Raw genomic sequence first — 72,089 nt, 5'->3', positions numbered from 1 at the left:
GGGCTATTCCTTCTGCGTGGAACCCTCCTGTTTGCTCTTAACCCACCCCTGTCTCATCCTCTGTGTGTCACTTAAATATCATCTCCTTGGGAGAGCCTTCCTCAATCCCCCAAAATAAGTCTGGGGCCCTTCTTGTAGATTGTTCTAGCATTTTACATTAATTACTTGGCCAATGTCTGTCTGCCTCACCCACTCCGAGGCCATGAAGAGCTGAACCATAGTCATCTTGTTCACTGTGGTTTCCCTGGCACTTGGTCTGACACACAGTAGGCACTCAAGGAGTGAATGGAAACATTCCCATTTGTGCGTGTCCCAGCCCAAGGGTGGGACAAAGCTCAGACTGGGTCTGCCAGATCCCAGGCCTGTGGTCAGCACATGACACCAGGCAGATAACAGACAGACTGAAGGACAGATGGAGACACCTCTGTACCTCCTATTTAGGAATGTGTGGAAGGCCATGCTCCAAGGAAGGATGCATCCCACCCACCTGCATCACTGGAGGCCACCAGCCAATCAAAGCACGTGCTTCAAAAGAATGGGTGTGATTGGACCAGGGTGGACCAGTTATGCCATCTCATGGACTCCCTTCTCCCCAAGCTTCCTCCACTTTCTCTTGTCCCCCGGCTTCATTCCAGGCATCACCCGAATTCACGGGGCAGAGACTCCTCCAATAATCTCCCTGTCAGGATACTACCTGAAGACCTTCCTTGCTCCTTGGCCTGTTTCCTTGTAGGACCTGCCATGCTTTCAAGTCCAGAGGTGAGTCATTGCCATGTCACGTGTCCCGGTGAATGTCAAGTGTCTCCCTCTTTAGAGCCTCGTGCCCTGACTTTGTTTTACGGGGTTGGGCTGTCTGGGGCCACCACCAATTTCATCCGTCAACTCGGGACCTTTCCAACAGTAATGCTGAATTTATAGAAGTGGTTAAGCAAAGTGTTGACAATATGGACGGCGTGTTTCTGATTAACACGGCGATTCCGAGGGAAACTGCCAACTGTGGGGAAGTCAGTAAAACACAGCAGCGATTTCCCAGGCTCGGTGAGCTCGGGCCTTGACATCACGGGATTAACAGATGTTGCGCAAGGAACTTGCAAAGCGTCTGGAGGCGTCGCTTGACGGGGAATGTAGGCTCATACACGAACCAGAGCTCCTCTCTCTGCCTCTCTCTCTTTCTTTCTCTCCTTCTTCTTGAGAGATTAAATCTGAATTCTCTTTTGGCCTGAAGAGTTTCCATTAGGAAATACTGTCAGCTTCCGCGAAGCTCCCAGAATCCATCTCCTACCAACCCCCTTTCCAAAAAGCTAACATATCTAGAATATTTAGAATATTTGCTGGGTGCCAGATACCCTACACAAATCATCTTGCGCCATCCACGTCGCAAGGTAGAGACTGTGACTATCTGCATTTTAAAAATAACTTTTTAACTCGAAATAGTTTGACTCATAAGAAGCTGCCAGAATAGGCCAAAGAGTTCCCACGTACCCTTCCCTCCACGACGAGAGTATCTTACACGGTCATAGTGCACGGTCGAAACCAGGAAACTGACTTTGCTACAGTGCTACACACCTTATTTGGAGTTTATCAGTTTGTACATGCACTCTTTACATCTCTATCTATCTATCTATCTGTCTCATGTTCTGTGTATGTGTGTTTGTGTGTATATGTATAGATATATAGATAATATCATCTATTTATCTATCTATCCATCTATCTCATGTTGTGTATGTGTGCTTGTGTGTATATGTATAGATATATAGATAATATCATCTATCATCTATCCACCCAGTTCTATGACATTTTATCACAGCTATAGAGTAGAAGCAACCGTCACGCTCAGATTATACACAGCTCCATCCCCACAAAGAAACTCTCTCAGGCCACCCTGTAATAGTCACACACTCCCTTCAACCCCAGTCCCTGGGAACTACCGATCTGTTCTCCATCACTGTAATTTTGTCACTTCAAGAATATTATATAAATGGAATCACACAGCATAGAGCTTTGGGTAGCTTTCTGCACTCAGCATAACGCCCTTGACATCCACTCAAGTTGACGCGGGTATCCCTAGTTCTTCCTTTCTGTTGCTGAGCAGTATTGCCTTGTGTGGATGGGTCAGTTTATCCATTCACCTGCTGAAGGACATCCTGGTTGTTTCCAGTCTGGGGCTTTTATGCATAAAGTGTTACAAACACCCAAGTACAGGTTTTTATGTGCTTATTTACACTTACAAAATGAGACAGCTGACACAAGGAAGGTGAAATGATTTGCCCAAGGTCATGCAGCCAGCAATTTGAAGGAAGGTTTAAACTCAGATGGGAACTCCAGAGATTGCGTGCTCAGCCACCTGCAAGGCTGCAAATCACATAGTTATAAATAATAACCCTAAAAAGGTAATTAACGCTCCAGGAGGATGCACTGTGTTTATCCTGTGGTTTTGTGTTCCTGTAAAAATATGCCATGAGTCCCTCCAGGGTCTGCAAGACAAGTTGAAGAATCAAATCCCATGGGGTCATAATCAATCCCTTGGCCTTGGCATGCACACAGGTTTCCCAATACGGCCTCTGCCACCCTCTGGTTCTCATCCACTCTTCTCTGGCCGATCAGAAAGCCATTTGCTATTGCCGGTGGAACAGCCTCTGAATTTCCAGTCGCCTTGGTTCCGCTCACATCGTCTCTCTGCCTGGTATGCTCCTCCGTCCATGGCTACCATGCCGGCTGCAGCTCACACCTCTCTCTTCCTTTAGTGAGCACCTCCTTGGAGAGGCCATTGCATCCTCATCCCCTGCCCCCACTCCCAGTGACATTCTTGGCTCCATGAGTATTTATGTTTCTATAAACATGCATCTCTTCATTAAGCAAAGCTCTCTGAGGACCAAGGCTGTGCCAGGCATTGAGTTGAGCCTGGTAAACAGAAAGAAATAATCTATAACCTCTGAGCCAAGCCTTGAAGTAAGTCAGTCTGCAGACAGAAACACACGCCAGACAGAGGGACGAATGGATAAAAATGGTGGGGGGAAAGCACTGGGCTTGGGAATTTGGAGGCCTGAGTTCAGGTCCTGGATGGGCCATATTTTAGTCTACTCAGCTTGCTCTAACAAAATACCATAGTCGGGGTGGCCTAAAGAATAGAAATTTCCTCTCTCATAGTTCTGGAGGCTGGAAATCTAAGATCAAGTTTCCAGCTGATTTGGTTTCTGGTGTGGACTGTAGTCCCGGCTTGCAGGTGGTCACTTTCTTGCTATGTGCTCACACGGTCTTTCTTTGCTGCAAGTGCATGGAGAAGGTGGGGGGGAGGGGAGAGAGAGACAGAGCACGCTCTGGTGTCTCTTCTTATAAGGACACAAACCATCAGATCAGGGCCCCATCCTTATGACCTCATTTAACTTTAATCACCTCATTATAGGCCTATTTCCAAATACAGTCACATTGAGGGTTAAAACTTTAATATATGAATTTGGTGGATGGGACATAATTCAGTCCACAGCAGGCTGCTATCTGGTGGTGGGACTTTCCTGGACTTGTTTACCACTGTCTGCTCCGCCTTCTTACAGAGGGCCTATGAAGAGGCATGGAGATGATTGATGATGCAGACGTGCTTTCTCCCCAGACCTGGCTCCTGAAGTGAGGGGTTGGCCTCCCTCGCTCACATAAGGCAGCCAGACCTAAGATGCCTGAGTCACCAGAAGCCAGTGTCCTATTCTGTCTCGCTGCATGGAAGGGAGTACAGGTGCTTCACAGCGTCTGCAACATGGACCCTGGGAGAGGACAGCATCCAGTTGGAGTGGAGTTGGGGGGGCGACAACAGAGGGCCCCCTGGGAGGGACTGACCTTAAGTTCTGTGGCTCCATAAACAGCCGAGGCAGCCCACACTCCCACCTGCAGCTGAGCTTCCTCTGAGAACCTTTCATGCTTGCTCTGCATTTGATTTTCCCCCCTCCCCTGGCCTCCCACTCCCCATAAAACTCAATCTCCTTTTGTTTTCAATTCAATTAAGGGCCAATAATTCCACCCACAAGGCCACACATTGAAAGTGCTGTCAATAAACCAGCTGTGGACAAAGACAGGGCGGCCTGGAGGGAGGGATGCAGAGAGATCTCTGGGGTCCCAGCCCAGGTGAGTATAGACCTAGGGGTGAGAGGGAGAAAAGAGCCCCTGATGGGAGTCAGTCCCGACTTCTAGACTTGGCTGTGGCACTTGTTTGTTGCATGACCTTGGCCAGGAGCAGCCCTCCCTGGGCCTCAGTTCCTCCATCTATAAAATGGGACCAAGAAGTACTATTGTAAGTGTTTAGCTCTTTTCTTCTACTCACCTAGACTGTAAGATTGTTATTTCAATGCTAATTTAATAACTGATTAAAAATAGACCACACCCAGTGACCCAGCCAGAGGCCTGATTGTAAATGTTTGCATAGATATGCAAAGACATTTATCTAAGGATGTCCATCACTAGGGGGTTGATTAAGTAAATCATGCTACAGAAGTACTTTGGAATACCCTGCAGCTGTTAATAAGAATGGGGTAGATCTACATGTGCCGTTATGAAAAAATGATCAAACTATATTGTTAAGGGAAAGTTGCAGAAATTATATATACGTGTACATATATGTGTATATATGTAAATATGTATTTCTTTAATTAGGAAACAAACCATATTATAAACAGAATACAAATCAAAACAGAAACAAAGTGATACTATAAGAGTGCAGTACACATGTGTGTGTGTGTGTGCGCGTGCGTGTGGGAGGGTGTGACCTGAAGGATGAACATCACACTTTAAAATAATGGGGTTTTGGGCTTCCCTGGTGGCTCAGTGGTTGAGAGTCCGCCTGCCGATGCAGGGGACGCAGGTTCGTGCCCTGGTCTGGGAAGATCTCACATGCCGCGGAGCGGCTGGGCCCGTGAGCCATGGCCGCTGAGCCTGCGCGTCTGGAGCCTGTGCTCCGCAACGGGAGAGGCCACAACAGTGAGAGGCCCGTGTACTGCAAAAAAATAAATAAATAAAATAAAATAAAAATGGGGTTTTGAGTGGGGAGAGGGGAGTTAGGGACTTTGGAGTTTCTCAATGAGTATAAATTGCTTTATAATTAAAATGTATATAAACCTATAAAACGAAATGAATACCTACTTGTGGTTGAGCACCGGAGCCTTGTGTTAAGGTAAAAGGAAGAATATTAAATTCCCGCAACTCTGCAATAACCACTGTTGACGTTTTTATGCATCTCCTTATGAGTCTTTTTCCCTAGTCACGTACACATATATTTTTATAATAAAGCTGGAATTATGCTCCATAAGAAATTCTGTAACCTGCTTTTTCACTTAGTGTTTTAGCATAAGAATTTCCCCAGGTCATTAAATTTACCCTGTAATCGTGCTAGGAGGCCCCATGATGGGATGGCCACCTGTATGTTCCCTAGCCCTGTGCGTGTTGGAATTACCCATGAATTGCTGGTCTGCTCTGATGAACTGATGCTCCCCCAGGCCAGGGATGCCACCATCCCATCCCCAGCTGCATCACCAGGATCTTTCCCAGCATTCTGTACATAGTAGGGGGTCAATAAATACTTGATGAGTAAATGAATCAACAGAACATAGAATAAATAAACGCACCTATTTTAAAATAGATGCAAAAGAGTGGCTGATGTGGAAACACTTCCCTACCGTCAGGCTCCGAGGCTGGCTCCCACTTCTCACGTTTAGAACGCATGGCAGTACATTTCTTGCACCACATATCTGAACGTAGGCAGGGCTCCATCTTCTCTCTTTTGAAACCTTTCATTTCATCTCTGATGCTCTGAGTCACTCCAGGGTGTGGGAAATCAGGCCCTCATCACTGAGCCTGGCTTTGAACACGGCCAAAACAAATTGCTGTGCTGGTCCCTGGAGGGGAGTGTCATTTCATCCACGTAAGTGTGATTGAAGCCGGGGAGTCACACAGTTGGGAAGTCGGTGTTTCCCAAGGCAGCCCTCCCTGTAGGGAGAGCCCACAGGAGTGATGGTGGGCGAGTTCGGGGTGGGATTCGAGACGCCCTGTGGTGTCACTCTGCAAACCCCAGAGTCCTTGACTCCCACAGCCAAGCGGACAGCAGCCAACCTCTAATAAAAGCCTTTGAGTCGGGCATGACTTAAGTCTTGGTTTAAAAGCTTCAACTTAACAGAACTGTGTTCAGATCCCATTTGGCCACTTCCTGTGTGACTCTGCACTCCGCGAGCCTAAGTTTCTTACCCGTAAAATGGGGACAATCATAGAAGTCATCTCTCAGGTCCTTGTGAAGATTAAATGACATAAGGCACGTGAAATCCTTAGCCCAATACCCAGAACCCAGATGGATGTGGTCAAGGTTGGCCTTGATTGGAGCCTCTCTGGGGACTTCTGGATCAAATCTGTGCTCCTTCTTTGCCTGGTCAGTGAGGCCAACTCCATTTCATCAAATTTGTTTAGCACCCCTGCTTTTGCCTTTGTGGAAATACAGCCGCTCCATCAGAAGGACCCATGTGGCTCTGCCTTGACCACGGACTCCTGTTTTCTCGGTGGTTTGGGAGGAGACACCAAGTGCTCATGATCCAATGTGGGAGAGTGGGCTCCTGATGGGCAAAAGACTCAGGTCCCCAAAGGATCTCCAGTGATTGGAGATTGTACCAGATCTTGCAAAGTGAAAGTTAACAGAGAACTACGAAAATCCTAGCTCTAGGTCCAAAAGTTCAACTCCACAAATAACAATAAAAATAGCTCACAATTTCACACTCTAGGCCAAGAACTGTGCCCGGGGCTTTGCATACATATCTTATTTAACTTTCACAACTTCTCTCTTCCCTTAAGTTCTATTATTATTTGCAGAGGAGGAAGTTGAGGCTTGGTTCCCCCGCCCAAGGTCTTCCAGCTGGTAGACTGGTTGAGCAGAGATTCAAAGCCAGTAGAACTATGACTCTAGACCCACACTCTTAGCCCATGTCCCATCTTGGATGACACGGCTGTTACGTGTTGAACCACATCAGAATCGAGGTTGGTCTGGGAATACCAGATAGGTTAACATGCCACTAAGGGCCTGAATGTCTGCCGAGAGGCCGGCTTCCATTCATTCCTGCATTCGTGCCTGTAACAGAATGCACTCAGACGCTACATGCGCCAGATGCCCTGCTAAGCCATGGATTCAGGGTAGACCAGCCAGAGACAGTCCCTGCCCTCATGGGGCTCACAGCCTAGTAAGAGAGATGGATGATAAATAAATGACCCCAGATGGGTCTGTTACGGGGGACTCAGTCTTCATCCAGTATTCCCCAGGCACCCTGGTGCTTTACCCGGCTGGACTCAGCCCCTTGCTGGGGGAATCCACTGCCTCTTTGGAGTAAAGTAACACATACAGATGCTCGGCGATATGGCTGGCACATAGCAAATACCCAACGTTAGCTGTAATAACAGTAAAAAATGCTGCCACTACAACTTACATCATTGAATTCTTGGACCCAGAAGGACAACTTCAGGCTTAGTCCTGTTCAACTTTACCTTGTTAAAGTCAGCACATAGCTCTGCCCACTCATAACTCCTCAAAACAAACACCCTCTGCCCTAAACTTGACGATTAGTGGGAAAGATTTGTTCTGGGTCCTCTTTCTCATGATTCTTCTGACCCAAGTCTCCTTCACCTCTGAACTTGTTTCAGGGTGCAGCCTCGGCCCCTACATTTATCTACACCCAGTCCAAGGCTTCACCTGGATTCATCTGAATGTGACCGGGGACCTGGAAATGTCATTTGCAACCAAAAGGTAAAATAAGTATCCCTTTGGAAGGAAAAGAAATACCTTAAACAAGCTAAGTTAACTCTAACACGAGCCCTCACCCTTCGTAGGTATCTCCTGTGTGAACACGGGTTATCGCTTTTTTTCCGTCTAAGGATGCGCCTTTGAGCTCTGTTGGTCTCATGGTCCTATTTCACAGATGAAGAGATGGGGGCCACCAAGGGACATGATTTGGCCAGCAGTAAGTCCTGGCCTGATGTGTGATGAATTTGTTCTCAGTCACAGCAGCTCCACCTGCTTGGAGCTGGAAATCTCATCAGGCGGGGTTTCCCTTGGAGCCCCTACCTTTCCCGGGCCAGCTCTTGCAGGGGACGCTATAAAAACAGCCTCTCACAAGGTGCTTCAGAGTTTCTGCCTTCCGGCCTCACTCCAGGCCAGGAAACCCTGAGAAGACAAATGCTGCTGGGCCTTGGCTTGGGTGGGAAAGTTCTTCAAAACTCAAGAAAGCATTTCTTTTATTTCCCACCCTCACTTCAAGCAAAACCAGCTTGAGTTCTTCTCACCTGCTAATGAGAATTCCTGATTCTTCTGCTTCACTTTCTCCAGTGAGTCAGGGTGTACAAAAGGAGTTGCGGCCACAGCTGCAGGGAAGTCCCAGGCCCAGCACTTCTTGAGCTCAAATAATGTATGGGCCTCTTTTAAGAAGTGAAAATGAAGAGGTCCCTAATATTTATTTAAGTCATTTTGTTTTAAAATTGACTTAACACAGGGAGATCAGCTTGGTGCTTTGTGACCGCCTGGAGGGGTGGGATAGGGAGGCTGGGAGGGAGGGAGACGCAAGAGGGAAGAGATATGGGAACATATGCATATGTATAACTGATTCACTTTGTTATAAAGCAGAAACTAACACACCATTGTAAAGCAATTATACTCCAATAAAGATGTAAAAAAAAACTGATACAAATGTTAAGCCAGCATATAAACTTCTTATATCTTATTTTTGTAGGAAGCCCCTTCACCTTATAATTATAAACATAACTATGAAACCACAAAACTTAAATTATCAACATTATTTTAATATGGCAGAAGATACTTCCTTCTTGAATCTAAACCACTTATGCCAGGTCTAATATAGAAAGATGGCATTCTAGATCTGCTTCTATATATAAACTCTATCAGCTGGGAATGGCAATGAAGACTAATAAAATGCACCCAGAATGACAATGCTTTAAATGAGTTGAGGTTTTATTTTTCACTTGTGTCAAAGAAATGAGGGAATGCCTAGTCTTTTCTATACTAACATCCTTAGCACATGGTCACCTAGTTCAAGGTGCCTCATAGTCACAATGTGGCTGCTGTGGTTCCAGCTATGGCATCTGTGCTCCCTACAAGAAGAAAACAGAAGGAAGCATGCCTCCCAGGTACATCTACCCTTTTTAAAGAACCTGGTCAGAAATACCACCTAATGACCTCAGCTTATGATGCATTGGCAACTTTATATCTAAGGGAAGCAAGGAATAAAACCTATTAGCTGGGCTTCCCTGGTGGCGCAGTGGTTGAGAGTCCGCCTGCCGATGCAGGGGACATGGGTTCATGCCCCGGTCCGGGAAAATCCCACATGCTGCAGAACGGCTAGGCCCGTGAGCCATGGCCGCTGAGCCTGCGCATCCGGAGCTTGTGCTCCGCAACGGGAGAGGCCACAACAGTGAGAGGCCCGTGTGCCGCAAAAAAAAAAAAAAAAAAAAAAAAAAAAAAATCCTTTTAGCTGGGCATATCAGCACCTCATATAAAAGAAGGGGCCTGTCACTAGGGAAGAAAGGGAGAATGGACTTTGGGTAACAGAGTAACAGTGGTTGCCACATTCAAGGTCTGTTGGCTAACTTGTATACTTCCAAAGCAGAGAATGACTTTTAGGATTGAGGTGCTGTCTAAAATGGCAAACTTTACTTGTTAGCTCAGGATAATCAGACCTCACATTTAACTCAATCTACTGATCTTAATGTTGCATCACTTGAGCAGACAAGATGGTGGTCAGCTTTGCATGAAACAGATTTTTGAAATCATTTAACGAGCACCTAGTACAATTCCTGCTGGCATCAGGAACAGAGAGAGGTCTTCCCTGTGTATTTCCTACAGCCCTCAGTGCCAGTGAATGACTGCACATCAGTCGTGCGGAACTAGGGTCTAGTGACACATCCACTCACATGTGAGTCTCATGCTACATTGTGGGGCTGAGACTCCTTGTTGCTGAAGACCACCGTGCTTGTATCTGGCACTTGAAGAGACAACTCTGCATCCTACCCTTAAAACACCTGCAAAATCTTCATTGGAACCACACTGTGAGGCTGCTTGGTCTTTACGCAGCAAGTTCACAATTGTAAAAGCACACAGCAATCCAGGCTCCAAAGTCCCATAGAAGTCCTTGGTTATAAGATGATCGTTCAGGTTATAAAGCATTTTTTCCAGGTTATGATATAAATGAGAAAACAAAGACAAGTAGGGAAGTGGACGCTTTGGGGTATATTTGTGGGGTCAAGTTTGGGAAACAATGGCTTCTGCCACCAGGCAGACAGTTTTAAAGGGGCCTTACAGCCCATGAGCCTGTACAGATGGCTCACAGCAGTCATTTGAGAGGTGAGGGGGTCTGTGCCTCAGAAAGGGCAAACCACTTGATAAAGGTCACACAGCTTCTGAAGATCAAAGATGAGACTCAGCCTTGCTCTGGTTCAGAGCTGTGCAAGGCTGGGCTCTGAAGCCTTCTCTGACATTGCAACTGATAGCCAGGGTCCTGTAATTGCCACTGTTATTCTTGTGGTCCCCAAAGCAGAGGAGACATTCCTTGCTCCAAAGACCCTCAAGCATCAGACAGAGACTTAGAGATGATCCACATCAAACTGCCCATTATACAGATGGGAAAAGTGAGTCACTGGTGGGTGAGAAACTTTGAGTAAGGAAGACAGTGACAAAGAGGAGGCTGTTTCTGAAGGCCAAAGTAACGGTCAGAAAACAAGTAGAGTTCCAGGGCTTGAAGGACCACATCAAAATCAGGCAGAGGGCAACCAGGAGACATCAGGGAACTCACTGTACATCACTATGGGGGAGTCTGACCACAACTAGGTAAAAAAGCAATTAATATTGTTATTAATATCATTATTACGCGTGGCAGCAGCACAGTGTCCATGAAAGCCAGCTCTCAACAAGTATTATCTGTTCCTATGCATTGTAATGTTATTCATCAGACTTCCTAGCCCCATGCCTGGCATTATTATTATTGATATTATTCACCATACACCCTGGCTCCTGGATGTGCTCCATGAATAAGTGAATGAGTGAATGAATGAATGATTCTGTCCCAGTTGCTGCAGTCCCTACTCTGTTCCCCAGGCTGGATCCCTGTCTGCCTCTCCTGATGCGAAGGCGCTTTTTACATCACCAGCACGAATCGGACTCCTAATCCACCCTTCTTTGGTTTAAGAGTCATTACAAAGTGCTTAATTAAGTAAGCCTCACTTAATCACCAAATGTTTGCATGCAAAACAAGTTCCCGGGAAGCGGGGGCACTTGACACGTTCTGTACAGAAATAATTACGCTGAGCAGGGGGAGTACGGCGGGCCTGGACACAGAGCCTCGACATTTCATTTGAGAGCCTCGCCCATTCATCACCGAAGGGGAATTAAAAGGCTTTAGCTCAAGCAATGTGAGAACTCCCACATTCCAGCCGGATGAATCACAGGAGGGGGCCGCTATCTGGGCATCTAAAGGTGCAGAGCAGGAGCCGGTGGGGAATTTGAGGGGCAGGTGGGGGGCATGTGGGGCTTGGAGGAGGGGTGCACGGAGGCACAGGGATCTGCCAGCCACAGTCCAGAGAATGACAACCCCTCCCCGGGGCAGCCTTTGGTCTCTGCTTCTAAGTCCTGCCTTCGATAGGGTTTCATTTGCCCTCCCTCTTTTTTCAGGATGGGGTTTGCCAATTGTAAATTGATTTGTAGAGCTTGGTGGAGGTGGTGGTGATGTGTGTCTATGACAGTCTGTGTGCCAGCTTCTGTTTCCTTTCTTGCCCGATACCTTCCTAATCCAGGGTTTCCCCTCGAGCCCTGGATTAGTAGGTACAAGGATGAACTTACTTTTCTTATCTCAATGGCTGTATGTCTACTTTCATACGTATTAAGGTAAAATAAATAGAACCAGCACCTCATCCTCTGATTTTGTGGGTATTATCCAATCAGAATTGTTGTAAAGGAAACAGTAACTCTTTTAAGGTAGAACAAGGATGTGGCCAAAATCAAGAAGGACGGACACACGCGTGACTCAGATTGAGAACCCTTTCCTGACACGACTCCCCTCTCTCACTGTATGTGTCATGGCCGGGCTCTTGTCCCTGGGCTGTCAAGGGCTCTTACCAAGCCCATTTTGCAGATTAAGAAACGGAGCCTTGGGAGACACAAAACAGCTTCTCTCCTCTTTTCTGGGATGGTGGTGGCAGTATCATAAGGTCAGGAAAAATTGCGAATGACGTTGATATAGGCAAAAAACGAAATAAACGACGGCTGGATGTTCTGCCTTGCACAGCCCTAGGGGTTATTGTGCCTTTCACTGTCTTTGAGCTATTTTATAACTCTAAGTTAAAAAAAACTGATAGCAATACAAATGACTCATGCCATAGAAATGCAAATGCATTTTGTCCAGCAGAATGCAATTGATTATTGCCCTAAAGTTATCGACCAATTTTGCATCTCCTTGTAAATTAATCCCAGCCTTTCTGATTGACTGTATATGTGTGTGTTGTTTGAAATCTCCTTTGAACCAGTTGTGCTATCTTTCTGGCTCCCTCATTATTGAGTTAACTACACTCTTTGACGCATGTTCATTTTGTAACTGCATGAGAGTCGTGATTCTAGCTTTATTTTAAAATTATCCTTTAACCATATCCACCCAATAAAACCCTCCTCGCTGGTGTTTCAGGGAAGGTCTAATCAAATAGGCAATGTGAGGTGGGGTGGAGGCAATGTGTCTGGACAATATTTTGAATCTAAATTGACGGGTGTATGTGTGCGTTTCTGTTTCGGTGGGCAGTGCATCGTTTCTGTCTTCCCATCTCATTCCAGTTGGTCACCAGCTCCGGTGTCATCATTTGGGGGTGGGTGAAGCCAATGCAGAAAACTGAACAGGATCCACGGTTTCCTGGTGTTTCATATCCAAGAGCCTGGCTGTGGCAACACCCAGGGGTATGGTGGGAACTGGGCTTTCAGAATATGTGTCCAAGGTTATGTTTTCCTCCAGCCCAATGGGATGGGGGCTGGAAACAGAAATTAAGTTGATTTATAGAAAATAAACAGCTGTGACATCTCACACACTCCTGAGCTAGTAGGCAGGACTCAGACCTGACATAAAGATGGCCAGGGTAGCCTGAATTTGCTGACGGCTCTATACGAGTGTTTCCTTTAAGCCTCACCCTGCCACAAGGTGGGGCATATGGTTAGCTCCGTGTTTGTGATAGAAATAGGGATCAGAGAGAGTAGCTGATTCCCCCAAACCACATGGCAAGTCAGAGATGCCAGCCTGAGCTTGGAACCTTTGCACAGAATCACAACCGTTAGCAGCCTTAGCGTCCCCAGGGGCATTTGCTGAAACGCAGATGTCAGGGCCCTCCTGCACTGAGATTCGCACTCAGTGGGTCTTAAGGAAGTTTCCAGGACTCTGCATTTTAGCGACAACCAGGTTACTGCAGATGCATAACCAGACATGGAGACATTGGGTTAATTCCAGTGCACGAAGGAAAACAAAAGTGTGAGATTAGAAGGTGTGTCAGAAACACATTGTGAACATTGAGAGGGAAAAGAAACTTCCAGCTGGGTCCTGGAGGGACCAGGAGACAAGCCAATGTCATCAGAATCACCCAATAGCCAGGCCTGGGACAGTCTGGGATAAGGCAAGGAAGTCATCGATTCTCCAAGCTGGAAGGGCTCCTAGAACCTTCCTATTTTACAGATGGGGAAACTGAGGCCCAGAGAGCAAAAGGGACTTGCTTAAGGCTCCACAGCTGGTAACAGGCAGGGCAAAGGCTGGAACTCAGGAAACTTTGGCTCAGTCAGTCTTAGTCTCAGCACTTAAGTCTATAAATACCCTGGCTCCCTGTTGCCTCACAGGTGTGCGATCCACACTGCTCCCAGAGTCCACAGTGGGCATAAGCTCCATTCGCCCAGAATGGGAACCTGTACACACTGCCCCCTTTAAAGGCCACCTCCCTGCCTCACCTCACTTCCTCTCTTCCCTAAGGGTGCTTCCTGAGATCACCTCCCAACTAAACTCCTTGCACAGATTCCTTGTCTCAGGGTCGGCTCCTGGAGAACCCCACTTGTGATAGAGCCCACTATCAACCGATCAAACCACATCCTTATGACCTGCAAGGTCCAGGCTCAATCTTCAAAATATCTCCTTACCCTGTCTAGAGTGTAGAATTCATCTTCTTAAAATATAGAGTGGATTACAACACTCTTGTGCCTCCAATTCTCTCTCTCTCGCAAGGACAAGCAAACTTTCTGTAAAGGGCCAGCTATTAAATATTTTTGGCTTCGTGGGCCAGATGGGCTCCCTTACAGCTACTCAGCTCTGCAGGTGGAGTGTGAAGTCAGCTGTAAGCAATATGTGCGTGGCTGTTTTACAATAAAACTTTATTTACAAACACAGATGGCCATCCTGAGGTCCAGACTGTGCTGAGCGACAGGACCGGGCCTCTTGTTGTATCATTCATGGCCTTTCACACTCTGCCCCCACCCACCTCTCAGCCTCAGGTTTAAATATTTGTTGGCTGTCCACTGGGTGCATTCATAACCCAATATAGGCTCTGAGTACGAGGACTTTCAGAATCTCTCCTTCTGGGGACAACTACCAGTTACTTCACAAAATAATCAGATAGTTTGGTTAAACAAAAGTTTTTTTCCCCAAGATTGAACTACGGTGCTTGGTGGAGATCCACTGTCTCTCTTGGTCTCATACCCTCATCTGCACTAGCCACAGAACCCCTCTCTCCTGTGGGAAACCTATGCCCTGTGGTCCTGATGTGGCTGGCCCCACTCCCAGCCACAGAAGCCACACCTGACCCAGACCTGGCCAATCAGAACTAGCTTTTCCCCAGGTCATGTGGTGCTTCAGGGAGAAACCCAATCTGGACCAATGAGAATCTTCCCTAGTTTTTGTTCTCCTGATGGGCTTCTAGGCAAGGGGCATATGAGTCCAGAGAGGCTGATGGCCAAACCCAGCCACCATTTGAGGCCTGTTTGAAGAATGAAGTCAAGAGATGGAGAGAGAGGGGAAACACTCATGGACTCAGGCAGTGACAAAGCACCTACTATATGCCAGGCTCTGAGCTAACCTCTGGTGACTTCAGGATGAGTCAAACCTGGTGGTCCCTGCTTTCAAGTGGCTCAGAGATTGGAGAGAGAAGGAGACAGGTCAACCCATAATTACATTTCACTGTGAAAAGCTCTCTGACATGGAGAAAGGTCTAAGGGAGGGACACTAAAACCCTGGAGCTGGCCAGGATGCTTCTTGGGTAGGCAGGGGCCAGACCTTCTGGGAGTTGTGTTGGTAGGCATTGCAAGCCCTATGTTACCTGAGCTGCCTTTGGGAGTGCTCTCCCAACTACAGCTTCGAAGTTGGGGCCAGTTTCCTGCACCCACCACTGTCCACCTGCAGCTCTGCCCGTCCTCGCTCTGGCTCCCCGTCTCTCTCTGAACCTGGCTTTTTCCAGGAATCCAATAGTTGCCACTGAGCTGTGACCCTCAGAGACTCCTCCCTAGGCTGGGAAAGCTCCCTGGTGTTGCCAGGAAAAAAGACCAGGGTGGGGTGCCTGAGTGCAGGACAGAGCTTATGTGGGGAACAGATGCTTCAGCCTATGAGACAGGAGAACAATTAAGATGACTTTGGCTCTGATTCCTGGAAGGAGAGGCTGACCACTTACCAGGAGACATGCAGAGGGAAGAGAGGGCTCAGAGTCTCTTCCAAACTTGGTCATCTTGCTTTGAAAGCACCTGGGTTTGCTCAGCCTTGGATTGATGGAGGAGAAACTGAGGGAAGGGATGTGGGCTTCTTGGATGCAGAGAGGGTGGGGCATTTGGGGCTAGCTTTTCTTTTGGCCTCGGCACGTGGGATCTTAGTTCCCCGACCAGGGATCAAACCCGTGCCCCCTGCAGTGGAAGCGCGGAGTCTTACCCACTGGACCGGATGGCCAGGAAGTCCTTAGGCTAGCTCTTAAGCAGAGTTGGGGAGAAACCAGGGAACAACTGAGAACCCAGCCTCTCCAACATAACCCCCTTGAACAGAGATTTGTCAGGTAGCTGCTGGTGCAGAGCTGAAGACCTGAATTCCAGTCCTGCTCTGTGACTCACCCTGGCTGCCTGTGGGTCCCCCACTCCAACCCCCAAATCACACACCGCACTTGTCAGTCATCACTGGTCTTAGACATCTGTCATCATCATGGCTCGGCTGGCTCATCGTGTGTCTCCCTCCTTGGCTCTGAGCTTTGTGAGGGACCCCAGAGCCCAGCATTCAATATTTTCTAAATGGATGAATAAATGATCACAGGGGACACTGTCGAGTTGTAGGTACATCACTCTATCTCTCTCGATCTCAGTCTTCACATCTGTCACTTGGGGACGATGATCCCTTTGGTTGTTTGGGCATGCCCAGTGCCTAGCTGGGCTTCAGTGTGTGATGACAATCAAATAGTACAGATGTCTCTGTGGACACCAGCGCTGCAGAACAGGGCACACACTCTTCGTCTTTGAAATCAAGAGGAATTTGGACACCTTGAAGTAGGTTCTCACTGTAGTTCTCATCTTCCCTTTGTTTCTCTACATGTACTGAACCCCTACTCAACATGGGCACTTTCCAAACAAACAGCCCCAGGTCGGGTGCCCAGGATGCCATGTAGGACAGAATTTAGCACGCATGTCATTTATTAGCAAGACTCTTTGGATAGCACTTGTGTTGGGGAGGGAAGAGGGAACGTGGATGGAGCGAGAAGTTGAACCTTGATGCAGGTAGGACAACAGTCTGGGTCAGCTCCACAGGCAGCCCTGGAGCTCGGCTGGCCCTCTGGAGTCATGCAGGCCTATACACCCTGCAGTGATCGGTCCTTGGATGTGACCTTGGGGAGGTGGGTCTCTGGAGCCGGGTTGTCCCTGGCTGACAGCTGCAGCTGTTTGTTGACAACGGTACCCCAGCCACTGGGGATCTGGGCGGTACTCCATGGTGTCCATTGCACAACTGTCCCCAAAGGTAGGTACCGTTATCTCCACTTATGGATGGTGACGCTGAGTTCATGTGGGTGAACCATCCCGCCCAGGGATGCACAGACGGGAAGTGCCTGCCTCCAGGACCGCCCGTGTCTCTCACCGCTGCCCCGGTGGTGCTCAGACCTGCGCCAGGCAGCCAAAGGCACAAACCCCACACCCGAGTCACTTCCCGTCAGCTGGCAGGCCTGTCATCCAGCACCTCTCGGTTTTGCCTGAAGCCCGCGAGGCGAGGTGGCTTCCCAGCCCGAACCCATCCATCCGTTTGTATTTATTCTGTGCGCAGCCAACAGCTGCCGGGAGCCAGGGCTGCCAACACACTGCGCCTTCAACATGCATCTCTCCACCCATTTCAGAGAGTCCTCCTCTGCTAGCTTTTCTGGGAAGCCTAGCTTCCCACCCCTCTTTCTCCTTGCCAGCAATGTGGCTGGATTTCAGAGGAGACCCAGGATGGGGGGGAGCTGGAAAAAACAACACTCAGGATGTGGTAGGGGGCGGGGTGAGGAATGGCTGCAAAGATCTTCTGGATTCTAGCCCAGTTTCATTTCAATTTTTTTCTCCTTTCTTTTTACCAACGCATAGCTGTATAACATTGCAGGATATGGGCAGTGAAATGTCTGGGTTTACTGGTGTGGGTTTGGAACATGGATTTTTGAGTAATGCAGCCTGGGGTTCTGCTCTGTGTTTTGCAGTGTGACCTTGACCAGGCGTCTGCGCTTCTCTGAGCTCCTGATTCTTCGTTTGTGAAGTGGGTTAATGATCTCAACACTCGGGTCCATTTGGAGGACTGTTACGGGAACTACAGCAGTGGGCCTAATAATTACATCATAAATGAGACCTAGTATCAGTATTACTCCACTGTACTTTCTCCTATAGGCCGTCAACGTCCTCCACTATTCCCAGTACTCAAGTTGCGACGGTGCTTTGCAGCTCACCTCATGGCACCTCCATCAGCCTCGAAGACGCCAGGCTTTTTCTCCAAGCCACAAAGCAGACCTCTCCTTGCCCCTTCCAACCACCCCAAACCGACCAATTCTACCCATCCTTCAGCTCTTGGCTCACACCTCGACTTCCCCTAGGACAACGGCTGGCAAACTCATTCTGCAAAGAGCCAAACAGTAAATATTTTAGGCCTTGTGGGACCCATGGTCTCTGTTGCCACGGCTCAACTCTGCCATCATAGCTCAAAAGTGGCCGCAGGCAATCCACAGACAAGTGGGTACCGCAGGCTTTTAATACAGCTTTATCTATGGACACTGGCATTTGAATTTCCTATAGTTTTCACGTGGCATGAAATATTATTTTGACTTTTAAAACAATCATTTAAAAATGTGAAAACCATTCTTAGCTTGGGAACTGTACAAAAGGAGGCAATGGGCCGGATTTGACCTGTGGGCATAGTTTGCTGATCCCTGCAGGCTACATTAAGGGCCCTTCATCGAGGCTTCCACAGTGTCCCTGAGTTACCCCATCACAGCACCGAGCAGGGGTTGTTGAATGTACCTGTTAACTCCTCAGCAGACTACGAAACACAAGGGAGGCACCAGATCTCAATCACTGCTTAAACCCTCAGCACCCAGCACACAGTAGGTGCTCAATAACTGTATGTCACACAAGCCCATGAGGATAAACAAACCCTTTCAACAGCTCCATATGGCACGTTTTATAAGCCCCACTTCACAGATGGGGAAACTGAGCCTCAGAGAGGGAAAGGGATGATCTCAATGTCACACAGCTGCAAAAAATGATTCACCTGGGACTCCAACCTCCGAAGAGAGAATGAGAGAGACAGCCTTAGCTGAGCAATTATTATGTGCCCGACACAGTGCCAGGGGCTGTGCGTGCATTACATCGCCCCCAGGTTACTGTGCACCCACTGTGTCCCTGGACTTACTGACACTGCTGGATTCCGCACAGCCAGAGCTCTAGACGGTTACCTCACGCGGCGGGAACCATACCTGTCTTGCTCCCTGCTGGGTCCCCAGAGCCTAGAGCAGCACTTGGCACAGAGTAGAGGGTTCGAAGGTCATTCGTGGCACAATGAGTGTCCACCCCAAGCCAGCCCGGGCGCCGCATCGTGCAATTTCCATATGTAAGTCCACCATCTTCTGTCACCATCTCCCAGGAGTGCAACCTGCAAATCAGCTGAAAAGAGAAATTGATTAAATTAAAAAAAAAAAAGAAAGAAAGAAAGAAAGAAAAAGAAAAACAAAAAAGCAGTGACAGCCGCGCCAGCCGCAGCAGCATCTGCTGAGTCAGATAGGTTATCCATCCGCAATAATCCACGGCTCCTAATGGAGCGATCTCCCTCCTCCAAATACATAAATTAATAAAGGCGTGCAGACGAAAGGACAGCCAAGGCAAAGAGGCCTCCGGCTGGGAAAAGTCGCCTCCCCAAGACCGATGCCCACATCTGCTGCCGAGGTGGGAGAGACGGGCGCCAGACCCCAGCCTCCACCAAGTGCGCTGCAGCCCGCGAGGCCCCTACTCCGGAGTGGGTCCAGCGTGCACACCAGCTGTCCAAGGCAGGCCCTGGCTCCCAGGGGCCCCCGACGGTGTGTTTGATTCTTAACCCAAATCGTGCCCCAGCGGCCGCTCTGTTAAGCAGGCCCAAGTGGCCGGAGGCTTCTGTGGGAGAACTGGGGGCCTTTATCGCTCGCGCTGGCTTGTTGGCGGAGCCCCTTGGCCGCACTTCACAGGCGCCCCGCGGAGCCCCCTAGGCGGAACCTTCTCGAATCCCACTTGTTGACGGCGGCCTTGTGGCAGGATTTAATGGTGGAATAATATTTACACAGCAAACTCCTCTGGAGGTGTCCTAAACATCGTAAAAGGGATTTTCGGAGCTTAATGAGCGTTAGTGAAGTCAAGACAGGATAATGCGGCAACTGGTGACTCTAATCTGATCTGGCACCTTCTACGCAGTAAGACTTAGTGGGTGGGGCCATTTGGAGGCTGGCAAAAGTCGCTTTTCCCCTCTGCTTCCCCTCCTCTCCCCCTGAAATCTGTAACACAGTTAGCAGCACATGGCCTGCAGGGGCCACATCTCAGCTGCTGTAGGTGCCAGCAAAGCCCAGGCTTAGGCCCATGGGTCCATTGAGGGACTTTTTAACAGGTGAGTGTTAGGGAAGGAGCGGGCAGTGGGGGAGATAGACCTCATCACGTTTTCTTTCTTTTATCTGAAGGCAGCACAAAACTTCTAAGCATTAAAACAAAACAAAACAAAACAAACCTTGGATTTTAAAATGTCGATAACAGATTCAGTTTCGTGCCTGTGGGTCAGAAAGGCCACAGCCACAATCCATTCCTACATCTGAACCAGCAAAACTGCTCCTGGGAAGGTGAGCAAGGCCTCAGATACACAGGCTCTAGAGTTGTCGCTTCAAATCCCGGCTCCGCCATCTCCTGGCCGAGTCACTTCTCTCTCGAAACCTCAGTTCTGTCATCTGTAAAATGGGAATGAGGGGCCGTACCTATCATGGGGCAAGAATGTGAGTCAAATACATAGAAAGCCTAGCACTGGAGCTTACATGGAGTAAAGAGCTCATAAAGACGAGTTTAAAAGTCTTTTCTGACCTCAGTCTTCTCATCTGTAAAATGGAACTGCTGTTACCTCTAAGAATCAAATGAGATAAACTGGCACAGTCTAGCTTGGATTCAGATCTAAGAGTCCAGCTCCCAAAGCCAATTCCTGTTACGCCCTTTGCCTTCAGTTCACTGTGACTGGCATCCGAGAGGCTGCCATAGGGAACAAAGTCCCCCAGAACTGAGAATTCATTCCTTCATTTCCCCATAACCACAGTCAGATCCTGAGCTCTGTATCTTGTTGATACAGGAAGGGAATCTGTGCAGAAGCAATGGCAGACTGTGTTGTCTAGGACTTGAGAACGAGGGAGATCCTTCAGAGGTCTCTAGCTAGGTTGCTCTGGTTACTGGGAGTTAAGCAGTTGCTTGGTGTTGTGAATTTGGGGGTCCGAGCTGAAGGCAGTAGACAGCTCTGACCAGTGCAGTTCTGCATTGGAGGGGGCCTTGTGAGCTCCAGGCTGACCCCTTGGACCCACTGGGGAGTCCTCTGGGCCTATCCTGTGGTGACTAAGCCTGGTTTTGAATCTTCCCCTCGTTAGCTGTGTTCCTTTGGGAAATCGACTTACCCTCTCTGACCTTCAGTCTCCTCATCCACAAGAAGGGAAAAGGAAAGTTATCTCATAGGGTTCCTGTGAGGTTTGAATGGGATGGTGTGTATAGAGATCCTGGCATAAAGTATTCTTCACATCAAGGACTCATGACCCCCACTATCCTCAAACCTATGAGCTTAGAGCCTGAGATTTATAAGGAAGAGCCAGATGTCCATTTACTACTCTCAATTTAGAAAATCCCAGAGAAGGCCTCTGACTGGCCTGTCCCTGTCATGCAACTGTCCTTTAGCTTACAGGCAGAGCTCAAGAGAGATTGCAGGTTCGGTTCCAGACCACCATAATAAAAGTGAATATCACAATAAAGTAAGTCACATATATTTTTTTGGTTTCCCAGTGCATATAAAAGTTACGTTTACACTATACTGTAGTCTGTTAAGGGTGCAATAGCATTGTGTCTAAAAAACAATGTATATACCTTAATTTAAAAATACTTTATTGCTAAGAAATTCTAATTATCATCTGACAACACAGGAACAGCCACAAACCTTCAATTTGAAAAAAATGGAGCATCTGTGAAGTTCAATAAAGTGAAGCACAATAAACAGAGATATGCCTGTAACTGCTGCATCCAAAGGGCGGGCTGTGGTTACATTATAAGGGTTTTTATCTTAAGATAGGAAGAGTGGGTGCATTTTCTGGAAGGAGAGAAATAATAGTCACTGAAGACCATTTCAGTGGCTCTGTGACCATGGTTAAATTTCTAAACATTTCTGCGTTTGGTTTGAGGTCTGTAAAATGGTTGAAAAGATGTCTACTTTCTGTTGAGTTGTTTTGAAGATGAAGCAGAAGAAACCACGTGGCAAAACGCCTGGCACATGGTCCAGCTCAGTAAGTGTTTGCTGAATCCTTATGAAGCCTGTCTTGATTGTTGGTACTATTAATCCCAAGGCATCTTTAATGATTAGTAATCATATAAGAATAAGGAATAATTTACTCAGTCATCAGTTATCCTTTTCCAGGTGTTCAGAGACAGAAAAATGCAAGTAGGAGATGAGTTTATATGTACGCTTTAAATTTCTAAGATTAATTTATTTTTCATATCATTGGTCTAAAAAAATCAAATGGGAGTGGTGAAGCTGATGGATTTTGTATTAAACTTAGATGGGTCCACATTTTTCACTAACATTTTACTATAAAAAGTGTCAAAGACAGAAAAATTGAAGGAAGTTTATAGCAAACTTCTCATGAAAGTTTATTAAAAGTCTGGAACTTTTTATAAAGTTTTTATCCTCCACCTAGATCCCACCATTAGCATTTATATACTCTATCGTGTCTATCCATCTATCTAACCCTCTATCCATCCATTAACTCATCTTATCTTTTATGCATTTCAAGCAAACATTTCAGCAATGCAATATCAATACGTGTTTACAGTTTTTATGTAAAAAAGTATATGAATGTATTGAAATGCATAAATCATAAGTGGGGCTGACACTGAATTTTGTCAAATGCAAAAAACCGTGTGACCCAAACCTCTCACCCCTCCCCAGAAAGTTCCCACAGCCCCTTCCCAGTCAATCCTTGCCCTGACCCCCAGAGGCAAGCACTGTTATTATTTCCCACCATCTATTAGTTTTGTTTTTTCTAGAATTTTATATAAGTGCATACAATTTGTACTCTTTTCTGTCTGGTTTCTTTCATTGAACATGAAGTTTTGGAGACTGACTCATACCATTATATATATCAGCAGTTTGTTCTTTTTACTCTTGCGTAGGACTCTACCATGTGAACATACCATAATTCATTTGTTTGTTCTCCTGTTGATGGTCATTGGGCCATATCTAGTTTTGCTTTAAATAAAACTCCTATGAACATTCTTATACAAATCTTTTTGTGAACTTGTTTCATTTCTCTTTGTAAATACTGAGTTAAATTTCTGGGTTATAAGGTAGGGAGGGGTATGCTGAGTTTTATAAGAAACTTTATAAGCTTTTTCCTAAAGTGGTTATACCATTTTACAGTCCCACCAGCTATGTATAAGAGTTCCAGTTGCTCTTCAACCTCATCAACAGTTGTTGTTGTCAGTATTTTTAATCTTAGCCAACTTGTGAGTGTGCATTAGTATCTCATTGTGTGTACAGGCCATTTTTTTTCTTAACCAGAGCCAAGTTCTCATCCATTTCATAAAATGCCTGAAGTGGAAGGACCCTTATTTTACAGATAGGAAAACTGAGGTCTAGAGGGGAAAGAGATTGGGCCAGTATTTCCCAGTTGTGTTAAAGGTAAAGCTAGACTAATAATTCAGGCTTCTGACAACTGATCCGGCGCTCACAATAAGAATATGTCATTAAGTTGAGCACCTACTATGTGCCAGGCACTGTAGCAGACTCTCTCCTATTTACTATTTAAATTATTTCATTCAGTCATTCATCTAGTCATTCAACAGACACTCACTAAGCTGTTCCCTGGGCTCTGCAGGTGCAGAAACAAACAATGGAACCATTCTGGCCTCCTCCAAGGAGCTTACATTTGAGTACACGAGAATCTTTAATCCTTAATCAAAGCAGTATTGTTTGCCACTTTAGACAGAGTAAGACCTACATGCATTAATGCATCAAATGTGCCTTCTTCAGTGTAAAGGGAGCTGCTGTAAGTACTTTGGGAATCTTGATTACTAGCGCAAAGAGGGTCCTAACTCCAGAAAATATGTATTTTTACTCCTGTCCATTTTGTTTCCAAACTTGGGCCACTGCACAGCACCTTTTCTCCTGGAAGGGTTCTGCTAAGTGTCCCCTGAGGAAAGTTAGATGTCTAAGAGCCCAGTTCTCTACCTCATGGGAAGAAAATCCTCACAGAGAGAGTGGGATCTTTTCTCAAACTTACTCACAGAAAGCCTCTGGGGTCCAGTGAAACCTGTTTGGTTTTTTTCCTAAAGTCAACTGGGAGTGGATTTTTAGTCTAAGGAAGAGCACCATACAATTTTAAAAGGAGAAGAGACCTTAGATATTATGGCATCTAGGCCTGGCCCTGCCACTCGCCCCCTCATCATTTACTCAGCCCGTCTCTGCGTAACAACTCTGAGTCCTTATATAAACTCATTCTTAGTCCAGAGCTTTGTTCAAGATTTTTCTCTGCTAAGAGCATTCTGTCCCCTCCCCACCCCACCATCCCCTTTTGCCTGAAAAATTCCTATATGTTCCTCAGATTGCAGCTTAAATGTCACCTCCTTCAGGTAGCCTTCCTTGATTACCCCCACCCCAGCTGGGTCAGACGGCTTTCTTGGGTTCCCACTGCTCCTTCTGCTTCCCCTAACAGCACTAATCACTGCACTGTACAAAAGTCTGTTCAGTTCTCTCTCCCCAAGGAGAGCAAGCACTGTGCCTGATTTCTTTACCATGAATTCTCGGTACAAACACAGGGCCTGGCACATAGTAGGTGGTCAAAAAATGTTGATTGAATTATGACTGAACCCAGTGGCTTCCACACCCTCTCAGTCTCCTCTCAGATCCAGCTTCTTTGCACACAAAAGTCAACCTAACAGCGGCTGACGCATCCTGGCAGGTATCCGGTTCCCTTCTCATGACTGTCCCCCTCCTGACTCATTTCCCTGTTAAGCAAGCAAGAGCCCAGAGGGCCCTGATCAACACTGTCAACTTCCTGAGGCTGCACCATTTTAATAAAAGTGATGGGGGAGCTTGTGATGGAGCCTCCTGCCGTGACCCCCATAAGATAGTAAGACAGGGGTAATACAGTACAGGCCAGCAGCTTCTACCGCAATGTCATAGCAAGGATCCCAGGTGAAATGCACAGGAGATGTAATTACAGGTGAGGAGGATTATGAGCGGATAGGAGCCACAAGCTACTTCCCCTCCCCCTCGCTCCCTACCCCAGCTGCCCTCCAGGTCCTCGGCAAGCTGGTCAGGTACCTGGTTCTGTAATGAGTTTAAGGGTAAAAGACGGATGGGGCTCAGTTACTAGAGAAACTATGGCCCGCATTCTCTGTTAGGGAGAGCACATTTCAACCGGGCCACGTTCTCCAAAGAATATTTTCTGGCGGGAAAGCCCTTCTGCTTCTACTTGCTCATTACAGTCCCTCTGTGACTTCGTAAATTGTACAAATGAGGAAAATGAGGTTTGAGACCCAGAGCAGGTGTCCCTGAAGTCAAAAACGGCATACCAGTCTAGGTTCTATGCAGGAAACAAGGTCCAGTCTAGGTATTTTAAGCAGGATGGGATTTAATACAGGGATTTAAGTGCATACAGAACTACTGGAAGGAGCAAATTCTAGGTTAAGCCTCTTGGAATAACTCCCAGAAAATACAGAACAGAGGCACCTGGACAGCCGCTGCTGGAATTATGCTGGAAGCAAGAAGCTGCGGCACGTCCAACACCACTGCCTCTAGAGACCCAGGATGAGGGACCAAGACACATGGTCTCTGCTGCAGGAGAGTCTTGCATTTGCGTGACTACACTGTCCAACAGCTGTGGCCTCGAGCCACCAGAGTGTGGCTTCACATCAGCTTCCCAAATGTCACATCAGTGCCTCTCATTGGTAGGGATGAATTCTAGCTGCAAGGGAGTCAAGAAAGATCAGTGCTGCCTTTCCCTCCTCTTCAAGCTGCAGGAGGTAGAATGGAAATTCAGGGAAGCCGCCCAGAGGACCTGACACATAGACAGGAAACCTGCTAAATCCCAGCTCTGCCACCTTCTAACCGTGTGTCCCTTATTGTCACTATGACATGGTAATATGGACAGCCACCTTATAGGGGTTCTGAGAGGGCTAAATAAGATGACGTGTGTACAACTCTCAGTGCAGAGCCTGGAATATCTTAAGTTCTCAACAAAGGGTAGGCAGTGAGACTTTTATCATTACTGTTTTAGAAAAGAATAGTCCTTCCCCCACCAAAAAAAAAAAAAAATCAGGTTACACAACCACGCATAATAACTTCATACTACTTCTGGGAGCAAGAAATCCATGGAGAAATATAATTTGGATGCAGTATTCTTGACTTTCCAGGTCTTTTTTTTTTTTTTTTTACCTTTTTGAGAAAATTGGAAAAGCATACTTTTTGGGGAAAGCCTATGACATGGTTAATCGCCCTCTGTAGGTCAGCTCAGGGAGGGGGACAAAACATCTGGGGAAGAAAGGTTATCAGTACTAGTGGGCAGAACATCTTCATCTCCAGCCTGTGTTTTGGGAGAATGAAGAAGTGTAAGTTTGTCCCTAGGGAGGGGGCTGGGTCTGCAGAAAGAGGAGAGAAATAAGAGTCAGGCAACCCTGTGGGCCCTGCCCAACACTGATTCCTCTGAGCCGCGTGACCCTAGGCAAGTCACATTCCCTCTTGGATCCTCCACTTTCTCATCTGCAAAATGGGGGCCATCACTTTCACCTGCTGGATTGTTATGAAGACAAGAAGCCAGGTCAGACATTCGATGTTCTGTTCCCCGGTCACTACCCACGGGCCACATCTTCCTGCCAAAAATCAGCAGGATTTGTGAGCTCAGGCCAAGGGAGAAGGTGTGGGGGTAGCCAGCCTGGTGGAAAGAAGTCTGCTCTGGGCGTCTCTGCCTCACTGAAGCTGGACCCTACACCTGCAGCAGCCAGAGCATCTTTTGTAAAGAAGCCAACATGACTTTCTCCCATCAGTGGTGGTGGAGGGAGAAGAAGAGAAACTCTCACCAGGCAGGAAGGGCAGCAAGACACACTTTCCTACCGTGGTTTCGCAGGGTCAGGTATCAAAGTACCTGTTTGCAGGTAACCAGCACCATCAGAGAGTGAAGCCAATATAGGGAAGAGAAAAGCCACGCACGGAAGTGGCTGGGTCTCAATCAGAAGATGCCTTCCCCAGCCCTGCCACTCCGGACGCAAGCTGCCAGCTCCCAAGATGAAGGTCCCCACCCTGCTTCAGTGGCGAAAGTCATTAGGGAGCATCCAGGGCCCATCTTTGGCAGGAATGATAGCTGGACACCAATTTGGGCGCCTGAGGATGGTGGTCCGAGAGGACCAACAGGACACAGTGGGGAGGCCCGCTCAGCCCACCTGGCAGCCGGACCCAGACCTGGCTGTCTGGACCCAGACCTGGGTGTCTGTACCATATTGCTCACCGTCTGGCAAACGGACAGATTTTCACAAACCAGATTCCTCTTCACATGCCTGGGCCCTTCCTGTCCAACTGTTCCAGCATCTGTTTCTCTTAAAATGTATTTATTACACCGAGAAGCATAATAATGGGGCTGGGTCTGAGGCCTCGGAGGCAGTGGCAGTGGCTTCCTCCCAGGGCCTCCTTTGGAAGAGATTACATTGGGAGAAATGGTGCAGTGCTCAACCTGGCGACAGCCTGCCTTGGTCACTGGGGTCTGGAGTCACTAGACATTGGCCCAGAGTATGAGGCTGAAGGGGAAAGGCCATGATGGTAGCTGGGGGCTCGGACCGGAGTCTATTTGTGAGTAGTGTGGCCTCAGGCAACTTCCTGAACTTCTCAGAGCCTCAGTATCTTCCTCTGTGAAATGGGGGTAGAGTTACAAGATCTCCAAGGTGATTTATTTCTTGTTTTGCCTCTGAGTGCTTCAAAAAGCTCCTGCTTATGGAACTCAGTCTTACTTGGACACCTGAGAATATGCATTTCTCCGTGTATTCATTCATTCATCCATTCATTTGTTCATCAGATTGTTCAACGAACAAGCTATCTTCAAGACACTGGTGATATGATGGTGCTTAAAAAAAATTACCAAAGCCCGTTTCTTACCACTCAGATAATTCAAGTACATTTGCAAATAGTCACGGCAACTAGGATTCCTGGGGCTGTTTACCGTGTGCCAGCCATGGCGCTCAGCACTTCACAAACATCGCAGCAGCCCGGTAAGGTTTATCTCTGTCTCTCTAGGGGAGATGGGGGAAACTGAGGCTCAGGAAGGTGGAGCAACTTGTCCAAAGTCACAAAGCGAATACACTGACAGCAAGCACATTCGGACTAGGATTTCACTACAGGCTGACACCTTGGGTTCTCATTTAAATGCCTCGGCAGCTACAGAGGTTTGTCACTGCCCCGATTCTATCTGATTTCTACAGCAGCCCTATGGCGTGGCTGGAGAGGAAGGTGGGTCTCACATTATGACGAGGCCCAGGGGTGGAAAGTGGTTTCTCCAAGGTGACAAAGCAAGTCGATGGCAGCACCACCTGTAAACATAATAAAACAGAAACCAAACAACGAAGCAAAGCCTTCTACCACTCACCCGTTGGTTCTCTTACTTAGTAGAGACCAGATATAGTTGGCTCCACGATGCACTTACTTAGATTTTACTACCTCTGAGTCAGGACTCATCTTACAATGAGTGGTGTGCCATATTTTAATTAGTAGCTTGTTTTTCTTTTCTTCTTAGCAAGACATCAAATAATGGTGCATATTACAATCAATGGCATGTTTAGCGGAATGAAATCTGGTGTTTCCTGAGCACCTAGTAAGTATAAGAAGTGTGCTGGGCATTCTTCCCCCTTGTCCTCCTCACTGAGGGAAGAGGCCCCAGGCAAGCTGAGATCCTTAGGGGTTCTTGGGAACATAGATTTTAAGTGTCAGTGTTTGGTTCCATTCACCATGTCCTGACCCTCCAACTCTGTCCACAGAATGGGGTTTGCAGACAGATCCCACTTTGAGAGGTGATGGTGGAGGTGGCAATAACCATCTCCAGACTCTCAAGAGCCCTCACTGAGGGGTCTCTGAACCTCAGTCCAGGCACTGGGCCCTCAGTGTCCACTCAGACACCTTCCCAAGCCTCCCAGGTCCACGTAGACCCAGCGGGATTGCCAGCAATCTCCACCAGGAGCGCAGAGATGGCGAGCCTAAGCACTGCCCCTAGGAGCTTTGGGAATAACTGAGGTGGAACGATTTCGCCAGCTAGGCCACCGCTGCTGACTCCTGAGAGACAGAGGAGGGAGGAAGGCAGGAGGAGCAAGTGACTGCGGCCAAAACACAGTGACGGGCTAGTTTGCTCTGGGCAGGCACCAAGCTGGGAGCGGAGCAGTGGCACTCGAAACTGATTGCCCCTGGTAGGAAAATCGACACTCCCCACCCACTCCCCACTGCCAGGACTCGGGGTGGGGGCCGACATGGAAAATTAAGTCACAGCACCAAGGTATCTAAATATTTGGAGTACATGTGGGTAATTTACCCCTTCTTGGCAGTCTGTCCCTTAGACAAATGGAGTGGGTAGACATCTTGGGAGAGAGGGAAACCCAGGGAGGCACATAGTAGGTGATCTATACATGGACACATCCTTTGGGGAGCAGGCAGAATTGCAGGGTAGAGCCAGGAGCTGGAAGGGAACTTAGGGGCCGAGTCCATCATATTCTTCCTTTTACAGATGACGGTGAATCATCATAGTCACACAGCAAGTTCCATCACTGGCAAGGTGGGCATGCAATGTCTCCCTTCTCCTAGTATAGTGTTTTCAAGCCCACAGCATCAGAAAACACACACACACACACACACACACACACAGTGGCTTTCCCATCACAGAAGCATTTCAAGTAAGGGATGGCCAAGTAAAAAATTTCCAAAGATCTTTAATACTTACATTCACCACAGTGTACCATAGAGGAGTAGAACCTCAGAGAAAATAAAAGCTGTCATTGACTATAATCAATAACCTCTGGTTTAAATGAAGTAACATGTTTCTTTATTGCAGGATTTATCAGAGCATTTTAAATGATGTTGTGCATTCCAAAGCAATAAGTGGGGATACGGATGAAAGGAGGCTCCAAATGAATGGACTTGAGCACCCAGGATATTATTTTCACTCCATTATGAATTTTCCTAAAATCATTTTTAAATTTTGATTTGTAATGCTAGGATGACAAAGAATAAAACTAAATAAAAAAACATAGCATCTATTTATCCATCCATTCATCAAGCCAATCACCTATCCATCCATCCGTCAGTGCACATCCACTAATTAATCAATTAATCCACCCACTCATCCATACATCTGTCCACCCACTCATCTAACTATCTGCCTTTCCAGCCATACTTCTATCCATCCATCCATCCATCCATCCATCCATCCTCCAAGTAGTCACTGATCACCTACTATGTGCCCCGTACTGTACTAATACTAGCAGCTTGCCGTGGGAAAGGGGTACAGATAGGAAATAGATACACTTCTTGCTAATGAAGGTACTTAGAGTTTGTCAAGAAGAGGCAAGGAGCAAACAGACCCAGCATGTGCTAACCTAACCCACTGTGTGAACTGGCTCAGTTGGTCCTGACACAACCCTGGGAGCTAGGAGTTCTTACTCTCCCCATTTTACAGACCAAGGAACTGAGACTCAGAAGAGAAACAACTCACCAAAGGGCTCTGGCTACTGAAAGGCAGAATCAGGACACAGACTGTTCTTCCCACCCATGCGCTCCCACTCGGCTCATGTTTAAAGAGGGGGCAAGATAGTTCAGTGCACACTCCGTCTAGTTTCACGGTTTTGTCTACATGTTCAATAAGCATTTACTGTGTGCCTACTGTGTGTGAGGTGCTCTGAGTGCTGGGGCTACGGCAGTGAGCCTGACCGAGTTTCTGCTCTCAGGAGCTTGGAAACACACTTCATAGCGGGTGACACGGGTTATGCTGGGGTGGGGAGACGAGGAGGTGAATCCCCAGCCAGCCCTGAGTCCGCCTTGCCAGCTGCAGCGGCGGCTTCTCTCTCTGCCTGGGGGTCTCAGGGCTGATGCTGAGCTCCGGGAACAGCTGCCTGGGAATCAGCCCCACCGGCGAGACCATGCCAAGGCCTCTTCTGAGGGCATGAAGGAACTTTCCAGCATGAGCTAAGGCAGCAGTGGCCACATAGAAATGATGAGGCTGCCATCCTAACACTAAGTCAATTACCCTCTCTTTAATTTGCAGCGGCCTGGACCACATTGGAGCCATGATGTCACCGGCACAAACAGCCCCATGGCATTCTCCATTTTTGAGCTGGTCCAGGACACCCACGGTGTTGTCAGTTGACCCAGCTCAGGTCCCATCCCTGCGTTTCAGGGAGGGGCCCGAGGTCTTCCTTGGGCTGACTTTCCTGCTGTTTAGCTCGGAGACGTGCCGAAGATCAGAGTGTGCCCAGCGAGGCTGCTCTGGGGAGGCTCATCTGGACCCATCTGAACTGCCGCCAGGTGGCTAAGTGGGAGAAACCCGAAGCCGGCCTGCCTGGGTTCCCAGCACAGTTTTGCTGCTCCCTAGCTGTGTGACTTGGGCTAGACACCTCCCTCTCTGAGCCCCTGTTTCCTTGTCTGTAAAATGAGAATAATAATAGTAATAATAACAGTACCTAATTCACAGAATGAGTGCACGTGTTAATAAACGTCTACTTGTAGAAAGTGCTGAGTGCTCTGTCTGGCACACACAGGCATTAAATGCAGATCAGTTAATGTATTCTTCCTGTAGCCTGTTTTAGGAGGGTGGGAGACGGATGTTTCTTCAACAGGAAGGCAGCAGAGTGCAATGGTTGGGAGTCCTGGGAGGTCGCCACCCCCTCTCTGAGGCTCAGCTGCTGCTCTGGGGAGTGGGCACAGTAACAGTTCTCACCCTGGAGGGTAAGATTTTGCAAGGATTAGAGAACACTCATAAAGCTCAGCACAGGGCTCGGTACATAGTAGGTACTCAATAGGTGTGCTTCTTACAACCCAATCAAACAACGGGCAAAAGACCTAAGCAGACATTTCTCCGAAGAGGACATACAGATGGCCAACAGGCACATGAAAAGATGCTCCACATCGCTAATTATCAGAGAGATGCAAATCAAAACTACAATGAGGTACCACCTCACGCCGGTCAGAATGGCCATCATTAAAAAGTCTACAAATAAAAAATGCTGGAGAGGGTGTGGAGAAAAGGGAACCCTCCTACACTGTTGGTGGGAGGGTAAATTGGTGCAGCCACTATGGAGAACAGTATGGAGGTTCCTTAGAAAACTAAAAATAGAGTTACCATATGATCCAGCAATTCTACTCCTGGGCATATATCCAGAAAAGACGGAAGCTCTAATTCAAAATGATACATGCACCCCAATGTTCATAGCAGCACTATTTACAATAGGCAAGACATGGAAGTGACCTAATTGTCCATCAACAGATGAATGGGTAAAGAAGACGGGGCACATATATACACAAAGGAATATTACTCAGCCGTAAAAAAGAATGAAATAATGCCATTTGCGGCAAAATGGATGGACCTGGAGATTATCATACTAAGTGAAGTATTAAGTCAGAAAGAAATAATATGTAATATTATTACATATTAATAATATCAAATATGTAATATTTGATAAATATAAATATGTTTATATTTATAATATAAATATATAATATGTAATATTATACAAATATGTAATATTACTTATATGTGGAATCTAAAAAGTAGTACAAATGAACTTATTTACAAAACAGAAATAGATTCACAGACAAAGAAAACAAACTTATGGTTACCAAAGGGGATGGGGTGGGGGGGAGGATAAAAATAATAAATGAATAAATAGATAAGGCTCTTATGAGCAGCACATCCTCTGTGCTTTCCTAAATTCCTTCCCAGTAAGGGCGGGTCAGGCTCATACGTGTCGCATGTCTTGGCTCAGCTGCTTTCCTCTGACTGCCCTGCTCTCCGCACTTCTCTCTCCAGATCTTTACTGTCTCAGCACACACACCCCTCTTCTAGAAAGGCCCCCATCACCTCCAGGAAGAATGGGGAGCCCCCTGAGCCTCCTTGCAGCTGCCTATGCCCCCTCCATCATCACACTTACCCCCAGCATCCTGCTTGCCTGTCTGTCTGCCCACCTCTGCCATCAGACCGTGTCTTCAAGAACAGCCTCTCGGTCCCAATCGCCTCCCATCCCACCACCATCCAGTAAAACTCTGTTGCCTTCATAAGCAACAGAACCTCGCTCTGTTACTAAGTGGCTGTGTGATTTTGAGAACCTCACTTGACCTCTCTGATCCTGAGCTTCTTGCCTGCAGCATGGAAACAGCATCAGCAAGCGCACAGGCTCCCTATAGGGCCTGACACAGACACAGAGTTCAATTGCTTACCCGTCACAGGACCTTAATAAATACTAGCTCCTCTGCCTCGGATAACCTGTGTGAGCTTCCAGCAAGTTCTTTCAGCTCTCAATTAACTCATGTGAAAAAGGCAGATAGCAACAGTACTAACATCAGACTGTGCTTTCAGGATTAAATGAATTAAATATGTAAAGCCCTTGGAAGCACGAACAGAATATAGTGAGTGCTTACTTCACGTTACCTGCGATGATAATAGTATGATAATATTTTCCCTGCCCCTTCTTGGCTATTTCTGGCCTGGGTCTAGCACTGGGCCTCTTGTATGGCTGATGTTTAATCAGTATTTGTGGGCTGACTCCACGAGAAACACTTAAAATCTTGACCAGCAAAGACCCTCTCCGCATCTATACCTCTGATGGCGGCAGCCACTGGAAATGCACCATCCCTACAGTCATGAGTCCCTACAGCATCTAAGATTAAGTCACGTCAACACAGGCTGCTAAACACCCGTAGGCAGATTCCATTTCTAAGTGTGGCAAGATGGACAGAGTGTAGTATAAGAGGAAGACAGAGAAAGGGGATTGGCAGGATCAGAGGGGAGAGAGGGATGGCTTACGAGCACAGGGCAGGATCAGGGGAGACTTCCTTCCTTGGTCCATTCGTTCATTCACTCAATATTACTGAGTGCCGCTCCAGCCCAGAGCTAGGTAACAGCAGGACAAAAGCATCCTCAGCCTTGGATGTCCAGCCAAGACAAGGAGGAGCCATGGCAGGCCTGAGAGCAGAGGTGTTGAGCTGAGATCAGGTACCTGTCACCTTCACAGGCCTGCTCGGAGGTCCTGCTTGCTCCCGGGGGGCTTCTCACCCGCACACCTGCAGGGTGGACAGAATCTAAATCTTCCATTTGCCAGAAGACTGGCCACGATCACGTCCCCACTCTGGGAATCAGCAGGAAGGATGGCCTAATAGAGCCCCTTGGGAAGTGAGGTGCAGTGGAAAAGCGGACCCCGGTTGGGTAAGTGTCAGTTCAACCACGTGACAAGTACACCCTCCTTCATGGGGTGAAGAGAGGCAGAGCTAACATGCGGGGATGCCCACAGCACCCTATGGGGAGAAAAAAAGCAAGTTCCAAAGAGTAAAACAGGAAGATTCTGTTTATCGAAAGTTCAGAAGGAGGCTGAAGTAAGCAATATAATGTCCAGGCTTAGGAGTTCCAAAGAAAAGCAAGGGCTGATCAGTACAAAATTCAGAATGGCCGCTACTCTGGAGGGGGGAGGGGAGCGAGCCCCGGGGGAGCATGTGATGGTGCAAAGGCCGCCGAGCTGCTCGCTTCCTTAAACTGGGTGTTGGATTCCAGGGGGATTTACACTCTACACACTCTTTATACACATTCACCTGTATCTGCCCAATATTTAATCTTATTTCTTAAAAGAAAAAAAAAGTGTGTATGATATCCTACATGAAAGAACGAGCTTCAAAACAGGAGTCCAGTGTGATTCCATTTTTCTTTCATCTTTTTTCTCATCCGTCAAACTCGCAAAATAATAGTACTCATTTCTAAGACAAACTAGGACAAATCACTTCCCCTCTCTGGACCTCAGTTTCCTTGTCTAAAATGAGGCTAAAGAATTGAGGAAAAGCTTATGAAGCACTTATGCTGGTGCTTGAAAATAATAAGTACTTAATAAATAAGTTGTCCCGAGAAGGGATGGGGACTGTGGAACTTTCAGGAAATTCTTCCCTCCTCCCTCGCCCTTTTGCCACTGACCTAGCAGCTCTCTGACCTAATCTCCACTTGCCAAACTGGCTGGCTGGACCAATGTCCTCCATCCCTTCCAACAAACATACTGCCAACGCCCATGACCCCAGAAAAGCACTCTCGGCCAGTGGCTGCCCCTCACCTCACCTGGGTATATCTCCTCCCACTAGTTAAGGCACCAACTTACTGGAAACCAGTCGTGTTTGCTCCAAAACTTGCTTATTCCACTTGTGCTTGTTAGCCTAGTTAAGCATAACTAGATCATTTAATTAAACTTTAGGGAAACTAGGGACTTAATGAGTGTGCAAGAAAATGCTGCTGTTTCCAAGGAAGTTAAGTGGAATTCTTGGAAAGACACAATAAAAGTAAATTGCTTTAATTATATCTATATTTAGAAAAAATATAAATACATATTATATATAATAACTTTTATATGAGATATATATGATAGCATATGTAATATAATAGAAGTGTATAAAATAAGCTATATATTTATATATGTAAATTATAAGATAATATAGAATCTAGAATATAATAATTGATGTATATATAAAACAAGATGCAAACAAGAAAACTGTAAGAAATAGGAGAGGAGAATCATAAAAGACAGAAAAATCCTGTGCTCAGGTGGCTTTTTAAATGTTTTAAATTCTTGCTCCACTGAGAGACCTTGGTAACCAGAGAGGAGGCATTGCAGCTGTGGGTTCAGTGAAGAAACACAGGCTGGAAGTAACCTCCAGGCAGAGAAGCTAAATTCAAAGGTAAAGCCTTGGCCCGGCATCAAAAGTTTGGTGAATAAATGTATATTGATATGATTTAAGAAAACATATACTATTCTTTCGTTTTACCCGTAACCATAAACTCCCAAGACAAACAGAAAACTGGGGAAAAGTACCAGGGTTTCGTATCACTGAGAAAGGACTATTTTCTTAGCCCTTAAAGAGCTCTATTTACCAATCAATAAGAAAGAAAAACTAATAATGTAGTGGAAAAGTCGAAAAAGGAATGAACAGAGAGTAAACAGAAAGAACATACAAATAGCTCTGAACCACAAGATAAAGAAAATGCTCAGCTTCACTTTTGAGGAAAGAAATGCAAATTGAACCTCTAAGGAGACGCTGTTTTCCACCTATCAGATGGCAACAGCTCTGCTGGCGAAGCTGTGCGCAGGTAGGCTCTCTGGGTAGCCAGTGGGAGCAGAGGCTGCTGGGAGCCAGTGATGATGGTCGTTGTCACCTACCCCTGTACCTACCAGCTAACGCAGCCACTCCACCTCCAGGAGTGTCCCCTGAGGATCATCTCCTATACCTTCAAGGTGTCATATGGACAAGGGTTTTGTTTTGTTTTTGTATCGGCTGAAATAGCCAAAGAAATAGGAAGCAACCTAAATGTCCAGCCATAGGGCATCAGGAAGGAAACAACAGCATAACACGAGTATGTAAATAGGGCAGGGAGGGTCTTCACAGACAATCACTGAGACATTCTGTTAAGGGGACAAAGACGCAAAATAGTATACTGGTAACCTCCGCTTGTGAAAGAGAGAAAATACATAAATACATGAGTACAGTTGCTTGTATGCACGTGGGATATTTAGGGAAGAGTAGCGCTGTTGCCTCCAAGGAAGAGGACTGGGTGACAGGGACACGGAGGAGTGATGGAGACACAACACAGGTGACTCTGTCTCCTGCTTTTCTTTCTTTTTTTTTTTAACCTTTATAATTCTGACATATGTGCCTGTATCCCTTATTGAAGAATCAACTAATTTAAGATGAATAAAATATTTAATATAGGAACACAGCACTTATAAAATGATTCCTTGTTTTAAGCAACTTTTAAATTTGACTTAACTTTTGGTTCTGATTTCGTTCTACCCCTAGATCACTAAGCTTTGACTGTTTAATATTTCTAGATGAACAGGTATTGTCTATGGAGTATATATATATATATATATATATATATATATATATGTAAAAAACAAAAGCACACACACTAATGAAAGTTTTTAATAGCCAAACAGAGCCCCTGCCCCCAGCAAGGCTGGCAGGGACCTATTCCCCAGTGAAAAGCAAATCTTCCCCCGGGGAATCCAGTTCCCCCACTTTGCCCCAGTTACTCCAACATGTGTTTGCAGGCTGATAAAGGTGTCCTGTGTCCCTGCCGCTCCTTTTAATTAATTTCTGACATGAAAGCTCCCAGTCTCTCCTGCCTCAGAGACCTACACTCACGCGCCTTGCCTCTCCCTTTCACAGGAAGCAGCTGCCCATGTGTAGCCAGATTCCAAAAAAAAAAAAAAGTGTGCGTGTGGGGGGGGAAGTCACAGTTCTTTTTTTTTTCCCATTTGTGCTGATTTGCATATTAATAGTTTGCATATTAACCAGCGACTTCAGAGGGTGGGCGGGCTAATGAATGCAGCAATCTCCTCAATTTTAACTCAATTTGCCTCATCCATATTCCAATGACTTTGGGGATTGGTGTTCAGCGTTCATTGAAATTATCCGAGCCAGACCCAGTGTGGGCTGCTCTACCATTAATCCAATTAATTAGCCCCATGGATATGGCCGCCTGGGTGAGGGCCCTTTGTTTGGCGCTGGGGGCTAATGACAGCCCCAATCTGATGGGATAATAAGGGAAGCTAAGGAGGGTTTGACCCCCCAGCCTGGGTCCTGGGTGGTGCTTGGAGCAGGGAGGGCAGGGTGGCTTTTGGGGAGGGGGGCTGGATCCCAGGGAGACAGCTGCTTTCCTCCACCACTCCTTCGCTAGCTCACTCCAAAGCGTGAGATGTCTCCCATTTTCCCCTCCACACACTCCCCACCCCTCTCCTCCCTGCTCTGTGCCCAGGGAGGCTGAGCAGCTTGGAGGTGCTCCAGTCCTGAGCCCTCGGGGCTCCCAGGTGGGTCCAGCCCATGACAGGCGTTGCAAGAGATGGGAGGGAGGAGGAGAAAGGAGACAGAGGATTAACTCCCTGGCTGCTTCTGTGCTGGGCTGCAGCTTGGCTGTAGGCTGGTTTGGGGCCCCTGTCAAGAGCCCACTCTGATGGCTACTCGTCCCAATTCCCTGCAGCTGTCCCCTGGCCTTGCTTCCTTCGGCCTGGGATGGTAACAGCTCTGTTGTTACTTTTACCTCTTCTCCACCATCTCAGCCCCTTTCAATGAGCCATCTGTCCCCTGCTGGGGCCCGAATGATACCCACACCTCACTCCTTCACTCTTCCATTTTCCCAACAGCACCATCACTCACTCATTCAGACATGATCACAAGGGTTAAACAATAAGCTACATGTATAGAATGCTTAGCACAATGCCGGGCGTTGCCCAAGAGTTCAATGAATGTTGGGGATAGTTACATATGGGGATAGATACCTGGCTAAAGTGTCCCTTAAAGGAATTCCGTGAAATAACAGCTCCATAAGATGCTTTTTGATAGAAAGACTCCCTGGGAATAAATGTCCAGCAGCCCTGCAAATCCCCTTCTTAGAGATTCACAATATGCATTCTTGTAATAAAGGCTATGAGAAATCCTTTAGTGAAGAAAATCTCGGATTTCATGTAAATTCAAACATCCCTAGAATATATAATCTCACGTATATATTTCCCATTTTACACTTGAGGAAACTGAGACCAAGAGTTGTGTGTGGCAGTTCAAAGACAACCTAGAAACTGGTTCCTGAATTGTGTGTGTGTGTGTGTGTGTGTGTGTGTGTGTGTGTGTGTGTGTGTGTGTGTGTGTGTGTGTGTGTGTTGGGGAATGCGGTGTAGTCTAAGACTTTGTGGGGTGCACCTGGATTACAAACAGGTTGACTCCCTGCTGTATGGCCTGAGAGAAGCTGCTTCTCCTCTGGGAACCTCAGTGTTCTCATCAGCAAAATGGGAAGAGAAATTCCCACCATATCCAACTATGGGAGGATTCAGTATGATAAGCAAGTTAAGGGCCAAGCGTGTAAATAGACTTATCTGTGATGCTCATCCAGGGGTCTGCAAGAGGCGTCCCCAGTGCTGTGCTTCATGAAAGAGAAGCAACTGCTTCCTTCTTAATCAAGTCTCCCTGATTTCCTTAAAATTCCACTTATAAGAACTAATCTTGGGCTTCCCTGGTGGCGCAGTGGTTGAGAGTCCGCCTGCCGATGCAGGGGACACGGGTTCGTGCCCCGGTCCGGGAAGATCCCACATGCCGCGGAGCGGCTGGGCCCGTGAGCCGTGGCTGCTGGGCCTGCGCGTCCGGAGCCTGTGGTCTGGCAACGGGAGAGGCCACAACAGTGAGAGGCCCGCGTACCGCAAAAAAAAAAAAAAAAAGAGAACTAATCTTAAAGAAATACTTAGTCAATATGCAAGAATAGATGCACAAATATGTTCCATTTAGAGGAGTTTGTATTAGCAACAAGTCAGAAACAACTTAAGTCTCCAACAAAAAGGGATTTACTAAGTAAAGCATGCAACAGAATCCTTTGCAGCCATTTGAGATCAGGAAAACCTTTGGAATTCCTCCATTTCAAAAACCCCACAATCCTTCCTTTTCCTAAAACCAGATTTTATGCATGAAATTCAAATACATCAAGTAGATTTTTAAAAAATAGTAACCACGGTTACTGGGAGCTAGAGAAACAGGGGCCCTGCCTTCTCAGCCCTTCTGCACTCTTAGCAGCCAGCACACCTCAGGCACCTCCCTAGATCTCTGAGATGTGAAGGGACAATACAAAGATAAAATCATATGGGCACAGACGGTATCTGGTGTCTTCTAAGCATTTCAGGTGGGTCACACGCATTGTGCATTATATCATTTAATTTTCACAACAAGCCTGCCAGGAGATGAGTGCTTCATTTATCAATCCATTTTGCAGATGGGAAACTAAAGTCTCTTGACCAAGATCCCACAGGTAGAAAGGGGCAGAACCAGGATTTAACCTAATGGGAAAGTGTTAAGTGGAGAAGGCAGATAATGAAATAGTCCACAGAGTGTCAATTTCCTGGTTGTGATCACATACTGTGGTTATATAAATACCATCATGGGAGGAAGTGTACACAGGAACTCTCTGTAAGGTTCTCGCAATGTCTTGTGGGTCTAAAGTTATTTCAAAAATTAAATTTAAATTAGTATGTAATATGGGATCCCATTTGGTTGTGTGTGCTCACACAGTGTTTCTACACCATTTTAAAAGGATATCCGTACAACAAAACGTTAACAAAACTCATCTTCATCTCTTGGTGAGAATTTGCAGGTGTTTCTTCTTTTGTTCTTATTATTATCTTAATTAATTTTTTCTTCAATGCCTAGGAACGATGATTTGTGTAATTTTTTTAAAAAGTTTAAAAACAGAATTATCCTTTACCAGCAACCCCCTTGCCCAAACCCCAGGTCCTGCTTCTGTAATTCCAGCTGCAAAGGCAGTCCCAGGTCTATTTGTTCTCCCCCAAATCTCTCTTTCTTTGGAGCTTCAGAAAGACATGCCACAACAGGGTCTGTCAGTGTACCATCTCCACCTGACGCCGCAGAGATCCCCATTTTGGCCTCTCCTCCCAGAAGACACAGCAAAACCCCCAGACAGCACGGAGGCCAGCGTGCACTTACAAATTACCGCAGCAAAATGGATAGCCTTGACAAAACGTAATGTTTTGTGACAGAGCCCAAATATGCATTTCATTCTTGAGAAGCAGCTCAAGGAACCCGTTGGAAATATTAAATTAAGCAGTGTAACAGCTGAGAATAATTGGGTTTTCTGCCCTGTTGCCTGCGATTTTGTGTAGTGTTTGAGGTGGCTGGGCAGTTCTGTTTGACTGGGGGATGGCGAGAGCCTGGGGTCTCTGCAGGCTGTGGGAGTAGCTTCTGGGAGGTTCCTTGGGGTTGGAGGGTGGATGCGGTTCGACCCCATGTGGAGATGGGAGAGGCCCCTGGCACTACCCCTTGGAATCCTAGAATCAGAACTTCCCAACCAAGAGTAATGCATCCTCACCTGCGTTTGATGGATAAGGAAACTGAGTCCTAGAGACACATCTTAGCAAGTTAGTGGCAGAGCTGAGACTTACCCAGCTGCCACTGACAAGGCTGTTTCCAGTACACTGCCCCTCTTTATCATGGTCCTGAAACCACAGAACTCTGAGCCATTCTGCTTGTAAGGTGATCCAAAGATTGTACATTCTGGGGTCAGATAGAGCCAAGTGCAGATGGCGATGCAGCCTCTTCCTCCCCGGGAGACCTTAGGAAATTCTCAGAGCTCTAAGCTCAGTTTTCCCCTAAAATTGGGGTTCAGGGGGCTTACATTACAAGGGAGGCAATGAGGATTTTTAACAGGGCTGATGAGCACACGAGTCACCAGGGGTCTTGTTAAAATGAAGATTCTGATTCAACAGGTCTGGGACCTGGAATTCTGCATTTCCAACCATTTCAACAGAGCTCTCCATGCTGCTGGGATGAGCCTCTGAAGAGCAAGGGTTTATAAAAGTGTGACTTGGCCAGGGCTTGGCATGCAGTAGGCACTCTATCAATGTTCCTTTCTCTTTGTTCTCTCATTATTTCTTCCAGGACTCTGCCTTATCCATGTTTCTGAAAACTCAATTGGAGAGAAGATGTAGTCGAGGAGGGGGTGTCCTGGTGGCAGATCCAACGGGTCCTTTGGGAGGCAGAAAAGCCACATTCGACCTTGTGTGCTCTTGATCCCCACCCGAAATGACCAGGCTGGCTTTGCGGAGTGGGTGAGTCACGGCCAACGAGCACTGCAGGATTCTACAGCTGTGCAAGTCGCATCTGCACACCACCCAGCTCTGCAGGGGAAACAGTTCTGCGTTTGCACATTTTCCAGCAGTGGGTCCAGGAACGTCTGCTCGGTTACCCTCGGCACACACTGGCCCAGCACGGCACCACCTCTCTGATATCAGGGGAGTTTCTTTTCTATATCCAACCTCAAGAATACATCCTTGGGCCCTCAGAAACCAGCTTGTATCTCCAAGTCACCCCCCTGAGATTTCCTCTCATCTCACAGAGCTGATAATATCAAAAGGAAGCTGATTCTGCCATTTACCTGCTGTGTGATCTCAAGCAAGGCACCTCCCCTCTCTGAGCCTTAGTTTCTTCATTGGTAAAGTACATGGAAATCTTTAGCTGTGAGCATGGAGCTTACAGATGTGGAGTATGGAGTTCCCATCAAATTCAATCCCAGCTCCATCGCTTCTACCCTAGGTGAAGTAGCTCTCTGAACCTCAGTCTCTTTATCTGTAAATAGACCAGTTCTGAGGATTCAACAAAACAATAACGTATAATATTTGTCTGAGGGTTTGGCTCAGGGCACAAGAGAAGGCTCAGCAAATGCAATTATTACTTGCAAACATAAAAAAAATTCATCTCCTTCAACTGGAATACCGTTAGACTTTGATCATGATTAGAATCTACCCCAAATTCTTTGAATGTAAGCAGCAATTTTCATGGTTTCACATATGATGATGATGATGATACTAACTTGCCCAAAGTTTTTGGACACACTACATGCCAGGCACTATTCTAAATACTTGTGTTACTACATATAATTCTCATAATAACTCTGGAAGATTGATTATAGTGGGTAAAATATTCTTCCCCATTTTACTAATGAGGAGCCGGAGGCATAAGAAGCTTAAATAACTTGCCAAGGGTCACACAGCTGCTGTATGAGTCAGCTACATCCACAATAATGCTGCATAACAAACAACCACAGGCCTCTCAGTGGCAAACAACAACTGTTGATTTCTCATTCATGCATCTAAGGGCTGGTTGGGGTAATCTAGGCTGTCGTTGACTGGGCTCAGCTCTGGGTCTACCCCACATGCCTCCCATCCTCCTTAAACCATCACCTACCCATGACAAAAGGCAAGTGTCATATGTGCTAATATCCCATGAGCTGAAGCAAATCACATGGTCAAGTCTGGTTGGAGAAGTACCCTTCCCCACTAGGAAGCCCTGGCAAAGGTTAAACAAAGCACTACAGGAGAGTCAAGAATTGAAACGAATAATTCAGTATTCCACAGCTGATGGGGGAAGACTGAGGCAATGAACCCAATGAGACTGATGGAAGAAGTTGCCATCTTAACTGCTGTCCAAACTTGCAATTCTTTTTTTTTTTCTTGACCACGCCACATGGCTTGTGGGATCTTAATTCCCCCACCAGGGATCAAACCCATGCCCCCTGCAGTGGCAGCATGGAGTCCTAACCACTGGACCACTGAATTCCCTGAAATTCATTTTAACAAAGAAACTATCCCACTACTAAAACTAATACTAGGAACTGGAAATGCAGTCCTTTCTAAGCTCCTGCTCTAGGCACAGCTGCCTTCAGACTATCAGTGAAATACGTTATCCATCATTCATTCATTCATTCCTCACTTACTGAATATTCCTACAAGATTGGTATCAGGCACACACACAAAATGGATACACAGTTTTCCTTTCTCTTATGATTTCTTGTCTCCCAACTCAAAGTGTAATTTTCCTCCCTCTTCATTTTATTATACATTCATTATTTATTATTTGTTTGTTTTCAAACCCCAAAACCTTTCAAGTTAGCAGATGTGCCTGCAAACTTCCCCAAACAGGGTTGTGTATGACATTGACAAAAATAGTTTATGATCAATTCCAAGGGACCCACTGATCTTTTTTTAATAAGGTGCTGCTGTGGTTCTACAGCAAAGTATGCCATTGTGATTTCACAAAGTACTCGCTGTGAAATCTCGAGCTCCCGCCCCATGTTCCTTCTTCCCAACTTGAAACGACCTTGAAACAACCGTGCCTCCTTTGGGGAATCTCTGTTAGTGACTTCGAATCCCTGGTGTGGGTGCTGCAGCATAAAGAACTCTGTCTCTGTGGGCCCCTCGCTCAGGGTCTGCAGGGAGTGGTGTTTCTCCAGGTGTGGTCCACGGGCCACCAGGATCAGAATCTCTGGGGGTGGGGCCCAAGAATCTGCATTTTCACACATGCCCTAAGTGGTTTTTGTGTCTGCTGAAGTAGAGAGATCTCTTTTATCATCTGAAGGAAAGGAGGATTCTAAAGGGAGGAAAAGAATCATTCCAGTCCTACGTGCTTCTGCATTTCATTTAATTAGCTTCAGGTTTGGAAAACGCAGTTTGGGGCACATGGCATCTGGACTCTGTCTTTAGTGCCACCCACAGGTAGAGTGGCATGGTACCTAACCAAGGAGTGTTTTATAATATATCTCTCATTCTTTGTCACCTCCACTTGACAAACCAGGGAACACCCCCTTCCTAAATTACATTATTCCCCAAACATGCCATTCTTCCTGCCTTTCTGCCCACTAACCTGTTTTCCTGGAATGCCTTTATCTCTAATAGGTTTGCCGACAACCAAACTCCTATGCATGCCTCAAAATCCAAAATGAACCTCACTGCTTCATCCTGGCTCAGTTAATTACTCTCTCCTTTGTGCTGCTATGGTTGAACATTCCTACATAGAGGCAACAATCTGAGTTCCCAATTATTTAACCCCACTATGATTCTGGCACTGTATTCTACACTTGAGATACCAGAGCGTTTCCAAATAAATGAAAGCAGGCTACACTTGTCTGTTTACACATACTCTCCCCTGTGCCCCTCCAGGGCAGGAACTAGGCCAAATTTCCCTAGGCAGAGTGTGTGCTCAAGTCCCTTTGGAGTACCTAAAATTCACATGAGCATCTCACCAGCTTGAATCTGCCAGGAAAAAGAGGCCATGTGACTTCAAGAAAGGATCTCCTCAGACATGACAGAGAAAGGGTCCAGACATGGCAGAGTGAGCCCTGTGGTTGACAGCCACCCCCATCTTCCTCCAAGCCCCAGCATGAGCAGAACTGGGGGACCAGCTAGGGCCATAAATCCAGGATGGGCTTGCTAACCACGAACCCTCCCCTTGGTGCAAAATCAAACTCCTACTTAGTGCCAACAGAAATACCAGTCACGGGCAGAACTTCAGGCTTCCCAGAATGAGGGCGGTTACCCTCCCTGGAACCATCACAACCCATGTGCCACTTATTTATAGACCCAAAGGACCGTAAGGCTGGAAGGCACATTCAAACCAGCCATGCCTCCTTGGCAGGAGTGTGAGATGTGTATATTCTGGTGCCTCAGGTAAGTTTCTGAGACTTTCAGAAAATCAACTGTACTGTTTACATCTAATTAAGAAAACTGGCCCCAGTACATCTACACACCTTGGTGCTTCTGTGTCCAGCATCAGCAGATCCAACTTTGAATCCTGGCTCTGCTGGTAATGACTGTGTGACTTTTGGGAACTCACCTAACCTCTCTGAGCCTCGGTTTCCTTACCACATAATAGGAATAATAAAACCTGTCTCTTGTGGTTGGTGTGTGTCTCAGTGGAGGGAACACTGCTGACAGCTTTGTCCTCCCTTCTCTTCTAATTATTAATACCTTGCTTGGTTTTTATGATTATGTCTTGTTATTGGTGTAATTTTCCCGGTTTGGGGATTCCTGTACTATTGAGCTTTCTAAATCCCATATCTGATTATGAAAACTCCCTCTAAGCTTTTGCTCTTTCTTGGCTTTATGTATTTTCTCAAGTGAGATCTCTGCTAAAATTCATTTCCCTGCCAATCTCCAATTTGATGCATCATCCCGATCATGCTATATTATGTTTGGCAACATAATATGATGTGACTCCGGCTGCCGATGACGGATGGGCTACCCGTCAGCAAATGGAAGAGCACCCAATTTTCTAAAGAGCATTGTTACAGAAACAAACAGGATGGCCTTTTAACTTGTATTGATTTATTTCTGAAGAATGAGCTCCTCTCTTACTTTTACAAGTGCTGTAATTAGAGGGTAGAATTACCTTTCTGGGGTGAGGGTCTCAGCAAGCTTAACAGCAAGGGGGCTGTGGGGGAAGGGTGCAGAGAAAGGGCAGGGTGCAGGCAGCAGCCCGTGACACGGAAGTGGGCCAGATTTAGAGCAGGAAGCACTGAGGTTAAATACATTAAAAATTCCTTCCTTCTCTCCTCCCTTTCTTCCTTCCTTCCTTCTTTCCTTTCTTCCTTCTTTTCTTTCTGCTATACATCAGTCTATCATCTTTCCTTTTTTTCTTATTTCTTTTCATCCTTCTACTTATCCATCCATCCATTCATCCATATATCCAATCATCGTTCCTTCCTCTATTCTTTCCTCTCTTTCTTCTTCCCTTCCTGATCTCTATCCACTGATCCAGCGAGCCAGCCAGCCAGCCAGCCATTTATCCATTCATCTATCCATCTATCCATTCATCCATCCATCTATCCATCCATCCCTCCATCTATCCATCCACCCATCCATCCTTCCCTCCCTCCCTCCATCCATCCATCCATCCATCCATCCATCCATCCATCATCCATCCATTTATCCATCCATATATCCATCCATCCATTCATCTTGCCTTCCTACCATCCATCCATCATCTTTCCTTTATTACTTCCTTATTTCTTGCCGTCCTTCCACTTACCTATTCATCCATTCATCATCCATTCGTACATCCATCCATTCATCTACCCCTGTATCCATTCATCCATCTCCCCTCCCTCCCTTCCTCCCTCCCTCCCTCCTTCTCTTTTCCATTCAACATTTTTGGGGACCGTGCTTGGTGTGATATAGAAGAGTGACTCTCAAAGACCAGGGTTCTAAGCCTAGCCCTGCTGTGTGATCTTGGGGAGATCAATTCATCTCTCTAACACTAGACTTCCGCACCTCTCCCGTCACTCTCCCCCTTGCCCGTTCCCCTCCAGCCACCCTGGAGCATTGCTCGTTTCCTCCCAGTCCAGTCACCCTACCACTTAGGGGGTGCTTGCGTTCCTTTTCTTTCTGCCTGGAACCCTCTTCCTCCAGATAGCCTTGGGGTTCCCTCCCTCCCTCCTCCCTGTTCTCTGTTCAAATGCCTTCTCATCAGAGGCCTTCCCTGGCCACCCTCTCCAAAACAGCAGCTCCTGTCACGCTCCACCCCACAAAGTCGGTTCATTTTATCCTTAGCTGCTAGGACCATCTGGCATACTACGCACATTACTTATTCAAGGACTATTTACCTATTTAGTGTCCGTTCAGCAAGACAGGGACAAGGGAGGGCCAATTTGAGGGTGCTTGTCATGGTCACTGCTGTGAACGGGGGCTCAATTCCCCTGGGACCTCTCAGAGTCCAGCTCCAGTGTCCCACTGCTGAGGCTTGACCTTGGAGTGATGACTGAGCCAGGGGTCGGGACTGCCACCCCTGGCAGAAAGCAAACACCTCACCATTTGTGCCTGGTGTGGGCCCTGTGGCCCGAGTCTGAGTTGCCTGGAACTGTCCACCCTGGCCGGGCACCCTTCTGTGGATGTTTCTATGGGAGCTTCCTTCCTGAGGATCTGCGTTTGCAGGGAGAGAGGGCTGCCCAGAACCCCAGTCTCAACCCTGTCCCTCACACGCCATGACCTTGGGCAAGTCACTCACCCACTCTGGGCCTCAATTTCCCCATCGATAAAATGGACAGGTTGGACCAGACCATGGTCTCCTACCTTTCCAAGTCCAAAAAGTCCTCATTTTAAAAAATCATTAAACCAATTGTATGGGCTCAGTGTTGGAAAGGTAAAAAGAAACAAACAAACAAGACAATGTAACAGAAAAGGAGACGAAGAACTCAAGAAGAAGGAGACCTCTTGATATTTTGATATTTTTGATATTCTGAGACATTTCTATGCATAAATCCTCCTGGCCCTCCTTCCCTCCCTCCCCCCGCCCCTTCCCTCTCTCCCCTCCCCGTTATGTTCTGATTTCTCCTCCTCCCCCCGTTTCCCTCCCTTATCACCATCCTTCCACTAGAATATAAGATCCACAAATGCAGGGATTTCTGTCTCTTTGGATCACTGTTGTATCTACAGATCTACCTTGGTGCCTGGCACATAAAAGGTGCTCAATAAACACCTGTGGTAGGAATGGATGGATAATGACCATGGAAGCTTAGTTACCCTTTACTGGACACCGACCATGAGCCAGGACCTGTGTAGGGCAGGGAGACTCAGGGATCAGTGGGATGGAGGGCCCTGCACTTGCGGGGCTCACAGCATCCTCGAGACTCTTCTGGGATGGCAGAGACTATTTGGAATTCCATCAACGAGCATTAGTGTAAATATTAGTGTAAAAGCTAATATCAAAACAAAATATGAAAGGACACAAGTTGAAAAAACATGGAGATGAGACAGAGGCAAAAACAAGTGGAGGACGATGCAGAATTCCTGCAGGTCCCTAGCCATATGTAGATCTAAAAGGACCCTGTAGCCCAGGGGTCTCCCATTCACATTATGACCCTGGAGGCAGAGGCGGCAAAAGCAGAATCCGGGGTCAGCTGGGGCACGGACATTAGGAGAAGGCACAGACACTTGCAAAATGGCCTTGAAGTCAGGGGGAAGCTGGTGGACCGGTCAGGGCCAACTGGGAGCAAAAGAGCAGGAGGCCGCTGCCTGAGTGGGGTGTGCATGGGGGTCCCGGGCAAAGCAGCAGCTGCAGGCAGTGCAGCCCAGCGCTTTGGTACATGGGCTTTGGAGTCAGACAGGTCTGTGTCCCAATCCTGGCTCGGCTCCACATGCCCCCTGGGTGACCTTCAGCATGCTGCCGGGCCTCTCGGAACCTTAGTCTCTTCCTCTGAAGAACAGGGGTTCTTGTCTCTCCCTGCTAGCTGGTTGGGGACAGAGGGCTGACATGCTCTGATGAACCTAAGATCTGAGCACAAGGCTTCCCAACACAGAAGGTTAGCCTGTATTATTCATTCACGTTAGTAAACACAGGCTGGAGTTACAGAAGAGGCGCCAGCACTGCTGAGAACAAATTCTCAGGTTGGGACTTGGCCAGGTTTCTTTTTGATGGCCTGCAGGCCACCGTTGAGGGCATCTCTTCCTATATTTCAAAGCACAGCCCTCTATAGGGGACAGGACCGTGTCACCATGAACACTCAGACAACCAGGCCCCACAACAGGGCCAGCTGACCCCAGGGAGCAAACTGTCCCAGAGCCTGTCCTATATAGTGACAGAGCAGGAGGCCAATAGCCTCGTGGAGTCCTGTGAAAAGACCAAATCACAGGATGTCATGTTGGTGTCCCCAGGGAGCATACAAGCACATCGCAGAGTAGTTGTTGTGTAGCCAGACTACGCAAAATGAAAAACTCAGGAATATTCCAAAGCAGAAACTAATGTCTTCTCGGAGCCTTGAACCTGACCTCCAGTCTGGGCAAAACTGTTTGAGTCCCATTGTAGTGGCCTGGAAGGGAAGACATCTAAACACTTAGAGGCTGAAGGAGGGATGACGGCTGGGGAAACATGTCTGGAAGAGAGGCTTCTCCATCATGCCCTTGGCATTTTCCCAAACGGTGGGTCTGATCAGTTTTCACACTCAGGATCAGGAGATACAAACCACAGAAAACCAGGACAGGTTTCTCCCACTATCCGAAACCTTCCGTAAGCCAAAACGGCGTAAAGCGAAGAAATAGTTACCTTAGGACACATCCTGCTCACTGATGCACAAAATAAATAGAGATAAAGCACAGATGCTCATGGACAGAGGTTCAAAGCTATGGTGGCCGGATGCTGAGATGCTCAGTGTGGATCCCAGGGAGGGAACTCAGCGGTGCCACCCGCCCTGCTCGGGGCTCATCCTATCTCTACAACATTTCAGTGCAAAACAAACACTGAACGCAATTTTTGCTTTTCTCCCTTTTTCGTAAAAGCAAAACTCCTCTTGGAATTTCTTTCAGTTAGTGAAAACAGATACTAACGCAGGTGTTTCATAAAAGAGAAAAGGCATAAGGCGAACTTTCTAAAAGCAGGGGATAATCCTGTATAAGTCGAAATGGGTTCCAATCCTAATGGCCACTTATGACTTTCCCATCTCCAGCAGGGACCACAGCAGTCCCGTTCACAGGGCTGGCGGAGGAATTCATGAGGAAGTCCTTGTATAGCACCGGCTTTAGTCTCAATCAATGGGAATTTCTGTTATCGCTCTCCCTGGATACATCTATTGACTGTGACACAAATCCTACCTCCTTACCCAGAAACTCCCACCCTTGAGCTCCGAGACGCACAGCCCTGCACCCAGTGTGATTCTAAGCAGCGGGGCAAGATGGGATTTATCTTCTCCGTTTACAGACCGGGTGATGTGACCTGCCCTCCATCACCCACTGTTATTAGTCTGCTAGCGCTGCTGTACCAAAATACCACAGCTCGAGTGGCTTAAACAACAGAAATGTATTTTCTCACGGTTCTAGAGGCTGGAAGTCCAACATCAAGTTGTCAGCAGGGCTGGTCTCTCCTGAGGCCTCTCTCCTTGGCTTGCAGACCTGGCCTCTGACCCTGTAGCCTCACATGGCCTTGCCTCTGTGTGCACCCCTGCTGTCTCCCTGTGTGTCCAAATTTCCTCTTCCTAAAAGGACACCAGTCAGATTGGATTAGGGCCCCCCCCCAACTGCCTTGTTTTAACTTAATCACCAGTTTAAAGGTCCTGTCTCCAAATATAGTCACATTCTGAGGTTATGGGGGTTAGGACTTCAACAGATGAATTTTGAGAGGGGCACAACTCAGTATGTATACACAGCATGTAAGTGGTGAGCAAGGGGGGTGCCCTAGACCCGTGCCCTTTCCCTCCAGCTCTGCCTCCCACCCCAAGCCCTTTGCAAATCCTGTTCCAAAGCACTCAAGCCTTGGCTCACCCCAAACCTCCAGGATTTTCCATCCGGAGCCAACCTTCAGCATCTTTCAGGCTCCAGAGTTGCAGGAAATAACCTGCCTCAGCCACTGCGTGGAAATGCCAGCCAGATGCCTACGTCCTTTCATCTCATGCACGAAAGGGATTTGCGCGCAGGAAAAGTCCTCCGAGGAAGCTCAGTCTGCACACAGGTTCTTTGAAGCTGTTGTTTGGTTTTGGTTATTTATTTTTGCTTTGGTTCAGAGTCATCTTCCTTCAGACCGGAAGGGCTCTGATTCTGCTTGTCACCATGCCGCTGCGTTTTTTCAAGCTAAGGAGACATTGTCGCTCTCCCCTTCACCCCGCCCCGTCACCTCCCCCATCCCCTCTCCTTTCCTTTCTCTCTCTCTCCCTCGTTTCTTTTCTACAAGGAGCCTGGAATCACAAATATGTCGGGGTAGGACAATGTCTTCAGCAAAGGGGGGAATATTGGGGTCACCTTTTATTAAGAACAAAGCTATTGAAATGACGCACTAGAACATCTTGCTATTAGAGACTTGAAAAGTATTTCCCTCATTAGTGTAAAAGGGAAGAAGGGAGCTAGCAATCTTGTTGATCAGCAGTGGCAATTTATTTTAAACTGTCCATTTTCTGGGTGTCAGAGGACGACTTTTATGTATAATCTTATTTCCAATTTCAACAAAGAACACTTCACTCATGTTCTGTGCGGATTTTTTCTTCATAGACAATAACCGATTATAAAAGCGGTTCTCAGCCACCCCACCACCCTGCATCTCGGAGTGGTGTTGACATATGGAAATGAATCAAAATGTAATACGCATAATTACAAGCATTGTAAGCAGGGTACAATTAGTGTCTCTTCAAACCAATGTTGTAATCAAAAGACGCCCCTAAAACAGTCCAAAAAGTGAGAAGACTATCCGTGGGATGAGACACAGATTGGAAGGAAGTTTTTTTTTTTTTTTTTTTTTTTCGATACACGGGCCTCTCACTGCTGTGGCCTCTCCCGTTGCGGAGCACAGGCTCTGGACGCGCAGGCTCAGCGGCCATGGCTCACGGGCCTAGTTGCTCTGCGGTATGTGGGATCTTCCCGGACTGGGGCACGAACCCGTGTTCCCTGCATCGGCAGGCGGACTCTCAACCACTGCACCACCAGGGAAGCCTGGAAGTTTTTTCTTTTTTTCCCCCCTTTTCTGCCGTGTATAGAGATGCAAGTTGCCTCATATTCTCTTCCTTGGTAGGTGCAGAGAAATCAATTCTAATTATTTTCTCCACCCATCGAGTTGAACACAAACAAGGAAACCTTGCTTTAAAAATAAACCCAGCCACATGGAAGGGGCTTATCTTTTCTGAAGCTTGTATTTGGAGGGTGTCTCTGAAGGTCACACATCCCTGGGGAGGTGTCAAGTGACAAGCTGGTCAACCAGGGTCCTTTGGGTACAATTTTGTCACCAGGATGCCTTCTGTTTAGTCTTTACAAGACATTTTGTGGAGTTGTTGGTTTTTTAGTTGTTTTTATGGTTGCTGATATTTCATTTGGTTTTTAGATTGGATCCCTTGCCAATATTTAAAAATCAGGAGGGGTTTTGTCAAAGATATGCTTTTCCCCTCCCCCTGAAAAATTATATAAGCTGTCCACATATGACCCACACCCTCACAGGACACTGTCCCCTGGTGCCCAGCACCTAGAGACAGGGCAGTGTCTCCTGCTTTCCACATCCTCACCTTTGATCCTGGTCCCAGGCCTGTAGGCACCTTATCCCCACCCCATCACTGAAGTAATGAGTCAGAGCAGCTCATCCACCCGCCATTTGCAAGAAAACCACCATGTTCCAGTCACTTTATCTTTGCTTCATCCACTGCCTTTTCTATTCTCTTCCATCCTGTTGAAGTGCACTTCCCACCCGCAAACTCCCATCATCCCCCTGCAAGCCTAGTTTTGGTGTCTCTGATGCCAGAACGTATTTCCAGACCATGCCCACCCGTCCCCCAAACCACGACAGTCACTCTTGACCTTGTTCATGGCTCCTCGCGTGAACTCTTCACACTGCTGTTAAATCCCACCTCGCCCTTCATCTGGGCATCTCTCCCTGGCCCGGAGCCCCTGGAAAGTGAGGTCCCTGCCTTTTCCATGGCTGCGTCCCAAATGCCTAGCATAGAATCTGGCGCATAGGAGGTGTGAAGTCCTTGTTTGGATTTCTGAATGAATTATTCAAGGAATGCTGCCTCTTTGTTGTCTCTGAAGTGAGGCTGGCAGGAGAGAGAAGGGGAAAGGGATGATTACTGAGAACTTACTATGTGTTTGCCCCTCAGCCCATGTTGCCTTATGAGAAGAAGAGAGACGGTTTCAAGCTTCCACATCAATATTGCCCAGTTGGCAAGCTACCTACCCCTCCAAAAAGCAAGCCCTCATTATAAAATAAACTGTGATGCCAGTGGTTAAAACTCATACTGATATCAATGCGTACCGATAGGTATCAATACCGATTCCTACACCTACACATGCATCTATATCTATATCACTGATATCTACAATGTCTTCCATCTAGAAATCATTTGAGCTTTGGGTTGCTCACAATAGCAAACATTTGGAAACCACTTAAAGATCCCTCAACAGGGCACTAGTTCAACAACTGCGATGTATTCCAATACTGGAACGTGCTGAAACCATGACTATTAAGGATAGCCATTTACTGACATGGATAAAGCATCCAGCTTGCCAGGGTTAGGTCACACCATGACCAGAGACAAGGGTGACGCCCATTTGCAAGCTGTTCTTCATCTAGAAATACAAATGTGCGGAGAGATGTTTAGAACCATTCTGGCCAAACACTGAGTGGATTTCTAGACAGGAGGCTCTCTGCTGACTTTTGTTGATAAGTTTCCGTTCTCCTTACATTTAAAAAATATTAATCGTGATTTTCTTGCCCAAAGCAATAACTGATTGTAAATGCACTGCTCAGGCATCTCCCTTCTCTCCTGTTTGACTGCCTGCACTTTCTGCCGGGTGCCTTCCTGTCCCGCCACCCACCTCCAGCATGTGATAGGCTGGATTTGGGCCAGTTCTCTCCCATTTTAGCAAATTCACACTTGACTCTGTTCAAGTTTTCAGTTCCAGGGGTCAAGGCCCCTCTCTAAGCTGGATTTTGCAAGTATTTGATTCTGAAACACGGGCATCAAAAAGTTCTAAGGAGACGGAGCCATAGGAAGGATCTAGATGAATCCGCCTTCTGTGCCGACGGGGAAACTGAGACCCGGGGTGCTGGAAAGAGCAGGAAGTCAGAAGCAGGCAGGCACTGGTAGGTCAGAACCCTCGCTCTGCCGCTTCCCGGCGATGTGACCTTGAGTCAGTCCTTTCACCCCTCTGTGCCTGCCTCCTCTTTCTCAACTATAAACCTGAAAAAATAATTGCAACCACGGTAAGGGTCATTTCAAAGATGAAATGTGACAGTGACCAGACCTGAGATTTTGAAAATGGAGAAACACTAGCAGATTAGAATTATCACCATGAACTTGAATCAATTTCCCCAACTATGGGGGAAAAAAAAAAAAAAAAAATATATATATATATATATATATACAGTAAAAATCATAATCATCAGAATGCCAGGGATCCCCCGAGGGGATAAAGCCATCACAGGTCCTCGTGGATCTGAAGTCTCTACTGCTGGGCCGGAGAGTGTACAGGTGTGTTCTCATGTTCCCTAGAGTCCACTCTCCCCTCACTAATGACCTCAACTTCCTCACCCCTCCCAGCCCAGGGGCTTCTGAAGAGATCTGCGGACAATCACAGAGGGTGTCCCTCTGGGGCTCACCACCCCAGCAAGTCATTTCTATTCGGCCCAGAGCCTTCTTTAAGCGAGGGAAGGCTGCAAAGAGAAGCAAAAATCAACTCCGGGTCAGCAGGGCAGCTGGCCCTGGGCCCAGTCGGGGAATCTCTTGGGAAGGGTCCCCACCCAGCCGGCTCTCCCACAATGCACCAGGTGCTTCTGCTGATAAGAATGGGCTGCTTGGCCTGGAGGCGCGTGGCAGGACTAGAAGAGTGTCTATTCTGAGAGCCGTAAGAGGAAACTCCTGCTCCGTGAAGGCAGGCCGATAAGAGAGAAGCAGACAAGGCCTGGGGTGTATTTTCCCCTCCAATTTTTTATCTTGTTTTGTTTCAGTTCCCTTCTTATTAAAGGAAGGAGAAAACCTGGCACCCACCCCACCGGCCAAGGATGGATGGTGACTTGTAGACGTTTAAAGAGGATGGTGAGGATGAACCTTGAGATTCCAACACTGAAATCCCAAGGGTGGTTTCACCTGGGGCGTGAGTTTATGGGAGATTTTTAGTTCTTCTTTACGCTTTGCTGAATTTTCCAAATACAGGCACACCTTGTTCTGCCGTGCTTCACAGATACTGAATTTTTTACAAACTGAAGGTTTGTGGCAACCCTGCTTCGAGCAAGTCTATTGGCACCATTTTTCCAAAAGCGCTATTTTAAATTAAAGTATGTACATTGGTTTTTAGACATAATGCTATGGCACACTTAACAGACTATTATGTAGTGTAAACATAGCCTTTATATGCATGGGGAAACCAAACATTTTGTGTCACTCGCATTACTGCAATGTTTGCTTTATTGCGGTAATCTGGAACCATACCCACAATATCTCCGAGGTCTGCCTGTGCTTTTGCCATGACCAAGCATCTTGTTTATAATCAGAAAAAATAAAAGTTGTTTTTGAATGCAAGTTGTGAACCTCATTTCACATTTGCTCCTAAGTACAGACGCTGAAGGGGGAAAGTGTACGTTTTCTGTGATCCAGGGACAAATGCGGTGTTGCCTATCAGGAGAACATGGGCAAGAAGAAGGTCATATGCCCCCCAATCTGCTGTTGGGGGACTGTTCTGGAAAACAGTTTGACAGTTTCTTATAAAGTTAAAATACACTTAGCATATAATCCAGCAATCTCACTCTTGGGTATTTATTGTAGAGAAATGAAACTTATCTTCACATAAAAACCTGTACATGGATGTTCATACCAGTTTCATTCCTAATACCCACAAACAGGAAATAACTTGGCCTTCAGTGGGTGAAGGGTTAAGCAAACGATGGTACATCCTTTCAAAGGAATACTACTCAGCAATGAAAAGGAGCAAACTATTGATACACGTAACACCTTGGATGGATCTCAAGGGCATTGTGCTGAGTGAAAAAAAAGCCACTCCTGAAAGTTCATGTGCTATATATGATTCATCTGGAAGATGGAAATATTCAAAGATGAAGAAAAGAATGCTATATATGAATATTCTCATAGTGACACAGTTATAGCTCTAAAGAACAGATCAGGGGTTGCCAGGCATTAAGGGTGGGGTGGGGTGTGACCATTTGGGGGTTGCTTGAGGGAGTTTCTTTGTGGTGATGGATACGCTCTACACCTTGTTCATGGTGACAAATACTCACATGTGATAGAATTTCATAGAACTATACACCCACCCCAAAAAGTTCCCATACAACTAGTGACATCCAAATCAGGTTGTATTCAAGTTAATAGCATTGTACTAATGTCATGTTCCTGGTCTTGATCATTTTACTATGGTTATGTAAAATATTATCATTGGACGAAACTGGGTGAAGTATTACTACTTTTGCAACTCCTTGTGAACAACTGTAAACCATTTTAAAATGAAACAGTATTAAAAACATCTGACTCATCTCTACTCTGACTTCTTTGTGTTGGTTTCATTCTTAGGCAAGACCTTACCTCATGGTAACAAAAAGGGTGCCAGCAGCTCCAAACCTATATCCTCCCAGTTTAGCAATTGTCACTGAAAGACCATCCCTTTCCCAGTAGTTCCAGCTAACATCCTGCAACTGAGCCTCGCTTCTGTCATATGTCACATGCTCATCTCTGTCAATCACTGCCACCAGAGGAATGGCATACATTGACTAGTCAGGCCTAAGTCATGGCCAGACTCCTGCTCTCCCATAGCAGGCACAGAACAGCACTCTCAGAAGCATATGGGAACTTCATTCTGGAATAAAATATATAAATGTATCTTTAGCAGAAAGGAGGATTGGAAGCTAGGCTGTAAAACCAATAGATGTCCAGCAGAGAGGAAAATAGCATCATCATAAGGATAAAATATTACATGAGACAGTGCACGTAAAACACATGGAAGGTGGTAGGTGCTTATTAGGAGATTAACAAAGAGGTTTCCTCTGCTTCCCCTGGTCACCGTTGCTGATGAGAAGAATCAGGTACGTTGGAGAATTCAGCCCAGTTTGCCGTTTGCACCAGCTCCAGCTGCATTTCAGACAAGTGCCCAGCAGCACCTGGCTGCCTTTCTTACAGAGAGCTCCACAATCTTGAGCCCCTTTCTATTGGTCCCAATTGGACGTGATGTCTTTCCTACCAGATTGCCTGCTCAGAGAGTCTGAATCTTACTTTCCTCTAAAAATAAGAGCCAGTCAGCATTAGTGGCATTGTGCCAGGCACGGTGCTAGACATCCTTCATTATAGTTGTCACCCTAACCCAGGGCAGATGGCATTGCCCCATTTTGCAGATGGACAAACTGAGTTTCAAGGGGGCCAGCACATAGTTTAGAAGTGGCAGAGGCAGATCTCAAACCCAAAGGCTCCAAATGCCATTTATTTTGGGCAGAAGAAACCCCTCATTGTCCCCAAGATTTCACCAGTGAAATTCAACCGGCAGAGCTGACCTAAGTGTGGAGCTCCTGTCCACCTGCTCTCCAGCATCCCTGCTTCCCATCCTAATGGGCTGCTATTTCTCTCTCTTTTTATGATGCTGATCTACTGGAGGCCAGGGCATGGATATCACTGTAAACCAAGCCCGCGATGGAGCAATTAGAGGCACAACTGCTTCCTCTGCTCCACTTTCACCAGAGCCCAGAAACAACATTTCATCCTGCATGCTACACACTATGCCAGGGCAGGGCACCCATTCTGCTAGATCCAAGGAACCCTTGTCATGCCTAAGACATTATTAAAATAAAATCCACGTTTATTCTGTCCAGCCAGCTTGTGGAATGCAAGTCAAGAAGCATCTTTTTGGTTAAGGGTTGGGGGCCAAGGAAGTCCCCTAAGCGCTCTGTTCCCTCTCCACCTAATCTCTCCCCTTTCAATTCAAACACACAGGTGCACACACAGACACACATACACATACACAAACACACTCATGTATGCCTGGGGACTATTTTGTTCCTCTTAATTGAAGTGATACGAAAAAGCTTCTTTTGCTTATCTTCATCTTTTCCATTTTTTCCTGGGAAGGGTGGTTGCTATTGGCTTATTCTCTGTAGGTGTGAACATGTGTGTGTGTGTGTGTGTGTGTGTGTGTGTGTGTTTCCTGGTCATTTTTATTCCCAACTGCATCTCCACAATGAGTCAAAATTCAAACACGTTTGGAAAATAAATAGTTCCAGCATCGCATTTGTTAGAGCCCGAGCCTGTTGTCAAGGGCAGCTTGGCTGTTGGGTACCCCGTGCAGGTCTCGAGAGAAAAAGAATAACTCAGCTGGCCAGGTTCTTGGGCTGAGCTGGGAGCATGCATTCCACGGCTCCCTCCAATGCACAGATTTCCTGGGGTCTTTGTTTCCTAGTGTGATTGGAGTTGGACACACGGAAGGGCTGACATATTTAGTCAAAACCGCCATGCTTGGTGGCTTCTGATCATCTTAAGAAAATGTCCAGAGCTAGGGTTTACTGAGGGCCTCCTTTGTGCCAGCAACAGTGTGAGAGCTGGATCCACACTGGACCAAGTTTTTGAGGTGTGAATTACCCAGCAAGAAGAAGGGTGAAAATTACATGTACAATGGGCTCTTTGTATTAATGATAATAATAGCTAGCACTTAGTTGCATACTGTATCCTAAGCAGGTTACAAACCATTACATAGTATTAATATTTTGGAGATTAATATTACTTTTTTTTTTGGCGGGGCCTCTCACTGTTGTGGCCTCTCCCATTGCGGAGCACAGGCTCTGGACACGCAGGCTCAGCAGCCATGGCTCACGGGCCCAGCCGCTCCACGGCATGTGGGATCCTCCCGGACCGGGGCACGAACCCGTGTCCCCTGCATCGGCAGGCAGACTCTCAACCACTGCGCCACCAGGGAAGCCCCAATATTACATTTTAGTAATAATGTTTTTTTTAAATGAAAAGTATTTCAAACATACAGGCAAGAATACAGAAAATATAATAAACACTAGCTTTTAAAAATCTTAACTGCATGCTCTATTTGCTCCAGATCTTTTTCTACTGGAACAAGACATCACAGCTGTAGCTGAGGTCCCCATGCACATACCCTGATCCCAGTTTTTTCTTCTACTTTCCAACCAGGAGTTTATATTTGGAGTTTACTATGTCAATAGATTTTTAAAATGTTTATTACACAATTATGTAGCCGTACACATTATATTTTGTTGTTCATGCAGGTTTTGAAACTTTACATAATTGATATCTAGCTGTACATCTCATTCTACATTTAATCCTCACAACGGCCTTAAGAGGTTGGCACCATTTTACAGACGAGGAAGGGGAGGAACAGAGGAGATAAAACCCTTACACTAACATTTCCTTATGCTGAATATGGGTCTAAACTATGACTTGGTAGTTCCACTCCTAAGTGTAGACTCCTAAAAAACACGTATTTAGGGACGCCAAAGATGTGCACAAGAATGTTCATAGGATCTTTATTTGTAAGAGCTAAATATTAGAAATAACCCATATGTCCATCAACAGAAGAACGGATAAACACACTGTGGTGAAGTCACACCACAGAATACCATACATCAATGAGAAAGAATGGGCTTGTGCAGCCGCAGCTTCGTGGATGCATCTCAGACATGCTGCTGAGTGAAAGAAGCCAGACACAAAGGAAGGCACCGCGTGGTTCCATCCGTATGAAGTTCAGAAGCAGAACTATGTGATGACAATAGAGCAGTGATTACTTCTGGGGACGGAGGGCAGGGTGGACTGGGAGGGCCAAGGGCAGGGGCTGCTGGGTGGCTGAAAGTGCTCTAGAACCTGATCCTGGTGGCGGTTACACAGGGTAGGAGGATGTAAAAACTCTTCAGGCTTTGCATTTAGATTTATGTATTGTATCACATGCGCACTGTACCTTGATGATGACGGTGGTGATACCGATGATGGTGCTGATGAAGAGGAGGAGGAGGATGTAGATGGTGGTGATGACGATGACGATGATGAGAAACCACTTGTGTGGAGCCATACAGATCACCTGTGGCAGAGCCGTTTCAACCCAGACAGTCAGACCTGACTGCACGTGACCACGACTCTGGACATTTATGAAGCGAAGGTAGAAGAGCAGATAAAGTTACCTGCCCGAGTTCACGCAGTAATCACACAGAAAAGGTAGCACTTGACCTAGTTCTGTCTGACTCCCACATTTGTAACTCTTTTCTTTGCCTCTGACCCCTGCCAGGGACAGAGCCAGGGTTCTCTGGGTACCCCATTCTCTGTCAGCGTGCTGACGACTCAGTTTTCCACTCTTTGTGTAACTCATTTACAGAACGTGTCCACAAGCAGTTCACAGGTGGAGAAACGGAGGCTCAGTCATGCATTCCCAGATGACCAGATCCCCAGGTTCCCGTGAGGCCCCATGGACAGAGCGTGAAGCCTGGGGTCAGTCAGATCAGATCCTGCTGAGAATCCCAGGCCGGCCATCATTGTGTGCCTCGGTGTTCCCATCTGCCAAGTGGACACGGCAATCCTGGCTCCGCAGGGCAAGGTGAGTATGAAACGAGGCAGTGACCAAAAGGCATGCACACCGGCAGCCACCTGTCTCACTTCCTGACTCCTTGGCTTCCCCGGCCGTTCAGGCTTTCCTGTTCGTCACTTGGTTGACCTCTCAGCCTTCTTGCAGCTTTAAGATCCTATGATTTATGGCATTTTATGCAAATGTCGATTAAGCACTCAGCTCTGCACGCTGCAGAGAAAAAGGAGGGGGTGGGGTGGGCTGGCATGGTCCCTAATTCCAAACAGGTAACAATAATGTTGACAGGGGAAGTGACAAGTGACATGTCAGCTGTCCCCTCTTCTCTTGAAACACCCAGGGGACCACACTTCACTCCTGCATTTGGTTCCTGCAGGATATGAAAGGCATGGCCCAGCCTGGGATGGGTTGGGTCCCCGATAGGAATTAGCACAGGGGGCCTGGGCATTGGGGAGTCATCCCCCAGGATGGGTACCCCTTTGTAGCAGGCCTTTATTGAACATTCTATTCCACAGTGCCCTATAAAACCAAGAGGGAAAAACAAAAGCCTTCACTTCACAGAGCTACATACAATAACCTTAAAACGAGCGTCCATAAATGTGGCGCTAGTAATTATTTGCATCTAGTTAACCATGCAACAAAATGGAATAAACGCAGCTCCATTAACCTTATTTTAAAAGCACTTCTTGGTGATTCATGTTTATTACACAGTTAACATTTAAGAGACTGGACGCCCACCACCGCTTCTGCTCTGGAACACTGTACTGAAGAAAACGCGCACTTGTGGGAAAGGGAAGTACAACAGATGAAGCAGGACCATTTCTACTTTCCCAACCCCTGCCCCTAACAGACCTTCCTAGTCCAGTCCCTCGTTCAGTTTACAAGTATGTATTGAGCATCTGCTATGTCTCCGATACTTGGCGAGGTACTGGGGCTACCGCAGTGGGCAAAAGGGCCACCAGCCTCAGGGAGCTGATGTTCCCATGAGGCAAGACCTGGGAAAGCAAATCACTTCTACTGTGAACAATTTGGGGCCCTGACCGAAATCTCTACCCAGCGACTTCCAAACCATAAATCCCCATTCTCATCCCACTTTTACTCCTGGCTTTTAGAATCCATGGAAGACAGCCACCTGAATCTACTAATGCCATGATGGCTGCAAAATGCTGGTTTTGTAACTCCATTATTTCCCCGCATTTATTAGTTGGTTGTCTACTGCAGAGCAGATCGGTGCCTTCTCTTCTGTGCATCTACTTATTATCAGAATGGCTTCTTACTTTAGTCAGTGGTCTGTAATCCATTACTGAGGTCACACACACACAACCACACAAAAAGACTCAGAAACTGTTCTAGAAGAAATATCTGGACATCCAGAAGCAACTCAAGAAACATGATACCTAAATAATCCTGGATTGGGTCTAGCCCTGGAGATGAGGATGGGGAAATAGTTGTAAAGGGCTTATTGGGACGATTGGTGGGATTTGAATGGGACTGTAGTACAGGCTAATGCATGATAGCAATGGTAAATGGCCTGAATTTGATAATTGTGCTGTGGTTATGTACGAGATTGCTCTTACGTTTAGGAAATACACTCTGAAATATTTAACAGTTGGGTGACCAACAGTCCCAGTTTGCTCACGACTCTGAGGGGTCCCAGGGTGTGGGACTTTCAGTGCTAGAGCTAGGAAAATCCCAGGCAAACCAGGAGATTTTGTCACTCTAGAGAAGGGAATCAGCACTCAACTTACATCATACGGTTCAGAAAAAAACTATTTATATATATTGTATATAAGTATATATGTATGATATATACCATGTGTTATATATTAGTACTGACTATATATTTAATACTATACTAACATATATATTCATTATATACATATGTCTAATACATAACACATTATTTATAGTAATATATTAGCATAAGTACACAATTATGTATTAATACATTAGTAATAAACTAATACATATATTAATAAATATATCTAATACTTTATATATCTATAGTATACCTATAATATACCTATAGGATATGTAGTATAGTATATATAGAGATATATATAATCTACTTCTATGTATCTAATCTATTATGTATCTAATTAATATACACATATATTTAAATTTAGTGAGAAAATCAAGAAATGTGACAATTGGTGAACGTTTACAATTGGTGAAGCTGGTGAAAAGTAAACAGAACTCCTTTGTACTTTTATTAGTTTCCTGGGGAGTACTTTGCTATAACAAAGTACCCAAAACCCGGTGGCTCAGAACAACAGGAACTTCCTGTCTCACAGCTCTGGAGGCTAGAAGTCTGAGACAAGGGGTCAGCAGAGCCCTGCTTCCTCTGTACCCTATAGGGGAGGATGTTTCCTTGCCTCTTGTAGGTTCTAGAATCCCCAGATGTTCGTTGGCATCACCCCGACCTTCCCATGGCCTCCTCCCTGTGTCTCTTCCCTCTGTGCATGACTGTCTCTGTCCCCACATTTCCCTTTTTTATAAGGACACAGTCATGTTGGATTAGGATCCACCCTAACGACCTTATTTTAACTTGACTCCTTCTGTAAAGACCCTGTTTCTAAACAAGGTTACATTCTGAGGTATTGGGGGTTAGCACTTCAATATCTCTTTTTTTTGGTGGGGGAAACACAATTCAACCCATAACAGTACTCTTCTGGCAACTTTTCTATAAGTGTGAAATTATATCAACACAGAAAGTTATAAAAGTCATACAAATTGGATGAGGCATTCACCCTCTGTGGACCCTCAGCAGAGTCCCCCTGCCCACAGGGTGGGCGTCTACAAGCCCTGTGGGCTCTGAACTGTATCAGGCAGGACCCCAGGTTGGCTCACTTCAGGAGACTTTGATAAAGAAACTATTTCCAAGGGTGGAAGAAAGCCCACAAGGACCACTCCACACCTGGAAGGGACCTGGGGAGGGGGCCGGCCGGAGGGTCCTCTTCAGGTGTTCAGATAATACCTTGCTTATGGTGTCCCTGCAGCGGGGGACCTGCAGGAGTCAATACCCCACTCCAATTTCCTCCAACCCTTCCATCTACTACTGTCTCCCCATAGCCTGACGAACCTGAAGCCATGGATGCTGTCAAAGCCACGGGGTCACTGCCCTGGGCACCGAACACAGTGGAGCAGGGTGGTAAAGGGGCAGGGGTCATGGAAGGTGCTGACTGAAGCCACACCTGCTTCCTTGGGGACCCTCACTCTGCCTCCCTCCTTCACTTAGCCCTGCAGGCTTGTGGGCAATGACACCTGCACTTCCTCGGCCCCCTGAGTTCTCCCACTCCATCCCCATCTCCTACCTTGGCTCTACTCACAGCAACCTACATCGCTCATCTGTGACATTGATCAAAAGCAAGCTTTAGGGAAGCAACGTAAGTGTCCATCAACAGAGGAATGGATGAAGAAGGTGTGGTATATATACAATGGAATACTACTCAGCGGTAAAAAAAAAGCCCCCAAAAACCCATGAAATAATGCCACTTGTGGCAACATGGATGGGCCTACAGACTATCACACTAAGTGAAGTAAGTGAGACAGAGAAAGACAAATATGATATGACATCCCTGATATGTGGAATGTAAAAAACGATACAAATGAACTTATTTACAAAACAGAAAGAGACTCGAAGACACAGAAAACAAACCTGTGGTTACCAAAGGGGAAAGGGAAGGGGAGGGATAAATTAGCAGTTTGGGATTAGCAGATTCAAGCTACTATTTATAAAATAGATAAACAACAAGGTCCTAGTGTATAGCACAGGGAACTATATTCAATATCTTGTAATAACCTACAATGGAAAAGAATCTGAAAAAGTATATATTTATATAACTGTATCACTTTGCTATACACCTGAAACTAACACAATATTGTAAATTAACTATACTTCAATTAAAAAACAAAAAACAAATTTTTTAAAAAGTAAGCTTTGTCATCATATGATCACCAGCTCCATGCTGTGTCCCTGTCCCGAGCACAAGCCCCACAAGGGCCAGGACCATTGTGTCTGCTTTGTTCCCTGCTGCAACCTCTTCAGACCAGGTCTGGCACATAATAGATGTGTGATAAAGTTATTGAATGACAAACAGAATGAGGGGCTGGGGTGGAAGGAGGAGACTGTGAAGTTACCCAAAGAAAATGGCAGAATGGGGTCAACAACCAGGTGCCCTGATGCCCAGATCAGTGCCTGCAGCCGTCTCCCAACCCATGTTAGTCACCTTCTAGAAGAGCTACTTCGGGGGCCTTTTAAAAGGTACGCTCTGCAAACCTTGTCAAACGATTCAACAGCAACTGCTCAGAAGGAGACATGTTGTTGCTATTTTCTTTTATAAGGTGAAGTGTTTATAGAGAGAAACTCAAGCTCAATTTGAACATCTCCAGAGAGAAGAAGCCAGAACCTTCTCGGGGAGGGAAATGGAGAGTGAAGGTTGCTATGCAGGTGAATTGGGACATACATGTGAGAGGCAGGCAGAGAAGTCTTTAACCGAGGGATATTTCGTATTTATGAGTATGCAGACGCTCAAATTCTCACTCCTTTTTGTCTATGGAGTTAGATATGTACCTGTCAGCAAAAATTAGCCAATCCATGTAAGATGCATAGTGTAGCCATGGCTCTTAATCTTTAATGCATAATTTAGAATATGCTGATTCTGTGGCTGGAAGTGTGGATGGGGCCAGATGATGTAGGGCTGTGAAGACCGTTCAGAAAACTCCCAAGCAGAAGTCGGAAGGGGGCTTGGTTGCAACGTTCCAGAGCCTTGCTACTCAAAGTGTGGTGTGCGTACCCATAGCATAAGCATCCCAGGGAAGCTGGTTAGAAATTCAGATCCTAGGACCCTCTGATACGTGGAATCGGCATCTTCTCTCTGCCAGGACCCCCAGGTGACTGGTGAGCATATTAAAGTTTAAGAGTGTTGGTCCATAGGATATTAACACATCAACCAAGAAGGACTTTAAAGGAACTTTATAGCTCTTGAGATCTCTGATTTGACACTCCTGTCTCTTCTTATTTAACTTTTCCCTGGAATAATTGTCTTTAAAAAATCACCATGAGGGTACAACAAGGAAGCCCCATTCCCAGACACACTGGGTTAAATAATCCAGCACAGGTGGCTAAAATAAGATCACTTTACAGTCATTGCCCTGACAAAGCAGAAAAAAACAAGTCCGACTGTATTTCATAATAACCACTAACCTGGTTGAGGAGGGAAGATCTATTGCCCTAGAGAACACGCACTAATAATGAAAAGGAAATCATGCAAAATGAGTAAACCAGTATTCAGCCACCTCCCAGTGAAATAACGGATTCAGGCAACATTATTATTTGGTGTTAAAATCATTAGGTGTATGGTTGAGGGAGATTTGGACCCCTGTACACATGCCATTTTATCGTCTCAAGGGGAAACACATACGTGCATGGTGGAGATGACACTCATCATCCCAACCCAGGGCCAGTTTCATTTTACATCACAAAAAAAGGGTCCTGCAGAAATCACTGTTCTCCTGAGGCTATAAGAATGCAGTACTCCTGGTGAAAGGCTCTAGTCATGAGAAGTTACCGTGAGTCCATTCAGCCTTCAGAACCAATGTCTGCTCTGTGCAATACAGGGGATAGGGCAACAAGACAAATGAAACCACAGAGAAGCACCAGCTTAACCCAGAAGGAGGGACATTCTGCAGAAGGAACTCAAAGGGAGGCTTGGGGGATAGAAGGGGGATTTGGATGTAGACTAGTTATTAGATAAGAGTTCATGGCAATGTGGGGATGGGTAACTAAAAATGCAGGTTACAAAGCCTGACAGCTAGTATGATTACATTTTAGTAAAAGATAGATCGATGGATGGATAGATAGACAGATAAATAGACAGACAGATAAGATGGATGGATGGACAGATTAGATAGGTAGATATAGATAGATAGATAAGATGGATGGATAGATAGACATAGATAGATAGATAAAGATGGATGGATAGATTAGATAGATAGATAGATCAGATGGATGGATACATACATACTAAGGTATTAACAAAGGCAATCTCTGGAAAGTAGGAACATGATGTTTTTATCTTATTTTTTGCTTATCTCTTTTCTCTAACCCTCACAATGCCTATTTACTGTTTTTATAGTAGAACATGTGTGCAGACGTGCTGATGGCATTTAATTCCCAGCATTTGCAAGTAGCCATTTAGTCATTCACTCACTTATTCATTCATTCATTCACCCAGGCACAATAGTTCAAGTTAGCTATGACGTCATAGGTCTAGGCATAGGGTTTCACTTACCAAGATAAATGACTCCCATCTCTGCCCTTCTGGTCCTATTCTGGTCAAGGATACAGATATGTGGTTATGAATCTGATACATACTTGAGGGTATGATGAGCATGGAATTAGTGAGATGTACTGACTGTGGAGGATGGGGACCTACTCCATGGATCCCAGGAAGGGAAGGTGGGGTGGGGATGGGGTGGGAGATGACATTGCAGAGCTTAACCTGACCTTTGCCTCTCTCTCTTACCTCCATTATTCTGACCTCTGAATTTCTGAAGTGCACCAAATTCCTTCCTACCTGAGGACCTTTGCACATGCTGTTCTCTGGGTGTGAAATGCTCAGAACTATCCTCAAATAAACACACACACACACATACACACATATACATGCACACACTTTATTTCTACCAATTTTACACCTACTTATCTTCCAGCTCTCAAATTTAATCACTTCCTGTGGAGTTCACTCCTTGACTCCTCAAGCCAAGCCTCCTATCATTTATGCCCACAGAACCTGTTCTTTGGCATTTTGTAGGGTAGTCTATTAATCTATCTATTTATTTTGTAATTCATTGCTCAAAGTCATGAAAACAATCCCATGCCCTGTTCATTTCCATAACCCTACATCTTAGGACAGAGCCTAGCACAGAGCAATTTTTCAATAAATATTTGCTGCCTAATGAAAGAACAAACTGTTTTAACAGTGTGCTTCTGGAAAAGTTTATACCCCTGTTTTTGTTTCTTTAGTCCATTCCGATTAAAACAGGAATAACAGCACCTGCTGGCATTTATGGAGGACCTGCCATGTGCCTGGATCACTGCTAACAATTATACACCCATCATCTTGGGGAATATCGTCAGCAACCTGTGAGGTAAGTAATAGTAATATACCCATTTCGCAGGGGAGAAAATGGAGGCATTTATAGGAAAGTCTCAATTTCTTATAAACTGGGGGGCTCTTTGCAACTTAGCTCATCTCTGTAAACTTCAGCTATTTAAAGCGATGAGTTTAGTAGCCCATATGTATGCATACATACATATCCGTGGATCAGAGACACAGCCCATCTCTGAGACATCCATGTCTGTGAAACAGGATAATGCTGACAGTTTCATGGCCATTAAGTTGGCTAGTTGCGCCTGGTACCCAGTGAGCACTCAGGACACACTTGGATGAGGGCTCCCCTGCGCTTTTAACTTTCAAAGCAGAATCCCTGGCAGACGGCCATGCTTTGAAATTCCATGGTGCAATAACCATGAATCACCCCAAAGTTTCCAGGACACAAGCTAGTTAGCTTCTTCTGCCCAGCCTCGTTGTGCAGGGAGACAGGGAGACAGGGAGACCTTGGACACAGTCACCAACTCAGGGATCTTGGCTGCAGACAAGAGCCCAGAGCTGAAGGGCCCTCCTGCCGACCTTGCTGAAAAGACCAGTAAATTCAGCAGCCAGTGTGTCTGGCCTTCCCACTTGCTTCCTCTAAATCTCCCTCTAAGTGGCAGGACTCTGGCCCGGCTGCCCTGTCTGGGCACATTTCCTTCATGTCAGAGGAGAGTGGTGCCAGGGGCCTCCAATGGGTTGGCGGAGACCTCGTTCTTCCCACACAGCAGTCCTCTCAGGAGCGGCTTCTTTGCTGCCTGATTCAGCTTTGCTCAGATACAAGCTGCAAACACTGGGGGCCTGGAGGGGACCTGACAGTTTCCCACTTTCTAAGTTGCTTCCTCTGTCTTAACTCAGTTTCAGGAAAGCCCTTGGGGACAATGTTCCAGGTGCCCAGCTTTCCCTGGGGCCTCAGGGAATCAGTCTGCAAAGGAGCAGACAGGGAGGTCTGGTGGCCCTGGGTCAAAACTAAGGCCAGTTGGGCTTCCCTGGCGGCGCAGTGGTTGAGAGTCTGCCTGTCGACGCGGGGGACACGGGTTCGTGCCCCGGTCCGGGAGGATCCCGCATGCCGCGGAGCGGCTGGGCCTGTGAGCCATGGCCGCTGAGCCTGCGCGTCCGGAGCCTGTGCTCCGTAACGGGAGAGGCCACAACAGTGAGAGGCCAGTGTACTGCAAAAAAAAAAAAAAAAAAAACTAAGGCCAGGATGCCTTGCACAAGTCCCGCCACCCTCCAGCCTCAGTTTCCTTGTCTTTACATTGGGAGAGCAACAATGTCCATCTCACTAGGTGTTGTGAGGATCAAATGATTCATGAGTTTTTGCCATAATAAGTAGTGAGTGCCTACTGTATACCACACACTGTGATTTCATATCTGACATATATCATTTTGTTCTCACAACCAATGTGGAAAATCAGGGGTTTTTTTACCACTTTTTATTGAAAAGTTGTAACTAAAGCTCAGAGAGGTCAAGTAACCTGGCAGAGATCACAGAGCAGAGCTGGGATTCAAACTCAGGCCTGTCTAACCCCAGAGACTGAGTTTTACATGCTGTGAACCCCCTAAGCCCTGCTCCCAGCTACTCCCTGCTCTAATTCTTTCTGCAGAGTGCTGTAGGTTGTGCACTGTTACACACATGATGAGAATCACGATGGTAACTGTTTACGTTTATTGAGACCTGACCATGTTACATGGATTACTTCCTTTACATCTTTTAGTTATGGCCTTTATTTTGATGATTTTAGGTTGGCCTGCACCAAAAAATGAAGGATATTCAAAACTGACAAAGGGCTCTGATCTTCAGCCCACAGGGAGCCATAGCAGGTTTGCACACGAGACCCTGATGTGATCTGATTGCCTGTGCTGGGGATGGCTCTAGCTGCCAAGATGAAAATGGGTGAGAGAGAGAGAGCCTGGAGGCAGGGAGGCCAGTGTGGAGGCTGGAGCAATAGGAAAGGATGGAGACCAAATGTGACTCTTTGTTCCTTCTCTCTTCCCAGGATATGGGGTGTCCCAGAGAGGCCTGGCTGCCCCTGTAGCAGCACCTCAGCCCGCAGCGCCCCTCTTCTGTCAGTCAGCTTATCCTAGCTCAGATCACAACCCACAGGTCCCCGGCTTAGAGCATTCTGCCAAGGTGGGTCAGAATAAACTCTGCTTCGGTTGGCCCATGGGATTTGTAGTGTGTATCATCCTGAAGAGGCACAGAACACAGCAGCTGGGGTGAGAGGGAATGTGGGCCCAAGGAGAGAGAGCCGTGGGTCAAGTCGGTGCCCCAGGGAACATTAGGGGACATTTTTTGGTTATTACAAATCTGGGGGTGGCGGATGCTACCGGCATCTAGTGGTCAGAGGCTAGGGATGTTAAACACCTTATAGTGCACCGGACAGCACACCCCCTTGACAAAGAATGATCCAGCCCAAATGTCATTCGTGCTAAGGTTGAGAAGCCCAGGTCTAAGTCCGGGCTCCCCTCACTGGACTGTGGAGTGGGGCCTGGGTCCACAGGGCTCAGCCTGTCTGTGCAGGGAGCATGGTCAACCTCAGCAGCAGAGACACTCATGGCCAAGCCTGCCCACCTTCCCTGCTAGATGGCTTCTCTGCCCTGAGCAGGGGCACAGGTGCCCCCATCTCTGAACAGACTCCCGACCCTACTGTACCATCATCCCTGGGTGTTTATCTCCCAGACAGCCTCAGTCCCACCAGGAGCAATCAGCTCCCAGCGTCGATCACTCTGCTCCGGGCTGGGTGCCTGCATAGAGCCCACTGACTCATCACTGTGTTATTGGGACTGTGGCTGTCCCCTGCCTTTGCCTCTCCCTCCTCAAGCTCGCTGGGGTGGTCCATGGAGGCTGAACCAGCAGTAACTGTTCCTCCCAACTGCTGGGAAGCCGCCAGCAGCAGCAACGTGATAGCCATCCCTGTCCCCCCAGAGACGCTGTTGAGACTGTGCTGTGACTGTCGGGGGCTGAGGGACTGGGAAGTCGTGTGAGTAGGGCTGGAGGGTCCTGCTCTCCCAGGCCAGGAGACTGAGTCTCTCTGTGCCAGACTGAATTTCCCTGTCCACTCTGAGTTAGCACTTCTCAGATGCCGCCAGCCCCTGGGGGCTCACGATGGAACCTGGGGGTCTGATGAGCTTCTTCCCATTGTAAGGAGCCTCCACATCCGGCCTCCTTTATCTCCTGTCACCTGAACATAGCTAAGGACACACAGCTGGTCCCGGAATTGGTGCTCAGCGTCCTTTCCCACATGCCCCGGGGGCCAAGCTCGCCCGAGGAGCAGCCGGGCTTCAAAGCCCTGGGGCTGATCACGTGTCTCCCTCAGAGCCCATTGCTGAAAGCGGAGTGGCCAGTCCAGCCTCCTGTTTGTTATTCCAGAACCACAGAGCAGCCTAGAATCTTCCAGTGAAGGGGTGTTGGCAAGCACTGTGCATGGGAATCCCAGCAATTCCTTTGCAAAGTGTTTCCCCACTCACTGCGTCTCTCAGTTCCATCACAGAGAGCATCCTTGTCCCCCGTGCACAGGTGGGAAAGCTGAGGCTCAGGGAGCAGGTTGAGATCATCAGGATCATTCAGTTACTAGACAGCCTCCCCACAGCCCCCAACACACCCTGACTTCCTTACGATGCCTGATTCACAACCAGGACGCAGCTTTCTCCAAGCTCAGTAGGCCAGCCTCGCTAATTAACCCCGACCCAAAACCCAGGCCCGCAAGGCATTCCTTAAACTCCTCTGGGCATTCCCAGAAAGAAAATGTCATTTGACTATATATGTATGTATAAATATGTGTGTGTGTATAAATAGATATATAAATATGACACAGGGGACCTTCTCCAATATCTAAGATGAGCTTAAGCCAGGATTCTATTTGATTGTCTGCTGAGACCATTTTGTTAGATGCCAGCACGACTGAGGACTTAAAATCAAGGAGAGAGGCCGAGTACCGAGGGTGAGGGAGGATTTTCCCATTGGTGGTCCCTTCACTATCTTTTTTGAGAAGTCTTAATCCCTTAATCACTTTTATTAATCTCATAACAATCTTTCCAACATCAGTTACATCCTTCTTATCTTGGTTAAGAATTTTGGTGAACTCAGAGCTTCTTGTCACTTAGGGAATTTTCCCTTCTGCTTAAGGCACCTGCTCTTACACATTCATCCTCTCTCTCTCTCTCTCTCTCTCTCTCTCTCTTTCTGCCTCCCTCCCCCCTTCCTCCTTTCCTCCCTCCAGCTCTCCTGTTAGAATCCAAAAGCCCTAGAATTTCAGAGCTAGGAGGAACCTTTGAGACCACCCATCAGACATTTTACATCTGGAAAGTCAGGGCTCTGAGATGTTAATGAACTCATTCAAGGTCACACCATGGGCACAGGTGGGTATCTGTACCCATGAGGAACAACAAGGCAATTTACAGGTGTAAGCACTTACTCAGCATCTCGCCTTTAATCCTCACAAACAACTCTTAGGTGGGTTCTGCCATTAGCCCCATTTTAGAGATGAGGAAACTGAGGCAGAGCAAGGGAAATCCCTAGATCCTGGACACATTGTGAGGGAGGCACAGCCAGGAGACTGGAGCCCAGGCTACCCGACTTGAGGGCCTGAGCTCCCAAG

Source organism: Grampus griseus, assembly GCF_964374135.1.
Source record: "Grampus griseus genome assembly, chromosome: 12".
Lineage (NCBI taxonomy): Eukaryota > Metazoa > Chordata > Mammalia > Artiodactyla > Delphinidae > Grampus > Grampus griseus.
This window is presented reverse-complemented; position numbering follows the sequence as displayed.